This window comes from Gymnodraco acuticeps, unplaced genomic scaffold (assembly GCF_902827175.1).
Source record: "Gymnodraco acuticeps unplaced genomic scaffold, fGymAcu1.1, whole genome shotgun sequence".
NCBI classification, from domain to species: Eukaryota; Metazoa; Chordata; class Actinopteri; order Perciformes; family Bathydraconidae; genus Gymnodraco; species Gymnodraco acuticeps.
Window position 1 is genome coordinate 661,215 of NW_022991973.1, and position 72,089 is coordinate 733,303.

Consider the following 72,089-nt stretch of genomic DNA (forward strand, 5'->3'; position numbering starts at 1 on the left):
GACTGTCCAACCTCGTTAAGCGTTAATAAAGTAAATAATAGTTGTTTGTGGTAAAAAAAATTGTGGTATTAAATGCTAACTTAGCATGATGCTATAAACACGTTGGCCTATAGTCCCGTTTGCAACCAGGCCTACTCTACTGTTGTAATAACGTTAAGCTTAGATAGGTCAATAGATTATCAGGCTCGCTAACAATACTGATTTGTGTTACCAAAGCTGATCATCTAATTGACCTAAGGTTAGCGTATATGCTGTGATGCTAACCAGCACTTAGCATGATGCTAGTGTACTGTTGTATTATCTTGGAAATATAAGTAGGCCTGCCCTACATACTGTAACTTAATCAAATAATATGGTATGGATTCGGATAGACAACATGGCTAGCTTGGTTGGTTGAATTGAGTAATAAGATGTGCGGTACTGATTAAGGTTGTAACAGTTTGTAACTACTAGTTGTAATGAACCAGACGAGAGATGGACGCATCCTTTCAGTTAATGTCGGCTGCTAATCAATATGTAAAAATAACACTTCGGATGTGTCTTCTATAATTATGTAACATTAGTTATGGCATCATCAGAAAAGACGAGCTGGCAGGATTCTGCAGCATTGACTGTTTCTATGATGCTGGAGGCACCTTCCAAGAATAAAATGTTTGTTTAATAAAGACTTTCCTCTTTGTATGTACTGTATAGATATTTTTTATTTTATTAATCTTACCACCAGACACAACATGAACAAATGCATGATACACATCAGGACAGTAACTTAAACTTCGGTATTTTAGGTGTACAGAAACCTCTACTCATGTTGTTAAATGATATACAGCAATATCTTCCATAAAACGTAGTTGATTGATTTGAATAATAATTACTACCACTGCACAAACAGTGAAAAATGATATGCCTACAATTTATGAATTTGTCTTCTCTGTGGGTTGTATACTCTTCATTCTTTATGCAAATTAATTATAATTATAATTTTTCAAAGTTCGTTTATGATTCATTCAAAGCATTAAAATAAATGAGAAACAGAGAGCGTCATATACCTTTAAGAAATACGTGGGGGCGGGGTTCATAACCCTTTAGGAAACGCCCCTATACGATCCGCCTCCTTGCTGCGGTCTGCCGCCAGACTCTATTGGTGTGGACGGGCCGTTAGCCTGACCCGAGCCTTGTCGTTCTGATAGCTCCGCCCCTTCGCTCCAACCCCCCTCCCTCCCCCCACATATACAGGTGAAAATTACTTTTGCGACACATTTATCGCAAGAAGTGTAGCAAAAGTCAAGACCGCAGATTCGTCGATTTATACTGACACAGAGCAGATTCGTCAAGTTGTAATGACTGATTTGAGAGGTTGTAATAACCAAGTTGCAGTTGTAATGGAAAATATATTTAAAAAATATGTATTTTTCTGTAAATGAACATTTCATCACTAAGTTCATTTTTTTCTACAAGCTACAAAACTTTTTTTTTTCTTCTGTGACTTCAAATTTGGTTCACAGTTACGTGGATATTTTATACAAGTGTACATTTGGTTCACGGTTACGTGGATATTTTTATACAAGTGTAAATGTATGCACACAAACTCAGATTTCTTTTCTGCAAGTGCTCACATCAGGTTTTACACGCTCTCGCATTTTGCAACCTGATCTCACCAGAATGCGTGACTCCACCACGACTCCTTAACACCACATTGCGTGGTGGAGTCACGCATTCTGTTACATTTACGTGTCGGCACCACGCAAAAAAAAAACAATGTAAAGTGAATGAGGCTCTTTTGTCGTGGTGCACACACGCATTTCTACAACGTCCCGCAGTGAGCTTTTATTCTATAAAACGTTTTTAAAATCTACTATATAGCTTGTAGTAACTCACGGGAGGCTTCTTTTATTTTATTGGTATTCATAATAATTTTTATTTTTCGTCAGAATGTAAAAATTACATTAGTTACGAATTTTTGTTCTCAAAAAACAGTGCATTGTGTGTAATACAACTGTGATTTTTATTAAATTAGTTCGTTTTTAAGGAAGGCCAGAGCTTCAGGTGTCAATAGATTGTTCCCTTTAGTTAACGTTATTTAAAAGATAATGATCATGTCCCCTTTATTGTATTACGAGCGTCCATTCCCATTGGATAATGGAGAATTTTACACCCGGAAGTAAGTATTCTCCTTACTGTCGATTGATTTTACAGTGATATCTGCACTACTCATCAACACCAAATTATCCTTGTTAATTACACAACATTGATTGGTTTAAATTGTGTACAATGCTTTTGTATTTTCCCCCTTCGATTCGGAGAAACGAATATTTGTTCGGAGTTTTTGGATGGCAGAAGACACTACACTACCCAGAATCCTCAGCTATCGTTTGGGACTACACCATGTGCTTAGCTTGACAAACCCCGTGATCAGTCCCCAAGCTCTGTGATTGGATGTTGGAGTGGCAGTGCGCGAAGTTTACACGGAGCGTCAAAAAGCACCTTGAAATGGAATGAAACCCATCGACGGCACACTATTCAAAACAGGAATCGAACGTGTCCTATCCCCCCCGCCTTAGGTCGCAGGCTCCTCCAACAGTGCAACACAATAAAACAGATACACAGAAAAAATAGTGAAATAGTGCAATAAGAGTCTATATACAAGTGATTGGAATCTTTTTTTAATTTTATTTAACCTTTATTTAACCAGATAAAAGCATTGAGATACAATCTCATTTTCAATGCTGACCTGGCCAAGAAGGCAGCAACGTTACACATAACACATAACACACACATATAAAAGAGAACATAACTAAGAAAACAAAAGACAAAAAAGCAGTCACTACATTGTGAATATGATATATTAGATAAATAATTTCTAAGTAGCAGCCAGATGAATGTTATGGATGTTGTTTCTAAGTTCAGGTGTTTAATAGTCTTCTGGCCTGTGGGATGAAGCTGTCCCTGAGTCTGGTGGTTTTAGTCCGGATGCTGCAGTACCGCCTGCCAGACGGCAGCAGACAGAACAGTTTGTGGCAGGGGTGATGGGGGTCTTTTATAATCCTGAGGGCTTTCTTTAAGGTTAACGTGGTGTTTTTACTCCACTACATTTATTTTAGTTACTTTACAGATTTGGATTAATGATGTGAAATATAAACAACCCTTAAATCAGACTTTAGTTACACCTGAGTAAAATTCAGTGAAGGTGATTGTCAAGTGCCAACAATCAGGAGAGATATTTGATAGTTGGTGCTTGAGAAGACTAAACATTTATCTGCAGATCCGTATAAAGCATATTCATTACTCGTTATTCTCTAATCGTTCATTAAAGACTGTATATAATTGATATTTTGCACATCCCTTTCAAGATTTTCAAAGGTTTATTGACATATCATATACACAACTACGGTGTAGTTATGCAATGAATGCAAAATTTGGGTCACAGGTTCCTCAACAGTGCATTACAAGACATCTATCAATATGTGTATACCTCCACCATTAAACTGTCATATTCTGCACATTTATTATTCTATCTAACATCTTATAAGAGTATAATAAATATGTATAATATCGGTTAAAATAAGTGCTTCAACATAGTTAACATTGCAGGAAAGTTGATTGTCAAGTTCCAAAACAAACCATGCAATATATTAGACGTTAAGTACTTTGTCAGGCTTAATAAGTATCTGTAGATAGAGATACCCCCAAAGCTTTTTTCTTATTTAAAAGAAGACCTTAGCCTAAAGTATTCTTTAATGTTTAAATAAAGCCTTATTAGTTTGTCTGTTTTGCACATCCTCCTATCAGGCACTAAACTGTTTTATTGTAGATATTATTTACAGTATCTTCTTGATATTTTCTATTCTATATTTATATCATTGACCTTCTACTTTCCCACTATTTTGTATGTACTCTTAATATTTAAATGTTTTCATCAAATATAACACATTGAAAAGTGCTTCTGAAATCCTCCTCTTGCTGCCTTGATATTATTCCAACAGGATTTTTCAAAGATGTTTTGCCTTGCATTGTGGCCTCAGATCTACTTCATATAGTAAACAAATCTCTTCACTCAGGTATTTTTCCACAGGCCCTGAAAACTGCAGTCATTAAACCGCTCTTAAAAAAGAATAATCTAGATGCTTCAGTAATGAACAATTACAGGCCCATATCAAACCTCCCATTTCTAGGTAAAATCATTGAAAAAGTTGTTTTTCAACAGTTGAGTAATTTCTTGCATTTAAATAACTGTTTTGATGTGTTCCAGTCAGGCTTTCGTCCAAACCACAGCACTGAGACTGCTCTTGTAAAGGTCTTTAATGACATCCACTTAAACACAGACAGTGGCAGAACTTCAGTGTTAGTATTATTAGATCTCAGTGCTGCGTTTGACACTGTTGACCACAGCATATTACTAGACCGACTGGAGAACTGGGTGGGACTTTCGGAAACAGTTCTGAATTGGTTTGAATCCTACTTAAAGGACAGAAACAACTTTGTTTCTATAGGTAAATACACATCTGAGTTGACAAATATGACATGTGGGGTTCCTCAAGGCTCCATCTTGGGGCCTCTTCTCTTTAACATCTACATGCTACCACTGGCTCAGATAATGAAGAACAACAAAATAAGTTACCATAGCTATGCAGATGACACACAAATTTACGTAACAATTTCACCAGGAGACTATGCTCCAATTCAAACACTGAGTAAGTGCATTGAACAAATCAATGACTGGATGTGTCAGAACTTTCTCCAATTAAACAAAGATAAAACTGAGGTAATGGTTTTTGGAGCCAAGGCAGAACGTATAAAAGTTAGCGCTGAGCTTCAGTGTGCAATGTTCAAAACAACAGATAAAGCCAGAAATCTAGGTGTAGTCATGGACTCTGACCTGAGTTTCAACAGTCACATTAAAACTGTTACTAAATCAGCCTACTATCACCTAAAGAATATATCTAGGATTAAAAGACTAATGTCACAGCAGGATTTGGAAAAACTTGTCCATGCTTTTATCTTCAGTAGACTCGACTACTGCAATGGTGTCTTCACAGGTCTCACTAAAAAATCTATTAGGAAGCTGCAGCTAATTCAGAACGCTGCTGCTCGAATCCTCACTAACACTAAGAAAGTGGATCACATCACTCCAGTTCTGAAGTCTTTACACTGGCTTCCTGTGTGTCAAAGAATAGATTTCAAAATACTGCTGCTGGTTTATAAAGCACTGAATGGTTTAGGCCCAAAATACATTTCTGACCTCCTGCTAAATTATGAACCATCCAGATCTCTCAGGTCTTCAGGGACTGGTCAGCTTTCTGTCCCCAGAGTCAGAACTAAACATGGTAAAGCAGCGTTCAGTTATTATGCTCCAAATATCTGGAACAAACTCCCAGAAACCTGCAGGTCCGCTGCAACTCTTACTACTTTTAAATCCAGGCTGAAGAATTTTCTTTTTGTCGCTGCTTTTAATTGAACTATTCATATCTTAGACTGCACTGTAACTTTTATCCATGTACTTTTTTCTTTTAATGTTTAATTGACAGCACTGTAACTTTTATCCATGTATTTTTTCTTTTAATGTTTATTTGATTAGCTTTTCTTTTTAATGACTGATTTTAAATGCCATTTTCTTAATCTCTTTCATTTTTTGTAAAGAACTTTGAATTGCCTTGTGTTGAAAAGTGCTATATAAATAAACTTGCCTTGCCTTGCCTTGCCTTGCCTTGCCTTGCCAAAAATGAAAGACATTAAGAAAAAGGCATTTTAAACAGTCATTAAAAAGCAACATAATCTACCTGCATTGCAATTACTCCAAACGTGTAATAACGTGCTTTAACCAGTAGGAGGTGCGGGTTAAAAAACTGTCAAGTTTAAAGTGTTAACAAAATAAAATATACTGCTGTTTCTGGTTTAGTTTACGACGGATATATTTTGTTATTGTTTTGATATTTGTAACACAAAAGTGATGGAAAAACCCCACAGCAACACAGAAAATATGGTCTTAACATGACCCAGCGGTCTAGTAGTTAATAAAAAACAATAATATCAAAACAGATTATTACTACTAACTTTATTGTGAAATTAAAACAGAACGGTAAAAGAATAGTTTCCGGTCTATTCTGATGCCCGGGTTGCATTCCAATAGTCCATTTAGCTTAGGAACCTTCCTAACGGAGTGAAATGACCCGGAAGTACGTCACTGGCAGCCATGATAAGTGCCGTTCCAATTCTCCAAATGAAAGGAAAGGAGGTTTCAAACTTCCTTTATAACCTCCTTTAGCTTAGGAACCACTGGACCTCCCTAACCGAAAGGAGAGGAGAAAATGCTGCCCCACAATGCATTGCAGCCGCAGCATATGCCATCACAACAGTCGGCCGTTCACGGAAACAACCGATTATGACCGAGAAATGATATCATGAAAGTTACGGTGCTTATTAAGCATTTTAAAACGTATGTGGTAAGTTGCCAAAGTGCTTTTTTTCTGAACGTTCATCAGTATTATAATCAAAAAGAGAAATATGAACGTTAGTTTTTACTGAAATGATCAAATAAAGTCAACATCTCACAGTCTTTACTGAGCTGTGTGGGGTTTGTTCAACTTTTAAAAGATGTTTGAATGGTGATATACACAGTGATAGATGTTAAGGACTAACGTTTATAATAAATACATTTGTATTGATTTTGTTAGCGATGCCATGATCTTAGGGCAGGAATACCGTGAACATAGTTAACGTGACAGAGGAATAAATACACACATACACCATCAGCTGTGCTTCAAACGGAAGTGACACGTTTTATTGCGCATGTCCCTTTTATCACGGGAATACAGGAAGTGATTAGTATAAGAGTATTAAATAAACAGAATTCATATATTACATTTCATAATTCAACACCCCCACTTACTCTTATACTGCACAATTTCTCAACATGAATTCAAATGTAAACACCTTATACACCTGCACAATAACACAGTGTTTGAAACTTCTGGGGTTATTTACATTCCAAACAAATACTTTACAAATGTCTCACTTTTTACCTTTGTTGCAGGCTTAGTGAAAATATCAGCAACCATATCAGCTGTAGGGCAATAGTCAATGGTTATCATGTTATCACTCAGTACAGTTCGAACAAAATGATACTTGACATCCACATGTTTACATCGTTGACGACATACTGGGTTCTTGGATAGAGCAATTGCACCCTGGTTATCGTCAAAGATTTTTACAGGAGTATATTGACCCTCACTATCCATGCTCTCTAGTAGCTGCACAAGATACACACTCTCTTGTGCTGTGGCAGCCAGTGCCATGTACTCTGCCTCACATGTCGACAAAGCTACTGTTTGCTGTTTCTTTGATCTCCAAGAAATAACAGGCCCATTGCTAGTTAGACTAAAACAGTACCCTGTTATACTCCGTCTGTCATTTTGGTCTGTTGCCCAATCCGCATCACAGTATGCAACAAGTTTCAGTTTTTCATCTTGTTGTTTAAAACATAGCTCCTGATTAATTGTGCCCTTTAAGTACCTCAATACATGTTTAGCAGTTAACCAGTGTTGTTCTTTGATTGTATAGACCCATCTATCCCCCACTGCATTTTTGCCCTCTGGTAGTGTGGTCAATGTGAATGTGTCATTTTCCTTAAGAGAATTCATTTCCTCCTGCATAGCATCAGTCCAGAGTTTTGACTCTGCTGAATTCATGGCCTCTTTAAAGGTGTTTGGTACATTACACATTACTCTGTAGCAGTAGTCAATATTTACATACTTCTGGTCGTCACACTGTACTTTACATTCATAGTCCTGTAAATACTGAGGTCTCCTCCTTTCTCTTTGGGGATAGCTTCTATTTTGACCTTCTGCTCCCTTTCCTGTCTGAGTGTTTGTGTCATCTGTCTCAGTTCGAGCCTCCTGTGTCTCTTTTGGACACGAGTCAGTCCCCTGGGTTTCTGGCTTGGTGGATACAAACCTTTTCTCATAAAAATCATCATCACTTGCCTCAAAATCAGTCTGTGTATGTCGCTCGACTATACTTTTTGTGACAAACTTCACTTGCCTGTGTTTTCGAACACTACCAGTGTCTGGGTTGTAGACTAGGTATGCTGGGCTGTTTTTATCATACCCTACAAAAATACCCTTCTCACACCTCGAGTCTAACTTTTTCTTTTCCTGCTTGTATGCATAGCATACAGATCCAAATATATTCATTTTCGAGAGGTTCGGCTTACGTCCTGTCAGCATATAATAAGGTGTCTGTCCTACACGTCTGTTGTAACATCTGTTACGTATTACAGCTGCAGTCATGACGGCATATGTCCATAGCTTCTTTGGTAAATTGCTCTCAAGAAGCATGCATCTTGCCATTTCAAAAAGTGTTCTCCAGTTTCTCTCAGCTGTCCCATTTTGATGGGGTGAGTAAGGTGCTGAAGTTTCATGTCGTATTGCATGTTGTCTAAGGAGCGATTGAAAGTTTGTCCCGGTGAATTCTTTACCGTTATCAGACCTTATACATTTGATTTTACCATAAGGTGCGACATCAGCAATGAATTTTTCTGTGGCTTTGAAAGTATCACTTTTAGCTTTTAGGAAATACACAAATACTGCCCCTGAAAAGTCATCTGTAAAAGCCAATGTGTATCTGAATCCCTCCTTAGCCTCTGGCTCAATGGGACCTGCTAAATCAGTGTGCACAAGATTGAGCGCTGCTTTAGCTCTTGCATCTGGTTGTCTGTTCCTACTCTGAGCAAATTTACCTTGAGTACACACTTCACAGTTAAGGTTAGATTTATCAATCCCACCCTTAATTTTCATCCCCTCAGTGACTTTTTCCAGTTGTGACACATCATCATAGTTACAGTGACCAAGTATTTCATGCCATGTTTGAATGTCATAACATCCATAACATGCATCGTCCTCAGCTTCACAGTCCACAGTGTTTAAAAAATAAAGTCTATCATATTCCTTGATGTCAAATATTTTACCTCTCTGGTGAATCAGCTGGTTACAACCCTGACGAAAGTTCACTGATGCTCCGTTGGCTGTCGCTGCTTTAACAGAGAAAATGTCTTGTGGATAGGACGGTATATAGAGCGCGTCCTTCAGCATCGCTGTCACTCGTCGTCCCTCCGTGTCTTGCAGGCAGACCTCCGCCTCTCCTTTCTTCAAAGCGACACCACTTGTTCTTGTCCCGTCAGCCAATTCAACAAAGTGGTCTTTCGGTTGAAAAGTCTCATCGAACCTTTTAAACTTGTCGATGTTCGTTATTATGTGTGACGTTGCTCCGGTGTCGACCATCAGCCCTTTATGTGTAACTCCGGTTACTGGACTGTCACGTACTTTAAAAACAAATGAGTGGTCCTCAACGTCAGTTGCTTGTTTAGCATTTTCTCTCTCTTTGCGTCTGCAGTTTGCATCTATATGTGTGGAATTTTTGCAAAAACTGCACCACTGTCTCTGGTCTTTGCTGCTCGCACTTCGACACTCACGAGCCCGGTGTCCTTTCTGACCGCAGTTGTAGCAGGTGATATTGGGGCCATCTCTCCACTTCACCCAGCCACTCGCTTTCATAATATTATCAGATTCCTCACTCAAGTTGGCATTGTATTTTTCTGTGCTTTCATAGCTCCTCAACTTTGTTTTGAACTCACCAAAAGTTAGCTTCTCATCCCCTTGTGTAATGTGGATGGCAAACGGCCTAAAACAGATTGGCAGTCCCTTTAAAATCATGGCTATCAGCAGCCCGTCGCTAAGAGTCTCTTCAGCATTTCTCAGTGCTGTAATTGCCGTTTCGGCACGAATAATATAGTCAGTGACGCTCTCATTAGCGGCTTTCTGCAGCGACGTTAGTTCAGTGTAGAGGCTGATCACCCGTGGTTTCCCTTTCCCAGCGTAGTGGTCCCTCAATATTTGTAACGCTTTTCTTCCGTTGTCCGCTGCTTCTCTCATGATCAGTGAAAGGCTTTTTATCGTCCAGTACCTGGATCAATTCCGCATAGGCTTCTTCGTTTTTCTGATCATCAGCCTCATCCTCTTCACCTGGCTCCTCTAGGATGGCAGCCTTCAATCCTAGCAGTCGCAGATGACCCAAAAACTTTGTCTCCCATAACTCGTAGTTCTTCTCATCTCCGTCGAAACACAAACGGTTCCACCGGCTTCCATAGTCCCTCCTGGGCCCATAACCTGTTAGCGATGCCATGATCTTAGGGCAGGAATACCGTGAACATAGTTAACGTGACAGAGGAATACATACACCATCAGCTGTGCTTCAAACGGAAGTGACACGTTTTATTGCGCATGTCCCTTTTATCACGGGAATACAGGAAGTGATTAGTATAAGAGTATTAAATAAACAGAATTCATATATTACATTTCATAATTCAACAGATTTTAAGATATTTTCATAGTTCATACAATCATACGTATTGGGATCATTTGTATTAATGTGGACCGGAGGGAGAGGGTGATGAGCATAAATTTCACTTTCCTTTTTTATTTCAATTCCAACTTTGGTCATGAAGAATATGTTTCTCTGTTGTCCACGTTCATAAAGCATAAAACAACAGCATCAGAGCACGGTGCAGAGTCTCTAGATGAGTTTACAGTAGTCCCTCGTTCTTATTAAACATCCATGTTGTAGTCCGCTGTATAGAAAACTGTAGTTTCCATAGTTTCTCCACAGCAGCAGACGGAGATTAGGAGATAGGGTTAGAATTTAGGAGCTGATTTTTGGATTATCGGAACGCAACCCTGATCTCTGTAGATAAATAAAGAACTACGATAGATGTGTAATATGTAATGCAGCCAAACCATTTATTACAATGCATTCATGTGATGACTTTCAAAGAGTAAAGCAAGCACTGCTGAATAAAGTATGATTTTATCTTTTACGAAACGTTTTTGTATATGGAATGCAGTTGGAGGTCAACCAATCACAGAGCTTGAGGACTGATTACGGGGTTTGTCAAGCTAAGCACATGGTGTAGTCCCAAACGATAGCTGATGATTCTGGGTAGTGTAGTGTCTTCTGTCATCCAAAAACTCCGAACAAATATTCGTTTCTCCGAATCGAAGGGGAAAAATACAAAAGCATTGTACACAATTTAAACCAATCAATGTTGTGTAATTAACAAGGATAATTTGGTGTTTTTGAGTTGATGAGTAGTGCAGATATCACTGTAAAATCAATCGACAGTAAGGAGAATACTTACTTCCGGGTGTAAAATTCTCCGTTATCCAATGGGAATGGACGCTCGTAATACAATAAAGGGGACATGATCATTATCTTTTAAATAACGTTAACTAAAGGGAACAATCTATTTGACACAGCTGAAGCTCTGGCCTTCCTTAAAAACTAACTAATTTAATAAAAATCACAGTTGTATTACACACAATGCACTGTTTTTTGAGAACAACAATTCGTAACTAATGTAATTTTTACATTCTGACGAAAAATAAAAATCATTATGAATACAAATAAAATAAAAGAAGCCTCCTGTGAGCTAGCTATAAAGTAGATTTTAAAAACGTTTTATAGAATAAAAGCTCACTACGGGACGTTGTAGAAATGCGTGTGTGCACCACGACAAAAGAGCCTAATTCACTTTACATTGGGGTTTTTTGCGTGGTGCGGACACGTAAATGTAGCAGACTGCGTGACTCCACCACGCAATGCGGTGTTAATGAGTCGTGGTGGAGTCACGCATTCTGGTGAGATCAGGTTGACCATATCTACCTTCATACATTCTACGTACATGCCTTGCAGCAGACATCTTCACTATCATGGTTGTTTTTTTTCTTCTTTTAACTGGAAGAAAAATGTGTTCCTTGTTGTAACGCACAGGGGAACCGTACACCCAGACTCAGAAGCTGCTGTAGTCAGTTGTGATATCACTTAGATTATGTTTTCATATTATTACTAATGAGAATACTTGGGGAAATGATCAGTGCATGTAGACTTCCAATCTGTTGTGTACCGTCAAAAGTGCTAAGTCAGTCATGTTTCATGTTGTTGTTGGTCATTCTTGTATTGTCTTTCACTTCCTGTTTTGTTTAGACACTAACTTGTTACGTCTCATCCCAGGTTCCTTGACTCCCTTCTCTAGTGTGTTTCTCCCGCGTTCATCAGCACCAGCCCCGCCCCTGATTGTTTTCACCTGTGCCCACCCAGTTATCTCCCCAGTTTCCCTTTGTTTGTGTCAGTTCGTCTTGTCCTGTCCTCATGCCAGAACTCTGCTCATCAGACAGCTGTTTGCAGAGAAATCCTTAGATCAAACGTTCCAACCGAAACGCTGTAGGCTACAAGAATGTAGCCACGGTACTCTAGCGCAGCGAGAAGATGAAAGGAACAGATCCTCTGATGACACCGGCTTTTGTTGTGTAAATGTTAGTGTTTTATTGTTTTCACCAAATCCGTCATGAGATGCAGCAAAAAAGAAAAGAGATGGGCAGGCAACATGTGACATCAGTCGGTATCCCCCTGATATATTGAACATTAACAATGGAAGATGCATCTAATGCAAACATGTTGAATGCCTATAAATCTCAATTGGTTCATCAATGACCAGTTCTCAGAAGTTGATGACTTTTAGTAGCAGTAGGAATTTATTTGACCTAACTTGTGTGCAACTATTTCATAACAAGCAGAGGAAGTACCTGTGACAATATTACTGATATATCCTCACATTCATTTTGATAAAACAAATAAACATTAAGATAATCCTGCTGTAATTAACTAACAATCACAGAAACTGTCTCTCTGTCGTTAAAAAAACCCGCTATGGAAATAAACTGTCGATCACTGAATAATCTGAGAATAATTTACTATCCTTTGCCATTTTCCAGAGACAGAAAGGTAATACATACAAATGCACTGGGTAACTCCATTTTGGCTCAAAGGAGCTGTTTTAGTTTGTCACCAAAGGCATACAAGAGTTGAAGTTGAAAATGGTCTTTACATTAGACAGGGGTCGTCCGTTTACTCAATAATAGAAAGGAACAGGTTGGTAACCATTTGATTAAAGAAGTCTGTTCCTCCCATTGGACGTGGATAACTCTGGTTGGAAACATAAGTATCATTAATGATATAGCTGACTCTCCTTAAGTTTCCCATCAGAGAACTTGGACATTTAGACAAGATATTATTGAAAACATCAGGCAAAACTCAAATAATAATGGTCAGTCCTAATACACAAGTGTGTCCTTTATATTAAAGCCAGGTTTTTTTTTTTTAAAGGTCCCATGTCATGCTTTTCCGGTTAGTACCCGTCCCCTTGTGTGTTATGAAGGTTTTTATGCATGTAAACGGTGTGCAGAGTCAAAACCCTCAAAGTACACCCTGTAGCGAGTAAAACTCTAAAACAGAAAATACCTCCCTAAAACGCCTCGTTGGAGATACGTCATTGTCCATTTGATTCTTCCGGGTACGCATGATGTCAACCGTACCCGGAACGAAATGGACCAATCCGTGGAGCCGTTACGTTACGTCCGCGGAGCCGTTACGTTAAACCCCCGCTGATTTGTCCAAATTGACCAATCCACGGACTTCCTCACACACACACGCACACACTCAGTGCAGGCAGCTCTGCTGATTTCTCCTCCCTGCTGCAGGCTGATAACAGACAGTTGGGATCGCGGCGAAATTCTCTCTGCAGACCCATTCTCACAGCGTTTATCAACCTTTTTCTTACTCAATATCAAGCCACACTTATTATTTTTACTTCGGCTGTGACTTTGTGTGTGCCCAGGATGAGTTTGGCTGTGTTTCGCTGTGTATCGCTAAACAAGGAAACAACACCTCCACGGAGCTTAGCGCGATTCACAACGTCCCGACCAATCAGAGCACACTGTGCTCACAGGGAGGGTGGGGGCTGGAGCTATTGGAGCTACAACGAGCCGTTAAAGGCAGAGAGTGAAATTCAGTGAATACACGTAGTTTACAGAGATGCTGTATGAGAAACCAATGTGAGTTTGGAAAATTGCACAATATAAATCTATTCTAGTAGACCTCAACAATGGAATTATGATCAGTGGAAATGCTCATGACATGGGACCTTTAAATAAACGATGTATATCGCCTTGATAGAAGACATTTACGTTTTTGGCACCATCAGTTAGGATGGTTTGTCTGTGAAACTGTCTCCCATGTCACCCCCATACAATTCATACTTACCTGGCAGGGGGGTCTCCATGATCACTAAGGTGGATCCCCTACGGCGAGGCGCGGCCATTGCACTGACGGTTGCGCTGACCTGTACGAATCCCTCAAATGTAGGAATCTCGACTGCATAATTTGTGGTAGTGGGGGACTGCGTTCGCGCTCTCCCCTGATAATATGTACAAGTCAATATTAACGATGGAATAATTTGCAACCAACACAAGCAGATGGTTTGCACTGACTACAGCAACGCAAGTGGTTAATGATCAATGACTCATTTTAAGATCTTGATGACTTTTAATGGCAGCAGGAATGTATTCGACCTAACTGTGTGCAACTATTACTATTAATTATTAATATTACTTATATATCCTCTCATTCATTTTTGATAAAACACATTTACATCAAGAGAATCCTGCTGTAATCATCTAACTCTGTGTCTCTGTTGTTAATAGAACAGCTATGGATATAAACTGTCCGTCACTGAATAATCTGTGAATGATACACGAGCAAACGAGCGACGAAGTGATGGGGTAAAAACTCAGTTGACAGCGAAAAACACACGATTTGGGGGATTAATTACTCTGTATGTTTTATAAAAAGTCAAACCGGGAGGACAAAAGTCGATAGGAAGCATCATCGGAAGACAACGCAAGGGTTAAGAACAAGATCTGAGTATTTCCTCCCCTCTGGTGTTTGTCATCTCTTCGCACACTGAATATCTTTGTTTGTTTGACAGCTACAGGAGGACCTCTGCTGACGCATGCGCACATGCAACTTCAGATGTCAACCGAGACAACGGACAAACAGTTAGCGTTTGAGCTCGTATCGGAGGGAAGTAAAACATTATTTCACCTAAAGCTCCTCTAGCTCAAACAGCGTAATGAGGTAGAGAAGTCGGACAGATAATTAGACTTACCGTTATTACAATAGACTGGCATCGCCACGGTGAAAATGGACCAGGAGTGTGAAGACATAGATTCAGAGGGCCGGTGGCAGAAACTGTACCTGGTGAGTCTGTTAGCATTTAGCATGAAGCTAACGCCGATCAGACGCGCATTAACGGTAGCAAGATAACGGTTTGGCTAGCTAATCCAGTATCTGTTAACTAACAGTATTTTATTGCCAAATTCGGGGGAAAAAAGTATTATGTTATTGTTTGTTTAGTTTGTGTACAGACAAGGCAACGCTCTAATAAGATAAATGTTACCGTAAGCATAGGTTTAGTGTTATAAGCTGCTGCATGTGGTAATAATAGCCATAGGGGTGGAAGAAGTATTCAGATATAAGTAAAGGTAGCACTAATTACTTGTAGAAATACTCTACTACAAGTAAAAGTCCTGCATCCAAAACCTTACCTAAGTAAAAGTACAACATAATTGGCATCAAAGTACACTTTAAGAACCAAAAGTAAAAGTACTCGTTATGCCTAAAGCCCCTTTTTAGAATCCTATATATTAAATTACTGGACCAAAATGTGCAATACATTAATGACAAAATACTCTATTTCAAGTAAAAGTCCTACATTATTAAGTAAAAGTATATAAGTATTATCAGCAAAGTGTACTTATATATACTATGTATTGTATAGTATAAAAAGTACACTAATGCAGAAAATGTGATATATTATATTATATATATATATATATATATATATATGACATATATGTCTAATAATAACAAATACATAACAATTATTCCACTACTTACATTTTTAAAGATGCATTATTTAAAAAGGTTTAGCAAATGTTTCTTAATGCAACATCTGGAAAGAAACTAGAGCTGTTGTGGAGTAAAAGTATAAAGTTTCATTAAACAAATATACTTAAGCCCTTTTCAGGATAACATAAAATATAAATTCTTGTTTCTATTCTAAACAATCTTTCTTTTGTCTTCAGGAAATAAGGAATCAGTCCCACGAGTGCTCGTACAAAGTGGCAAAGTATCCAGAGAATCGCAACCGAAACAGATACAGAGATGTCAGTCCATGTATGTAAACATCGTGGAAACGTTTCTTTTACCCTTTAACAATGTCTGTCAATTTATAACCGATCACCAAACAGTCTTCTCTCTCACGCTGCCTGCAGTTGATCACAGTCGGGTGAAGCTGGAGAGCACAGACAACGACTACATCAATGCAAGTCTGGTGGTCATGGAGGAAGCCCAGAGAAGTTACATATTGACTCAGGCAAGTCCAAGGCTCTTTATTCAAGTACAAACAACCATGCAAGCAGGTCTATTATAAAAAAAACTCCAAGCAACAACACTAAAATGATGTCTTCAGAAGGTTGGATTGTCCATGCAATTGAGTCAGTTGTTTTGTGTTATCAGATCATTTGTGGCTTTGTTTTGAAATGATTCTGATCCTGATAGGAGCGCTTGTTTGGTTTAGCTAAATCCTTTATTAAGTGTCTGGATCACTGTATGATGTTAAATGCATGAGCAAGTGAGGTGTTATGCGAATAGAAAGTAAAGAAGATTTTAAGAAGGTGTGCTCTTATGGATTTTATGTCTTAATATGTATTTAAATGATCTATGAATCAGTGAGAAATAGCCTATTTCAATTTCAAAACATTAAACCAAGATCTATTATTATATAAAGAATTGAATATATTGAATATTTTTATAAACATGCAAGCCCAGAAAATAATTAAATGAAGGTTATTTCTTTATTTAATAATTGTTTTTATGTTGAGGTCATACTGTACAGTGTTTGGTACATAAGGTTTCTCTTTTTTAGAGTTATTTAAAACAGCTATCATTGCAGTTATACATTCATGTTTGAAAGGATATCCAGAGTACACATAACAGCAAAGAGTTAGATTGTTTCTATGTGAAATTGGTGTAATATACCAGACAACAACTAAGAAAATTGATTAATGATAATTCCTGATTTGAAAGCGGAGATAAATCAACATTAATGTCTAGTTTATTCTCTGTCCTTTGAACATTCCCGCCTACAGACAGGAACAAACAGTGGCCTTATTCACCGGGCCGTAGAGATGAGATTTATTATATGGTGTGTGGTGGCGTCTTGATCCTTGTCTACAATTTAATAGCCACCTCTATCGGGGTTGTGGGTTTTGACGCGCCTCTCTTTGTTTCCAAACAATTCAGCGGAGATCGTAGTTGAATCAGATGAGCTTTATTCACTGATCCACACGGTACATACAGGAGGACACATTTCTTCGCTTCATAGTAACTCAAAAGTGTATCATTTTCCAAAGTAACAAAAAGAACACAGTCAAAAGACTTTTCCGTTTCCCCGTCTATCACCCTCAGCTGTGTCCTATCAACCTACCATATATAGGCATAGCCATGCACGTGATACTGACGCACATATAACAAATAATAAGTGAGCCTTAAATGAATGCATTTTAAACCATAATGTGACTCACAAAAATAGTCGATAATTTACAGTATAATCTAATTTATATTATTATTAAGCCCAACATTCAGACAATAATAACAAAATGGCTCTAACAAGCAGAGAATAAAGCTATTGTATTACGTCAAACTTCATTAATCAGACGTCTGATGGCAAAACAGAAACCTCCAGGGCAGAATCTGTGTAAGGACGACCCTTGTTGGATGCTTTTTCCCTGAAGCAGAATGATCCGAGTCAGCTGCTTAACTGACATTTGGTTGTGCAATCGTAAATGAAAGCCTGTTATTGTAAAGAGAAATGCTTTCTTTAAGGGAGTTGTGTGCATAACACCACCATGCACTATGCAGTTGGGTTCAAATAATTGTATTTAACTCAAATCAGATTTTGACATAGAAACTGGTCACAATTAAATAACGTCACAGAGGGTTCGAAAACATACATTTGACCTTTTGGTCTAAAGCAGTGTAATTCTGATTTTGTGCTTTCTGAAGTGTTTTATTTATAGAAAGTGTTTCATTAGTGTTTCTGTGTGAAATATACTCTCCAATTAATTACAATTTGAGGGTACATGTGTATCTTTGCAATACTATGATAATTAACGACCAGTGCATGATGTCAAGTAATTCTTAAAGCCAAAGGGATCAGGGTATGAACGGACAAATAACCGCTTAACCTTTATCAAGTGTTGATTTTGGACCACAGAAAACTGCAGCTGATAAAACATATCCTTCCTCACCAAGTAATATGGCTCACTATGATTCAGTCATTTATAAATAACAAGACCTTGTGCAATTCAACAGTTTGCAAAATCCATCTTGACCATTACCTATCAGGTTTCTTTTGCATCATTGAAAATGTGAGATGAAAAACATTTGAGGTCATGTCCAATACATTCAAGATTCACTATCATGCAATAGGGAACCTTAAACACATTCGCAGCAGTATATTATGTATGACATCCAACAATGTGTAACTCTACATGATGGATTTGATTTGAATCCTATTATTGTCTTTGACAGTAACTTTACACTGTCCATGTTAGTTGCACAGATATCACATTATAAAGACATTCCTCAAATTGATGTTTGAATTTTTCTGAAGAAAATCAATTGAAATGATTTCCTAGAATCCAAGTGAACTAATTTCCTCCTGCCATGTGACTGATGAAAGTGTGTTTGTGTGTTATTTCTATCCACAGGGCCCCCTGAGGAACACCTGTGGCCACTTTTGGCTCATGATCTGGGAGCAGAAGACCAAAGCCATCGTCATGCTAAACCGCGTCATTGAGAAAGGCTCAGTAAGTATATCATATAATAATAAAAGAACATCCTATTGTCAGGTCAGTTGACATCTGTTCTTGGTCTGGTGCAACACACCCACACTGAAACACTGCAGGAACCACAAAAGACTAATCACACACACACACACACACACACACACACACACACACACACACACACACCACACACACACACACACACACACACACACACACACACACACACACACACACACACACACATCCACAGCATCACACACTTTGTTAAGAGCAGCCTTCTCACATAAAATCATTTTCACAACTTCTTTGATTAATCAGGGGGCATATTCCACATGTACACATATTTTGGGAAAACAGGGTTGAAGTAGAAGATTAACTGCATTTATGTGAAAAAATGTAAACGTCTCATGTTAGCGAGGTTAGCAGGAGTTATGTTTCGGTCTGACATTGCACAAAACGTTGCTTCATTTACGAAGCTAGATAACAGGGCACTCGTCACCCCCAAAGGGAGTTTTACTAAAGGTTTCAGAGACTTAAAAGGATGTTTTTGCACGGGCAAAGGCTTAAGAAAACCTGTATGTGTGGACTTTGCCTTGATTTCAGTTAAAGGTCCACTGTGAAGCTTCTCTCTCATAAGATAAGAGGAATTCAGTGTTTTGACAGTGTGTTCACAGATGTATGCGAGGAACTGGGATGCAGCCCAACCTCTCAACTAAATCCTGTGATCCTGTGATGTGCCGATTAAACACACACACACACACACTCACCGCTAGCAGCTTTGATCTGTTCCTTTCTCAGTAGAGCAGCTGGAGCGGATCTCGCTGGGTCATGAGATTCACTCCCCGACTGTTTTCTTGGAAATAGCAGAGAGAGTACCTAGTCCAAAGATATTATTAACCTCACTCACAAAGATGTTCGTGTAGGCCCGCAGAGGGGGGGGGGGGGGGGGGGGGGGGGGGGGGTTGTCCTCAACACTTCTGCACATTGTCTGCATACTAAGAACATGCTGTATAATGAAATCTTTGCTGTCGATAATATAGCATGAGAATGCATGATCAGTATTTTACAACTTAACTGACGGCTTTGCTGTTCCCTGGAAAACATTGAATGCACCACAAGATCACCAACTGTACTGGAATGTATCCCTGGTTCCTTGTAACTTCGTGTGAGCTTTGTTTCCATGACTGGTTTATTATAATAATACAACACATAAATAATAATGATGGTAATAAACTTGTTTTTTATAGCACATTTTATACTTATTTTGCTTTACAAAGCAAACAACTCTAAAAACAACTGTTAAACATTCTCCAAAAAGAGAAGAGATGTCAAATAATAACTTTTTAATAGTTGTGTATATATTCATATTAAAGGATAGAACCTGTCCCTTTTAAAATACATTCCTGATCCTTTCTTTAGTTATTAAAATACTTAAGAAATAAATATCTTAAAATCAAACATGAGAAAAAGTCACAGTTCAAATACATGCAGAATGCAAGGAGATATAATCTTGACTGAAGCGTATTTTAACTGGCTTTATTATTTTTGAATTAGTGCAGTGTGGTAAAACACAAAATGGGACACAAATTAGACAGGTGTTGCAAAACTCAAGATGACAAGGCTGTGAAACAACACTGTATGCAACATATTATGGCTGTGTAGTTGTGATTCTGTGCATGTGTGAAATGTTTTATGTAGGTGTCACATGTATGAGTGTGTCCAGGTATCTGTGGAGAGGGAGAAGAGGAAGCGGATGTTTTTCTAAGTGATATTTCTCCTTCCAAAGCTAGGATTAAACTGTCCTCCTGTTAGTCATCAGCTGCTTTGCCTCAAGGCCCCTCAACATCTGCTTCATGGCATACTTCATTGTCAGATGTGACTTTATTTAGTCTCTCTGACCACATGTCTCCTTTCTCCCCCGACAGGAGAAGTGCGCTCAGTACTGGCCCACAGCGGAGGAGAGGGAGATGGCCTTCAGAGACACACGCTTCCTGGTCACGCTGCTGTCGGAGGACATCAAGTCCTACTACACCACCCGAGTGTTGGAGCTGCAGAATATCAGTGTAGGTCAAAGTTTTGACTTTATTATCAGGGGGCATTTCACTTTATAGCTGTGAAGGAGAAGTGAAATGGTTTGAGGGTGTCACACCAAGACGCTTTACAAGGAAGTTTCACCCACTGTCTCTGCCACCTCCCTCCATGCCTGGCTCCTCCGGTTTGTATCCCGGTAAATAGTCTGGTCGTAAAGAACCGGGTGATTTGCTACCGTAATTTCTCGTTTGGAATATGAGGAAATGAACTGCGGTCTGGCTCTCCCTGCTTACACGCGGTTTGATTGGCTAGAGCTTCTACTGTCAGATTTGCATAAACAGGTTTGATTGGCTAACACTTCCAGCTCAGCTTCAAAAGTTGAACATTGCTCAACTTTTGAATCCTGAACATCCTGGAAATCCTGGAAATCTTCGCTTCGCTCCCCCACAATGCAGTTCGGCGACAAGCGAGGCAAAGTGACGTCATCCCCATTCAAAGTCAATGGGCAGAGAAGCGTTGGAAGCGGTGGAAGAATCGTCTAAAGCTGCTGTGTGGACGGGCCGTAAGAGTAAGAGAGGCTAAGATGTAGTGAGCAAAGATGGATGATTTAATTTTCAAAAGCTCTGATTTACCAAGGCTGACAACACTGTAGTTAAAATTCACAAACAAGATCAGTTCAAATGTTCACTTATTTTTTAGAGAGTACAAAAAAACAAGTTGTAATCCTGTTGTCTTCCTCTATGTATCGTAGTGTGTAGATGCTGTACTTGTTAAGTCAATGACAGCAATGTGGCTTTGTATTAACGGCTGATCATTTTTTGGGGATCATTTTTTTTATCAAAATCATTTATTTTGTTTCAAATATTTGTATTGAGAAGAAGCATAAAAGTGTAAGCAATAGTACAGACTCCTTTGGGGTGGAAATCACGCTTCCCTTTTTCAACATAGAAGACAAACATAACAGCCAACAAGAAATAATAAAGAAAAAACATAGCATGACAGGAATACCATACTTAATGACTTACATAGTGGGGAAGAACATACAACATAGTATATATAATACAAATAAATAAATAAACTTAAAGGGGACCTATCATGCAAAATGAACTTTTTGTGTCCCCGGTGTGTCGGGGAACTCACGCAGCGTCAGAAAATAAAACCCTTTCTCTTTTCCTCCGTACCCACATCTTTTAAAAACAGGGGTACAACGAGCGGATACAGATTTGCTGCTGATATTACGTAATTTCAGATGGTGGATCCACAGAGAGTTGCTATCAGAAACAATGCCTGACGTTTTGGACGTAATATGGTCTTTGTTTACATTAGCAAGCATCGCTAACACCCTAGCCTGTACTGGAGAGAGTATGTGTAAAAAAGCAGGAAATAAAAAAAGGAACTCACCCTATGGTAAACCTGCAAAAGAAGAAGCATTTGAGATCCATACTGTTTCAGAAATAATCCTTGATGTGGTTTAGAGCAGGATGGCGTTTTATCACAGCAAAATGTAACTTTATCTCCGGTAGAATTCTGATCAGGCATTAGCTCCGCCTCCTCCTTTTTTTTTTCAAGCTAAGGACCCAAAATCCGCGTTTCTAAACAGGGCTGGAATAGAGGGATATGAGGGATGTCTAAAATGCATGATCTGTTTGTATTTTTAACAAAACACATCAAAGACATGTTTTTATATATTTGTATATATCTGAGACCCATAATATATGCCTAACAATAGCATGATAGGTGCACTTTAAAGGGTGCAGATGAGCCAAGACTACCCCTCCCCCCACCCTTCCCTCCCCGAGCGGTGCCACCCAAGCCATTAAAAAATGATTGTTTGTGCATCTCAGCTAACCGTCCCCCTTATAAATGAAACCATTGGACCCCACATCCTTTCAAATTCCCCCAGTCTATCTTTTAGGATATATCCAATTCTTTCCAAATGGTTCAATCCCCAATGCAGTCAGCATGCCGCTGTGTCCCTGGGCAAGACACATCACCCCAACCTGCTCCTGTGGGCGTTGATGCTTTGGATAAAAGCGTCTAACAAGTGACATTAATTGTAATCTTTGACACTCATTGTTATCTGATTTTACAGAAAGATTCAACTGAGTTGTATGTTCCCACGCACCAAACTATTTGCAGTTTGTAGGTTGTAGAGAAAGTGCAAACAAGCTGTAGATAATGCAGCAGAGCAATTCCAGTATGTAAAGTAATCAGCCTTTGCTTAAGCAACAATAGTTAACCTGCAAAATTGCATTTGAAAAATACGATTTTCAATTAAACCCAATGTTATGATTTTTTTCCAATACATTTTTTACCTGTTTTATATTAAAAACTGAACACCGTTTTTTAAAATATCAGCAACTAAGAGTTAACTGCCAATGTGATCGTAAGGAAAAAAAGCATGAACAAGAAGTAGATTCAAATGTTGTGGGGAGTTTTCAGAACACGGTTCCTCGCATGAATTGAAACTGAAACTGTTGGACTTGTTTGCTTAGTTTATCTCTCAAACCCTGGGATGGCTTCAAGTCACCTCAAACACACCGCCTACACATCAGCACTCACAGACTGCACATACAAATATGCTTTTCTACCTGCTAATGAAGCCTCTGTTTGTGTCCTCTCTCAGACGGGGGAGAAGAGAGAGATCTACCACTTTCACTACACCACGTGGCCAGATTTTGGTGTTCCAGACTCCCCGGCGTCTTTCTTAAACTTCCTCTTCAAAGTGCGGGAGTCGGGAGCGTTGGGGCGGGACCACGGACCGGCGGTGGTGCACTGCAGCGCTGGAATCGGACGCTCCGGGACATTTTCATTGGTTGACACGTGTGTGGTCCTCGTAAGTTCTCCATTTTTGTTGTATCATTATGTCTGTATTCTGATTAAAGAAAACAAAACGTTTGCTTTTTGCTACAATGATTTGAGTTTACATTTAGACATTGAGAGCCAACATTGACCCAATTAAATCCATTATGCTAAGTCTGATTAGCACTTATACTGTGGATAAATATATCAGTGTCCAGACAGTCAATGTAGATAATGTAAAGCCTTTGACTGAAATAAAAACATGAATTGAGGGCTGGTTAAAATTGTTGAAGTAACATTTTAAATAATCTGTACAGAGAGAGCTTCTGATAGATGGAAACGTTAATATAAATGTACTTTTTAGTGACTTTAACACCAAATGAAATTCTATGTTGTTCTCTTGCAATTACGTTTACATAGCAATACCATAGAAAAACCTATATGTATTGAACAGCCGTAATGTAGAAGTAGATAAACCAGATCAAAGAAAAACAGGGAACTAAAACATGTAATTTATAGCATTTTATTCCGAAACGGTTACACGTCACTCACTAACACAGACTGGCCATGTTTAACAGTGTGTCAGGTTTACATTTTCCTCTAAACACACACATGAAAGAGAACAGGGGGTTCAACCTGTCATTCTGTCCTGACCAGATGGACAAGAAGAAAGACCCCTCGTCAGTGGACATCAAAAGCACCTTGTTGGACATGAGGAAGCACCGCATGGGCCTGATCCAGACCCCGGACCAGCTGCGCTTCTCCTTCATGGCGGTGCTCGAAGGATCCAAGTGCATCAAGGGAGATTCCTCTGTACAGGTACCTCACTCAGTTCACTCGGTACTTAATGAGTAATATTGTTCAGTTTCCAGGACACTGCTGTATTTGGCTGTAGAGAAAAACAGAAATAATGACAGTTGGCCTGGCGATGGATATTTGTTTATTAAATACCCCACAGTTATTCCGTGTGTGGGTATGTTAGAGGAGTAGGGTTTTCCTAACAAATATTGACTCATACAGAAATAGTCTCTCTAAGTCATCACTTGTAAACCATTAGAAGTGTGTGGGACTGTTTGTTGTTTTTATTTCATATTAAACTGAATATCTTTGTTTTTTTACTGACAAAACAAGGAATTTAAAGACATCATCTTGGACAAGAAACACCTTTTAGTTATTTAGTTCAGGCCAATGACCTGAATGTCTGACAGTCGTGATTTGTTTGCAGTCGCAGTTTGTATGAAGCCATCTTGATCTTTGGCTTAATGTTCTCTTTTGCAGCAAAACATATTTTGTCTCGCTTTATACATTTTTGACAAGATTCTTTTACAAACAAAATGTCCAAATATAGGCTGTTTTTGATCCATGGCAAAAAGTTATGGTGGCGTGCTTTGCCAAAACATTAACGCTTTTCCACTTGTGTCTGCTCGTTTTGTAGAACCGCTGGCGGGAGTTGTCCAGGGAAGATCAGGAGCCGATATTAGAGTCTCCGCCCTCGACTCAGCCGCAGGCCCGGTGTCCGACGGAGCGATGCAACGGCAGCCAGCGGGGGGGGTCAGCAGGAGGAGGGAGGGGACTACAGACAGGACGACAGAGCACCAGCACCATCTCCATGCAAGGAGCAGGAGCAGGACGGCGGCACCACACAGTCAGTACTCTATGAATTAAAAAATGCTCTCAAGAGAAGAGTGATTATTTTAGCTTTTGCTGGACAGACAGCTGTTTACCCATCATCCTTTTCTCGCAGCAAGCGACGCAGAGAAGACAGCATCTCCAAATCAGGCACAGCCAAGACAACCCAAAGCAAGCCCAGGACAAACGACTCAGAGAAGAAGAGGAAAAGGTGATTATTATATATTTTGGCTGAGACCATATGTTATTATTCATACACCAAGCGTCAAGTTGTTGTTACCCTCCACGATGATTTGTCGAGCACCGTCACAATGTCACTTCTGTATTCATCAACACTTTTATTTAAACTTATATTAAGTGTGATATTCAAAAATGTATGTCTTTTTCAACACAGATTATAAGAACCAGATCTAACCCATCATGCTTCATCCATTTGTTAATAAAAAGTCAATCCCTAATAATATTATTTCATAATGGGACATTTTGCATGTTTCCTAATGATACCAAATACTTTACGCTTTAAAGCTTTATCCATAACGTTTGTATTCAAAGTCTAAGAGTGTCTTAGAGTTAAAATCAGAGTGCCGTGTCACTTTTACTTTCTGTTTGCATGTCTAATCATTCTGTTTAAACATTCCTGCACTATTGCACTTTAAGAGAAGGCTACTCTAATAATATCATTGTTTTATTTCTAGAATTATATCCCTGTTGTTTCCAACTCATTTTATTTAAACATAACTCCAGACTGCTGTAATTTCCAAAAGTCAACATTTGTTGGTAAAAGTTTGGTGTTATAATATTTAAATATTCGTGTTTACCTAATGAAATCCACTGTTTTTAGACCACAGTAAAAATCCAACATTTTTACTGTGGTCTAAAAACAGTTTTCTCTTCCTTGCGGCAACAAAGAGAGGCACCAACTTATATTACCAGCTGCAATTTAACATCACCATCAATTACATTTATATAACCACAGTAAAGAAATCTATTTTTAGCTCTAACACTATTAGTAAAGAAGATCGGAAATAAGCAGCATTTTATTCTTTTACTTGAATTTGCCCTTTACATGTATTTATTCTGACATGAAAGGAACTTACAAATTATATTCAGAAATTGATTTAATAAAAAAGGAATCAGACTTATTACGTCAGACATTTGCTTTTTCGAATGTATACCATGAGCCGCTTTCACACCAAGTACTTTGCCGTGCTTAGTGCCGGCACCTAGTGCCCCCATGGAACTAAGTACAGATCGCGTTCACACCGGAATAAGTTCCCTGAGGGAAGATTACGCAAATGAGCCGCTGACGTCACTTCGTCTTCTTCTGCTTTGGGTTTACTGGCAGGCCGCAAAAAACTTCACGGCGTATACTGCCGCCCGAAGTCCCCGGAGTTGGGGACTGGCTAGTAGAAGTAGTAGAAGCTAGTAGAAGCTGCTGGGAGTCCCAGCAGCTTCTACTGAAGCCTTCCGAGTAAATCGCCAGAACGCCGGCCTCCTCATCACTCCACCGCTCCCATGTTTTTTTGTTGTTACCATAAGTTATTCTCTCTCCGTTGGTGGCTAATGCTAATAATGCTAATGCCAGCAAATACAATGGCGGCTTCACAAAACGTTTCAGAGTTTTATGGGCCGTGGTTTGCAATTCGCCCAGCCAATCAGAAATTGGTACTTTTTTCTCCCCAGGATAGTACCTGCTCTCCAGTAGGCAATACAAATGGGGGTAAAAGTTCCCGGCACTAAGTACTCTTTTTGGTGTGAACGCAAAATAAGGGGTACTAACGGAACTAAACGGGAAAAGTACGGGGAAAAGTACTCCGGTGTGAACGCGCCTATGGACATCCGGTACAGCTCTTTTTTAGTTTCCTTTACACAAAAAGGAAAGAAAGTGCTTTAGTTTAACCTCTTGCACTTTTACTTTTACTTTAGCACTTTTACTTTAGCACTTTTACTTTACTTTAGCACTTTTACTTTAGCACTTTTACTTTAGCACTTTTACTTTTACTTTAGCACTTTTACTTTAGCACTTTTACTTTAGCACTTTTACTTTAGCACTTTTACTTTACTTTAGCACTTTTACTTTAGCACTTTTACTTTAGCACTTACAACTCTTGTGATGCCAAAGAAGAAAAGACATGAGTCAGTTTTCAGCTTAATTTCTTCAAACCCTACAGAGGAAATTCAGGCAGGCTTTCCCAATGCATGACTCAACAAAATCACACTTCAGACATAGCTGAGGCTTTCTCCTTTTCTCTCTCTCTCAACATTCTCAGTCTGACGTCTACGTCATGTTCTCTTGAAGGCAGGGCAGTTAGCCCTGATGAAGCACTTATTTCTGATGACTGTGCACCTCCAGGAATGGCTCACTTAGCCGTTTCTCAGAAGCCTTCCTTTGTTGTGTGACATGTCAGTGTTGTTCCAGTAATTCGGCCCAAACTGACGCGCTCTCACTCTGCTGTTGTGGTTCTTCTCGGACAGTTTGGGCTGCATTTGCTGCACATGACAAGGGCTGGCCTGTCCAGTGGGGGGCAGTGTATCTTTACCCCCCGCTGAGACAGCAACAACAACCACGAGGAGCACATTTAGAGGACGAGGTTTACCTGCTGCTTTTAAAACGAACGCCCTCTCTTGTACATGGAGGTGTGTGTGTGTGTGTGTGTGTGTGTGTGTGTGTGTGTGTGTGTGTGTGTGTTGTGTGTGTGTGTGTGTGTGTGTGTGTGTGTGTGTGTGTGTTGTGTGTGTGTGTGTGTGTGTGTGTGTGTGTGTGTGTGTGTGTGTGTGTGTGTGTGTGTGTGTGTGCTTGGTGTCTGCTGTGTTTTTGATTCTGTTGAGGTTTTTCTCTCCTTTCAATGACCTGCTTTGCTGCTGTAGTTTGGAGTTGTGTTCTGCACTTTAGTGTGTGTGTGTGTGTGTGGCATGTGTGTGTGTATAATTGTGGTTTAGGTGTTGAAGCTCTGAAATGTCAGGATGAGTTTGAAAAAGCTGCTAATTTTTGCTTTGCATCAAATTGGCTGGGACCCTTTTTTTGTCAAATGCGTCAAACACGGTTTAAGTCAGCAACTGGTAAAGTTCCCCCTCACTAAACCACTGCTTTGCTGCTGTTTTGTTAGCATGTGATTTGGTTAGGACAGAGAAGACTGATGTATGGTACAAAGGAAGTGAAGTCTCTTCCTGGTTGGGGCAGCCCATCACACCAAGTGTGTCGGGCTGGAGCTTGAGAGTTTATTGCATGATTCTGTAGTTTTACAGCTGTTTTCAGAGATGTTTCATAAGGTCTTCTTTATGTTTCCTCACTTTAGCATGGCAGTTTGTAATGGTTTGTTGGTTTTATACTGTATTAGTTTTGGTTTGGCCTAAAGATTGAATGGTTTGGATGTCTGAAATTCGTCAGGAGATTTACGATGGGTCTTAAAGAGCCATTGTTGAGGTAAAACTTAAGGACTAGTGAACTATCTAAACATTTAGTTATCTTTGATGTAGATTTTAAAACCTTAGAGCAACTAATGATTATTTATCATGAATTATTATCTGTTGATGAATAAGGTTTAAGGTATAGAAATATAGGATATACAAAAAATACCTTTAACAATTAATATTTTCTTTCAATCTTTTCAAGATCTGAAAGCCCAAAGTTTCCTCTTTGGAAATATTTTCTTGTCTGATTAACAGAAAAACAAAACCAAAGATATTCATTTAATGATATCAAATTGACAAAAACTAAAAGGTCAATATTTGACATATTTGCTGGATAATTGACCTTTAAGTTTTTCCGATTGAATTGTCTGTTTATCAACTAATCAATAGATTGACTAATACTCTCATCTTCAAAACCCTCCCTCATCATACTGGGATGATACACAGATAATTAAATCTGTGTTCTAACGCTCTGCAAAAACTCAATGAACATTGTCTTTAAAATGTTGGAGATCATCTGGACATGGTGTGACATGTTGCTTATTAAACAAGATGGCTGCTTTCGCTGCATTTACACTCAACCTAATGTTGGTATGATCAAAGTGATCCAAGACGCCGCATTGTGCCACGGCTGCAACAAGTAGCTGGAACCATCTTTGAAATGTTCGATCCCTAATCCAATATTAGAAGTCAGCATAGAATAACACTTTTTGTTACGGATTAACATGTAATGTTCATAATCATTTCCCACCCCAAAAATGCACCAAGTAACAGGACCTTCTCCATGTCTCTCTCATAGATTTTCTAGATAAAAAGTTATCCAAGTTACAGGAAGATTAGAATTCCAACTGAAAATGAATTGCAGTACATCCCACCTTATATTAAATGTTTTACTTTCCATGAAGGAAACAGTTGCAAGGCATCTATATAACAACACACTAAACACATCTCTGTTTGAATCGTAACTTCATTTTGTGGCACAGGTTCCTTTGATCACTCTTGAGCTTCACTGACACTGGTAGAATAAACTGTTCTGAGTTCAACCTCTTTAAATACTTTGTGTCTTGTGACAGGGCGAAAACCAGCGACTGCTAACCACCTCCACCTGCGGCCGTGCACCTGCAGCTCCGGCAGCACAGCCACCTCCGGCAGGGATCTCCAGCTCTCTCAAACCTCTGCGCCCCCCCCCCCCCTCCACTGCCACAGCTCTCTGTCCAGCCCTGAAACATAAATCAGCCTCTGCACACCTCCCCCTTCCCCCTCCTGTTAGCAGCATGTCACCCCTCAGCGCCCCACCTCACTCTTCCTCTCTAAACTGTTTACAGCAGACACTTCGACATTCTTTGAAGACGGCACATTTAAAACAAAAAAAGACGACGAACACACCAGCGCTTTGCCCCCCAGTCACACCTCAACCACCGCCTGCTTTTGGAGTCAGAAACCCTTGTTTTTTTTGCTTTAATATTATTATTATTTGCAGCTTCTCCTTCTACTATGCCTCTTTGCATTCATGAAATTAAGACTGATACTAGGGGCTATGCATTGCCAATTTGGAATGCTGTTCATATGTGTATTTTTAGAAGAAAAACTTTTTTCAGAGGCAAAAATGTTCTATTTTTTATAAGAGATTACTTGAAGTTTTTCACGGTGATGGAGGTTGGCTAAATTTAAAAAGCACTGCCTCCTCCCACATGAGAAATTCAGTGGCATGTGAGATTTCCATGATGTACATAGTGTTCTTTAAGACATATTTTTGCTTGTAAAAAGATGAACGACAATGTTACAGATTTGAATCCAGTATAGAAACATGATTTGATGACTTGTTCTCCTTTTGAAATGAAAATGTCTTAAGTTTCTCTTTCTCTTAGAGTGTAATCCACAAATAAAACTGGTATTATCTAGTTTACATAACAACCGGCCTTTTGCTCTTTTCTTGTTACCTTTAAATGATCCCCTTTTATTACATAACAGCAATATTTTGAGAATAATCTAATAGAAAATGTATGAAATGCTAAAATGTGTCAGTTCAATGAGGCTAAAGCCAGGTAAAATTATTCAGATAAGTAAATGAACACATTTTATTTTGGATTTGATTAGAAAGTGCATTTCTTGCCATGGTAACTAATTAAGAAAGTGGTATAAATATTCCCATTTACTGTAATTGTCTCCCAGAGAGGGAATAACTCATTATTCCTGTCAAACTATTGCTTTAGAAATAATTGTAGGACAGAAAATATAAACCTTATCACCCTTAAGAACATTTTGATGCTAAAAAGTTGTTATTTAGTTATATTTTAAATGTAATTTCACAGGAAGCTGCATTTTCGAGTCTCTTTCTCAGATGCAAACATTCAGTTTATGGTTTCCTCTCATAAAATGCTACCGGAACATTCCATTCCCACGGGCAGTCCTACACATAACCCACCAAAAACAATGATGCCGACTGAGAGCAAAACCACAAATTGGACTAAACAGCTCGACAAGATCAAAGTATGATTAAGTGCGTTTCTTTTCACCACAAGTAGTCGTAATTGTTTGTAGGAAGGGCTCAGGTTACAGAGAGGCGGGACTACCAGGAATACAGCGTGGCACGTGGCCAACCACTTTCAGAAACACAGGCGGAGGCGGGGTCCGGTGAGAGAAACACAATCAGTCTTCATCGTTTCACAGAAATCACACAGTGTTCGTGTCACAATATTTTATTTGAAAATCACATTCAAATGCTGCAAAACAATGAATTAATATACCAGAAGTGCTCATTTAGGTCAGTTCTTGTAAATGACGTATTGTTTATGCACCTAAAAGATTATCATCAAAATAAAAAAGGAAGCTGTTGGCAAGTGCGAGGGCTTTCGTGATGTTTGAAGTACAGACCAGGTAAACTCATTATAAAACACGGATATGAGATTTTGCTGCTTTTCCCAGAAGCTAAATATAAGTTTAAAAGAGTGCTGGAGGGATGCCGCTGCCAAAAAGAAGATTCCAGGATGTTGGGATCTTCCATTTGTTGGGCTTCTGACTCTGAAATGTGAAACCATAATTAGAAAGTTGTTATCTTAAATCATACAATACAGAATATAGTTTAAATTACACTAAGCGTGTTAGTACTTCTTAGGCTAGTTTCATTTCACTGCAAGTCTATTTTTTTTTTTACAAAGTAAATAGTATTGGTGGCAGGTTTGTGACTCACAGGGTCGTCCAGCAGGTGAAGCCAGTCGTTGAGGTGGTTGACAAGCGTGAAGGCGTCTGGGATGTTGTCTCCCTCCGAGCAGAAGAGAATCAGCACAGCCAGCGGGACGTCCTCTGCACAGCTGAACCCCCAGAGGAAGAAACATTTAAAACACCTCCCTCGATCAAAACCTGTTACTGGGCTGTTTCAGTGTGCTGAATTTCAACAATATATAGAGGTAGAGAGAGAGTGTTTTGATATTATCATGATCAAGATAAGAGCTTGAGTTCTTATATGTTGCAATTTTGCAGAAGGTAAACTTCTTTATAGTCATAATTGAGCAAAAGACTAGAGACTTGTTTTAAAAGGTCATCACATGTTACATCACATGCTAAACATGCGCAGATGTACAATAAGGACTGCATTTAATGAGTACATTATAAATGCTTCATAACCATCTCAAAAGGTCAGGAGGTCTTAAGTTAAAGTTAACAATAACAACAGGGGTCAGGAGGAGACGGAAACAAGGAGATATTTTGGCTAGATTGGATCGACTGAAATGCTCAAAATAATCTGATGAAAGGCAGTTTTCATCGACTAAAACTAGTGTACTACAATAGTTACTGTAATATTGTTATTGACTTAGATGAGTCTAAAAATGCCATGCAGAAGGACACCAGACTAAGATGAAATAAAGAAATCAGAAAGGAATTTAATACTACTCAAGGTTTAGTTTGTTGCTGTAACAAAAGGAATTCACAACACTGTTTTTAAATGTACTTCCTAAACTTGGATAAATAAAATTACATTTCACTTAAGAAATTCACAAAAATAATCCAGTTAAATGTTTTCCTTGTGTCACTCAAGATGAATCATGTTTTTAGGTGTGCATGACGTAGCCAGCAGGTACACAGCGCTCTCTCTCTCTCTCTCTCTCTCTCTCTCTGTGTGTACCTGTCTGTGTAGAGTCCTTTAGTTATGCCTCCTCCGGGGACGTAGAGGCGAGGCTCCGTGTTGGCGTCCGTCAGACCCGGGTAGGCCGACACTCGCTCCATCTCCCTCCAGCTGAGCTCCTTCAAGGCGTCCTCGCTGTCCTTCAGCAGGGACGGAGTGACCAGGTACCTCAGAGGAATGCTGCATGGACACAGATCTGTTAGTCCAGATGTTAACAGCACAGTGATGCAGCAATGATGTGCAGTGTGTGTTTAGGTACCCTTTCATCTGCTGGTCGTCCCTCTGGTAGGCCTGACTGCTGGACAGGACGACGGCCCTGGAGAACCCGCTGGATTTGATCCAAGAGACGAGCAGCTGACGGAACTTTTTGGATTTTGACTGCAATTAAAAACAGGAGTTAAAGTAACAAAAACAATAGAGCAAATTAAACGATCGGTCTGTGGGAACACAAACTACATCATAAGGAAAGATAAAGATGTCATTTATGCTCTCTTAAAACGTATGTTAGTTAAACAACTAGTTCTCCACCTTAAAAAAAACCTAAGAAAATGAGAATAAACTCATGCTGATGCAACAGACTGGTTTTACCTGGATGATTGGTGCCCGGATTTGAAGAACGGCCAGCTTCAGTTCTGCTGCCGTGTAAACTGTTGATGAGAAGCAGGTTGACAGATTATTTGTGTGGTCAAAAATTATTAAGGTGACATTTGCACATTTACTTAGATGGTACCTTCTGCAGGAGTGTGCAGCTCCTCAGCGTTCTCGTTGGAGGTGGCGTACGGGTTGTTTCCCGTCATGGGGATGAGGCAGTCCGTGTGCATGTAGCCCACTCTGCTCATGTTGAGCGTCGACAGGATGAGGTCCACAGACAGCTGGCCCACATTACCAACAGCCACTGCTGGCTGGGGGGAGGGGGGGGGATAAGCAACAAATAACAATTACAAACAATTTTAATATATTAATTGTTTCAGTCTCTGCTACAATGATGCTGCCTTCATGGTTCCAGACTCTCACCTGTGAGGATTTGCAGCTTATCCTGTTCTTAAATAAAAGTGAATTGACTTGTTTTAATGCCTGAAATAAAAACCCTGGACTCTGGATGATGGGCATTTGGTGCTATTTTCTCACATTATTCAAACCAAGGAATGAATCAAATAATTAACAACAATAATCAGGTCAATCAACTGTTAATTTATAATCAATTGCAGCCCTAAATGTACCATGTAAAGGGTAATAATAAGTCAATGAAAGTTTAAGAGTCATAGCAATCATAAAACGTGTCTTTACACTCTAATACAGTATAACAGTCACAAACGCATTGAATACTTTTACTTTTGATAATATCACTTTTACTATGCAGGACTTTTATTTGTAAGTGAATAACAATGTGGCGTGTATGAAGCTTCTTTAGCTCCAGTAAAATAGTTACATTAGGATAAAAACTTAGCCTAGTGATTACAAATATGCTGCAATTGAAAACGTTTCACGAAATAATGACTAAGTATTGCAACATAATGAACATAAACAATCGCAAACTTATTTTGAGGAAGGTTTTCCTAATATTGATTATCGTTACATTATATTTGTAATCACCTTTGCGGAAAGGCTCTTTTACTTTTATAAAGGATGGGACTACTTCCTGCAATGATGCTCATCTGTGATTTCAGACTATTTATTTAAACAATAATGACATGTACTTATACTCTGTTCCCATTAGCTCCCATACAGCAAACTAAATGAGACCGTGCTGGTATATTAGTAATAAAACACACTTTATCCAACATTAGCACATTGTTGTGTCGCTCACCATGACGAGGGTGAAATCTTTGAAGCAGGGCGGAGAGTTTTCTGAAGAGATAAACATGATGCCGTTTATCAGAGCTCAACCGATACTGAGGAACTAGATTTAAATGTTATTATATTATCTAAAAACTACTTTTTCGCAGCAGCTTTCACTTCTATTTTCATTCCTGCCTGTGAGGACCTTCTCGCTCGCCGTCGCTTGCTGATGATTGAACGTTTTTTAGTACCCACCGTAAGTGCCTGATTAAAATGTGTTTTTGAAGTTTATTTTGAGACAAATATTTATTAAAGGTCCCTTCCGACTGTCTCTATCTTTTTTGTTCACGTAGCACGCCCCTTTAGGACTTATATTTGACATATTGTTTATAATGTAAAAAGGCATATTTACGGTTAACTGCTGCAAAGATTTCGTCCGTAGTAGAGATCTGCAACTCCCGTTGTTAACACCTTAAACATTAACATTTATATACAACTTCTTTGCTTATTAGAATAAATTATATTTTAAGCAATTTCTATTTTAAATGTGAAAAAGTCCAAATATATACACACAAATAATTTAGTGAAAACATTCAATTTTTAGATTAAAGTAACCATAAAATAATGTAATGAATTAAATGAAATAAACTATTACGTAACCACCCATGGTTTTCAAATAGTGAGACAATAATTATCGCTGCAAATAATAAACAAAAGATCAGTTATCATGATATGTTATTTATTCTATGGTAATTGTAACGGTAGGAGTAATGTTAGGAGATGTTATCCTTTTCTTCAAGTCATAATAACAGTAAAACTATGGCAGATAATTACATAGAAAGATCAACAAGAAACAATGAACTAACTACATAAAACACATCTAACCACATGAAGATGAGGCACTTCATTTTGGTTTGACTTCATTGGGAATAGATTGGCCTTTCAGTACAGCCACAGCATTTTCTACCATCCTCTGCACTATCTTTCTGCTGGTGGAGAGAGTGTCGGTGCCAACGTGGGGGGTGATCAGAACGTTAGGGAGACCCAGCAGAGGATGATCCCTGAAAACAAGATGAAGACGAGGAGTTGTTAGGAGCCAGCAAGGAGTTTGAGGAGTGTTGGTAAATGTGAAATTCTGCATCTTTTTACTGTTACTAAATAGGGCAAAAAAACAATGACCTTAATCACGCTTAGAAACACTGAGCTGCAGGGTGATACTTCTCGGTATATGATCCATACAAATACTATCTATCGTTAAGGCTACACAGTATAAAGAAAGCTGGAGAAATCATCTGTGGGTGTTTGCACTTGCTATATCTGACTGTATATGGATTTTAATGACTACTTTTTTACGATGTTGTATTTTAGTGTTGCCTCTGTGTTTAGTGTCTTGTCTGTAACTTTGTGTGGTAGTGTTACCACTGACAGGTCTCTCTTGAAAATGAGACCTTGTGTCTCAATGAGATCTACACCTGTATAAATAAAGGCTAAATAAAAATAAAATAAATAAAATATGCAATATGGGATAACACTGTTAAATATCAAGATTTTGATAAATAAAATACTCTGAATTAAACATGTTTTTAAAAAAAGAAAATCATTTTAAACATTCTGTTATTGAACATATTGAACATTGAGCACAAAAGGCACCAATAAAAAAACATGGTAGTTACTTTTTAAAGTGCAATTTTCTACTGGTAACATCTTTCAATCAGCTCAAAACTCTATTGTGGTCTTTCTTGATGTGTTTATTCCATATTTAGTTAGTTAAAATTGTGATGACCCACATTTTTTTATTTTGCAAACCTAAATGAACTTTTTACTGTTTGTATGATGCTGAGGGCCCTGAGTGCATTTTGTGTCAGTACATACTGTGATCTTTTGACAAGGTTCATTTATATTTGTTTTGAACGACGCTTTGTAACTTTAACTGGGAATTGACTCAGTAAAGTCAAATCCACAGTCATATTGATACAAAGAAGGACTGTAGTTTCGAAACTCCTTTGTGTATTGTGAACCAAGCAGGAGTATTTTGTACAAATACAACTCAAAGATAATGAAAGTAAATTGTGACTCTGGTAGAGGAGTGTGATGAGACCTTGGCAGCGGTTCAGGGTAAGTCACGTCTAACGCCGCCGCAAGAATTGTCTCCGACTGCAGAGCTTTGACCAGAGCGTCCTGATCCACAACCCGACCTGAGGCACAGAGAGTCCACCATTAGTGTTTCAGAGTTCACAGTAACATTTGTAACTCTTTAACAAAGACTAGTGACGTCTGGACATCCTCCTGACCTCTGCTGATGTTGACCAGTGTTGCTGTGGGTTTCATGAGGTTCAGCTCTCTGGTGCTGATCAGGCCGGTGGTCTCAGGGCTCAGGTTGACCGCCAGCACCACGAAGTCCGACTCTTTCAGCAGGTCGTCCATTTTCTCACAATAAGTAGCACCCACCGCCTGCTCTTCCTCAACACTCCTGAACAGAGAAAACATGAAGCAGACCATCACTGTCTCCCTTCATTCATGGCTTTTAAATATCTGGTTATAGTGGTGAATACAGAAGTGCTGTACAGAAAAAAGCAAATTGCAGCATTTTTATTAAGGGAATTGGACAATTATGACCTCCTGTTCCTGTTGTGGTACAGGATCTTCATGTCAAATCCTTTGCCTCTTTGAGCGATTCTGCAGCCAATGTGTCCCATTCCTATAATCCCCATAGTCGACCCTGTGACTTCAACTCCCATCAGGCTTTGTGGTTTATGATTGGTGGTGTTGGGGTCAACAGATATTTGGTGACCTACAGGAAAACAGAACATTACATTAGAAAATCCTCAGTTTGTTTTGTAATAATATCACCCTTTCCACATTTCTGAGACGTTTCCCAAACTTGAATTCTTCTTGTCTGTCCACAGCTCATTAGGGCCATTGTAGGTATAATAAACTTTACAGACACAGGGTAATGCTTGGAGGAAAACATTCAAATTTCAAAGATAAAAGTTGTAGATTTACGAGAAAAAAGGTGGCTATTCTCTGGGATGAAAGTGACAATATACTAGAAGAAATCACTTAATAGTGTTTGTTATTTTTTGTCAAGGAACCACATTGCTTCATTTCATAAGATTGGATAAACCCATCACACCACAGTTGCTGACAGTAAACATGGAACAATGGGGATTCTGTCCGTTACGTTGTAGTCCCTGATGCACAAAATATATCACCTCATCCATATGTTGTTTTGTGGCAGGCCTAATTAAAGACCTTCTGCTTCTCCTAGCATTTTAAAGTTTTAGTCAAACATGGTCTGAGAACTATGTAAGTCTTAGTTATTTCAGTATATGGACTCAGTTAACCTTTGAACTAGTGATTATTGTACAGCACTTTTTTTTAAAGTAACCATTTATCACTTTGGTCTATATAAATTAAAACTTGACTCACCTTGAACGATCTTGCGTGCCGATGCCAGGAGCAGACCCATGGCCATGTCTGCCGTGGCGTCGCTCACCACCCCGGGCGTGTTGGTCACCTTCACCCCCAGACTGTTGATGTACGGCACGTCCAGGTGGTCGATGCCCACTCCTCCGTTAGCGACCACCTTCAGCGAGGGAAGAGACCGGAGAGTCGAAGGATCGGTTGGGGGGCTTTTGTCCCACACAAACACGGCCTGGATTTTAGGGCCGTGCAGCTGAGGGTTTTGAAGGAAGTCTTTGTAGCAGAGGATCTGGAAGTGTTGTTTTATTATGGGCGTTAAGTCTTCATATACACCATGTTCTACCGCCCCTGAGACCAGAGCCCATGGCTTGTCGTCCTCCATTACCTGGAAGGATGAAACCATGGATAAATAAAGATACACATGTTGACAACTCACAAAGAAAAAAGAACCTACTATCTACAGATTGTTAACAGCTTAGTAAAATATACCCTCCATGTGAAAGACAAATGGGAGTTGGAGATGATTATAAATATTGAGGACAGGGAGGATATCTGTACGAGTAGCCGCAAAGGCACAAGTCATCTATGGAAATAATTTGATTGTAATGTTTGTTCAGGAAACCATTGATTAAAAAATACAAATAAAAGCAGCCATCAAATACTGTTGCTTTTCTATTGCTGGCATTTAATAAACAGATAAGAAGTATTAAAAAAACACAAAAAAGGTGGACAAAGGTGGGATACACGGCCCGTGGTCCCCTGACCCCTGTGTATAACTGTAAGCACTGTTTACACTAAAACACATTAAACACATTTGGGGAAATATATATAGTTTACTTTTTATTGGAAAGTAACAAAATAAATGTACTCAAGTACTAAAAAGTTACATTTTGACATACACATTATACTACTTTATGAAATTATAGTACTTTGTATTTCACTATAATATTGTTTGACAGTTATATTTTACATAGATAACATATGATATGATGCAGTGCACTACTATTAAGCTTAACTGAATAACTAATGACACAATTACATTAACAAATTAAAACGTTTAAATGCTTTTACATACATATACATTAGTATTTATTTCAGAACTGTTCACATGTTTGTAAGGTAAATAAAAGTGAAGCAACTAGCCTGGCTCTGTCTACATGAAATCACAGCATTTATAATATTTACTGATTACTCCACATCCGTTTCTTAAGAGGAAGGCCTCTAGTTATTATACAGATTACTAAACTGTTATCAGATATAAAGTGACACATCCAAACGTCACATATAATTCATGAGAAAGAAAGTTAGCACTATAAAAACATACGTGATTCTATTGCCTGGTTTTCTGATCTTGAACCAGGAAGTACTTCTTAGGACATGCGAAGGATTTCAAAATAAGAGCTTCTTTTATTTTACAACACAACCACTAATCCTTGGTTACTCCCTTTATATATACAGTCTATGGTTACTCCTTGTCCTACTGTCTTATATTTTCTACTTCATTAGATTAAAATACTACTTACTATCACTACTTGTTGTGGTTATTTTATCTATTAAAGATTATAATAAATTATGATCAATTAAATTAAATGTTGGTTTAATTGTATTACAAGCACAAGTAAGAACTGGTCTAATGCCAGCAATATGCATACACTTATCTTTCTTTTATGACAGTAAGTTTATTTCACTATACATTAGTTTTAGAGTGAAGAATCACCTTTTCAACCTGTTTCTTAGTTCTTTGGGTTCCTCAAGGCAGAAGAAGATGGAAGTTGAGGGTTCAAGTGAACAAGGTGCAACATTAGAGGTAGCTTTTTAATCTTTTTTTAAAGTATTGCAGCATGTACAAATGTAACTGTAATTCATTTAAAACAAACTGGTAAGGATCCATTTAAATGTTAAAATCATCATGTTATTTCATTTCCAACATTGGTTCACAGAAAAGTGATATTAAGCATGTAGTTATGTTAATGTCCATTAAAAAGTCTCAATGACATTTACTATGGCAGGTCATTAGAAAGAACAATCGACGGGTTAAAACTAACATATTTACTTCCTCTTGCAATAGTGAAACCCTCCTAACCTCGGACACATGAGTCAACCATAGTGACTTCATTTAGGTTTGACTTCATTGGGAATAGATTGGCCTTTCAGTACAGCCACAGCATTTTCTACCATCCTCTGCACTATCTTTCTGCTGGTGGAGAGAGTGTCGGTGCCAACGTGGGGGGTGATCAGAACGTTAGGGAGACCCAGCAGAGGATGATCCCTGAAAACAAGATGAAGAGGAGGAGTTGTTAGGAGCCAGCAAGGAGTTTACTGTGAACTAAACAAGAGAGTGTTTTGTACAAATATCAAGTCAAAGATAATGAATGTAATTTGTGATTCTGGTAGAGGAGTGGGATGAGACCTTGGCAGCGGTTCAGGGTAAGTCACGTCTAACGCCGCCGCGAGAATTGTCTCCGATTTTAGAGCTTTGACCAGAGCGTCCTGATCCACAACCCGACCTGAGGCACAGAGAGTCCACCATTAGTGTTTCAGAGTTCACAGTAACATTTGTAACTCTTTAACAAAGACTAGTGACGTCTGGACATCCTCCTGACCTCTGCTGATGTTGACCAGTGTTGCTGTGGGTTTCATGAGGTTCAGCTCTCTGGTGCTGATCAGGCCGGTGGTCTCAGGGCTCAGGTTGACCGCCAGCACCACGAAGTCCGACTCTTTCAGCAGGTCGTCCATTTTCTCACAATAAGTAGCACCCACCGCCTGCTCTTCCTCAACGCTCCTGAACAGAGAAAACATGAAGCAGACCATCACTGTCTCCCTTCATTCATGGCTTTTAAATATCTGGTTATAGTGGTAAATAAGTAACAAATAACATTAGACAATTATGACCTCCTGGTCCTGTTGTGGTACAGGACCTTCATGTCAAATCCTTTGCCTCTTTGAGCGATTCTGCAGCCAATGTGTCCCATTCCTATAATCCCCATAGTCGACCCTGTGACTTCAACTCCCATCAGGCTTTGTGGTTTATGATTGGTGGTGTTGGGGTCAACAGATATTTGGTGACCTACAGGAAGACAGGACATTACATTAGATGAGATGAAGGTTTTGCATTTTGTTTTTTTTAACCAATGCCACATTGAGAATTCTTCTTCAGAATCTGAATCATTTTTGTTTGTATAACAGCGCATTATAGGTATACAAAACATGTATCCTTAAATAGAACCCCCATTGCTTCATTGTATACAATTAAATCAACCTCATCACACTACAGTTGACGGCAGTAAACTTAGGACAATGACGTCCGTCCAGTATATTGGTCTATTTAAATGAAAACTTGACTCACCTTGAACAATCTTGCGTGCCGATGCCAGGAGCAGACCCATGGCCATGTCTGCCGTGGCGTCGCTCACCACCCCGGGCGTGTTGGTCACCTTCACCCCCAGACTGTTGATGTACGGCACGTCCAGGTGGTCGATGCCCACTCCTCCGTTAGCGACCACCTTCAGCGAGGGAAGAGACCGGAGAGTCGAAGGATCGGTTGGGGGGCTTTTGCCCCAGACTAACATGGCCTGGATTTTAGGGCCGTGCAGCTGAGGGTTTTGAAGGAAGTCTTTGTAGCAGAGGATCTGGAAGTGTTTCTTTATGTTGGTTAAGTCTTCAACGAAACCTTCGCCAGGCTCTGAGGTCAGAGCCCATGGCTTGTTGTCCTCCATTACCTGGAAGGATGAAACCATGGATACATAAAGAGAACAGAAGAAATTAAATTTACACAGTATGACAACTCGCAAAGTGAAATAAATCAATTACAAGCTGACAAAGTAAAAATGAGGCAGGCTGAGAATAATTCATCAAACTCATGCATTTAGTTAATCAGTGTCCTGGGTTCAGAGCTTCAGTCTAACATTAAACGTAATAAGTCCTCACATCAGAGAACGAGTCACCAAATCTTCACACAACACCCAGTTTAGTTTGATAAACTTTCACTCATTTATGAAGCAAAGACGAGTTCATGGACAAGACAATGATTCCTGCTGCTCAGGGGGAAAGGAACAGAAACTAAATGTATTTTGAGAGAAAACAAATACATTTATTTTGAAGTAAATTCTTTTGTTGAATGTACTAATCAATGATTGAATAATGTAACTAAAAGATCATACAAGGGGTACAGGGCAAATTCTTTGGCAGTCTTAAGTCAGTTTTGTATATCAACGCACCGATTGTTTTCCGATAGTGTAGATATATAGAGAAGCATTACATCAATGTGTTGTTTGTACATCAATGTAAAACACAGGGTTATAGATAGACTGAAGTAAGGCAGTATTAATTAACGATCAAGCTCGAGAAACACTCATACATTTATTTACAATGCAATTCAATTTAGGTTTAGGCCTTTTCTGCCAAACGCCCAAATCTTTCAAACTCCCAGAAGTCTGCATCAAAGATAACATTCTACTATTATGAGCACTTTAACAATGACATCTGCTAATACCAAAAATGTAAATTGGAAATGACAATACCTTTTTGTGTTGCAGTTGCCGCACAGATCTGTTTATGTTTGTCACTTTAAGAAGCCGGGACACTTGTGCTGATCCCCACAGTCTCCTCACACAGACACTTTGCATTCTGGAGGGCGAGTAAATCACAGAGCTGGATAATATAACACAGGATTGATGATTACCTTTGAATATTATGAAACACAGGATTGATGATTATCTTTAAAGATGGAGGACCTGGTTATAAAATACAATCCATAAAATAATCCTCAATATAACATAAAACCCAGGAATGGAAACTCTACAAGTGTCATGTATGTAAAGATGTGCTTGCAGTTAAAGTGCAGGTCAAAGTGCTTTCAATAAATTATTAACCTGTGGGTCAACTACACAATCTCAAATAAACATATGGGCTCTCAGAAAGGAAATGCTTGGAATTATACAAACATATTTGATGTTTGAATGTTTTAAATGGCATCAACATGTACTTAATGTTAGTTGAGTTCTCACCTCCAGTTTTTCTGAACTGTTTTGCGACTCAGTTAAACTGAGGTTAAACCATAGGCGGATTTTGCGGGGGGGCAGGGGGGGAAGTGGCTGAAATATATTACAGCATTACTACGTCGAAAACTGTTCCAATACAAATATTTCGTATATCAATATTTTAATAAGGTAGGACACTGGTTAATAATATTGTAGAGTGTTCAAGTAACCAAGGGATATAGTAGTTATCAAATAAGTATAAGATGTGCACAGTTATGATAAGTTTTACAGTTATGTAATGCATGTTGTTGGGGGGAGAGACCGCCCCTTCCATATGAGTGAATAGGCTTGTTTGAGACAAGCGAGACCTGCGCAGACCTGCGCAATTTCGATCAACGTCTTGCTCGTGCGTTGCATGATGGTTAGTCATTTTGTCCGACTTGCTCTGGAGGCCCGCCTACATGAGACGTTGAAATCTCGCGGGACAAGACGCCCGCAGCCTTGAGAGCGAGGCGCGGCGAGGCGGCGCAGTTCCTCTCCACGGGCTGCGGAAGCGAAATGCTTGATGGGAAACGACTCGCTGGTATCTTGAGCTGAGCGCTCATTGGTGGTTTTTACCACGTGCTGGTGATGAAACTCTCCAATTGGCTCGGCAAAAGTTTGTTGTTGTTTTGTGTCAGTTTTACGTCGCCCCATCCATTCCCATTTTTCATCATTGTTCCACAATATTTATCATCATTAAATTAATATCCATATATTTTATACTATACTTGCACTGCTTACCGTTTTCATACTTTATATATCTTAGCATATTCATACACACTGTTCATACTGCTCTCAGGCTGCTGTGTATATCTAGTGTATTCATACCCCTCACTGTTTATTCATCATTCAATTCATTCTATATTTTATTCTGTAGATTGTGTACATTACTTTTCACTTTACTGCTTGTTGCACCTGGTTAGAAGCTAAACTGCATTTCGTTGTCTCAGTACCTGTAATATGTGCAATAACAATAAAGTTGAATCTAATCTTGAGCAGGAACAAATGTATTTACTTAGTACATATCTGACATTAACGATTAAACACATGTGTGCATTCTTTATAAATGCAAACCGAGTCAAGCCGACTCCGGAGGTGGCGGTATGCAGCTTAAAGTTGTTTGCAATCCGCCAAAAAACCGAGAGAAGAAGAAGACGAAGCCGACTCCGAGCTGTCCGACTTCAGGCGAGCTTTTTGAGACGTCCCCCGGCTGCGATCGGCTACTCTCGTCTACTTTCGAGGCGAGCCGCAACGCGTCTCAAACAAGCCTAGTGTGTACGGCGGGCATGGAAAAGTCATACTCAGTGCGGTGTGCGCTGGCTTTATTGCTACTGTATCCATAGCACCCCACGCGATAGTTGGGACTGTGTACTGACGTCAGTAAAAAAGGTTTGCCCCCTCAAGCGCAAATGTCAAACTCCGCCTATGGGTTAAACTGCAGGAAGACATTTATCTACTTTGATTGATTGACTTGGATAGTGTCCAATTTCCCATTTGATTTAACTGAAGATTCCAAACTTATGAAGCTGATATGAAAGCAGCACAGAAAACCGTCTAAAGCCAGTAGCATAGTAAGTATTTTAAGCACAAAGAGTGGCAGGCAGGAGCTTCAGGCTGGTGAATACACAACACTGAGCACAGAGACCAACACCCCCACCACCCTTAAAGAGACAGGACACACTAAAGTAAACTTTTCTAGTTGGATCTACACACACACACACACACACACACACACACACACACACACACACACACACACACACACACACACACACACACACACACACATCACACACACACACACACACAACACACACCACACACACCATTCTGTGAAAAAACTCTTATTTGACTTGAGGAAATTAATTATCTGCAAAGGGCAAATTAAGCAACTGTAGCAGCAAATAATAATTTTAGAAAAAACAGAAGTACATTTGGTTTAGTTAGTACGTGCAAACGGTTAGTTAACCAACTAAATGTATGAACAAGAATCTGCTAAAAGTATGGATTCCAGCATTAACAGAATATGGAAATATAATGTAAGAAAATGTGAGATTTTATAAAAGAAAGGATGTAAAATAAAATGTACGAGTAAATAAAAGTGATATAAATGCATATAACAAAAACAGAACTTTGAGAGTACGACGCAGGGTCATAACAAGCAGATGTGCTTGAAATAACATAAAAATGTCCATAAAAGCAATACAAGTAAATGTAAACGTTTTGCTGACATTTTTTGTGAATCAACGACACAACTGCTGCTTGGGTTTTCCTTAAGCGAGATCATTACATTACATTACATTGCATTTAGCTGACGCTTTTGTCCAAAGCGACTTACAATAAGTACATTCGACCAGGAAGACACAAGCTTGAAGAAAACAGAATCATATAAGTACATCAGGTTTCATAGAGCCAAACATTTCAAGTGCTACTCAACTGGCTTTAGGTAAGCCAGTCCTTTATTAGTATAAAAGTGCTTCGTTAATAGTTCTAACGCTCGAAGTGGAGTCGAAAGAGATGAGTTTTCAGTTTGCGCCGGAAGATGTGCAAGCTATCTGCCGTCCTGATGTCAATGGGGAGCTCATTCCACCATCTTGGAGCCAGGACAGCAAACCCACGTGTTTTTGCTGATGGGAACTTGGGTCCCCCTCGCAGCGAGGGCGCAGCGAGTCGTTTGGCTGATGCAGAGCGTAGTGCACGCGCTGGGGTGTACGGTTTAACCATGTCCTGGATGTAGGAAGGGCCAGATCCATTCGCAGCATGGTAAGCAAGTACCAGTGTCTTGAAGTGGATTCTAGCAGTTACCGGAAGCCAGTGAAGGGAGCGGAGGAGCGGAGTGGTGTGGGAAAATTTAGGAAGGTTGAAGACCAGACGAGCCGCTGCATTCTGGATGAGCTGCAGAGGTCGGATGGCACATGCAGGTAGACCAGCCAGGAGGGAGTTGCAGTAGTCTAGGCGTGAGATGACGAGAGCCTGGACCAGAACCTGAGTCGCTTTCTGTGTCAGCTGGGGACGTATCTTCCTGATGTTGTAAAGCGTGTATCTGCAGCAACGGGTTTGTAGCAGCGATGTTTGCAGTGAAGGACAGGTTGTTATCTAGGGTCACACCCAGATTCCTTGCAGTCTGAGTCGGGGAAACAACTGAGGTGCCGATGTTGATTGTTAGGTCAAGAGTGGGACAATCTTTTCCCGGGAGGGTAGAGCAGCTCAGTCTTGTCAAGGTTGAGCTTGAGGTGGTGAGCAGACATCCACTGAGAGATGTCAGCTAGACAAGCAGAGATGCGTGCAACAACCTGGGTCTCTGAGCGGGGAAAGGACAGAATTAATTGGGTGTCGTCAGCGTAGCAGTGGTAAGAAAAACCATGCGGGGCTAATGACTGATCCGAGCGAGTTTGTGTACAGGGAGAAGAGGAGGGGACCAAGAACAGAGCCCTGAGGGACCCCTGTAGTTAATTGACAAGGGTCGGACTCAGACCCTCTCCAAGTCACCCTGTAGGTACGGTCTTTCAGGTATGAGGTGAGGAGGGAAAGAGCAGAGCCTGAAACTCCATGTTTTTGGGAGAGTGCGAAGGAGGATCTGATGATTCACCGTGTCGAATGCAGCAGACAGGTCCAACAGGATGATGACAGAGGAGGAGGGATGCAGTGTGCAGTTCCTCCGTGACAGCAATGAGAGCAGTTTCTGTGGAGTGACCTGCCTTGAAACCAGGACTGGTGCGGATCAGAAGGTTGTTCTGATTGAGATAACAGGAGAGTTGTTTAAAGACAGCGCGTTCAAGTGATTTAGACAGGAACGGGAGGAGAGAGACAGGCCTGTAGTTTATAACATCAGACGGGTTGAGAGTGGGTTTCTTTAGGAGAGGGTTTACTCTTGCCTCCTTGAGACTGTTTGGAAAGTGACCAGAAGTTAGAGAAGTGTTGATGAATGGGTGGAGAACGGTAGAAATATCAGGAGCGATAGTCTGAAGGAGGTTTGAAGGGATAGGGTCCAGAGGACAGGTGGTAGGGCGGGCAGAAGTAATGAGGGTAATAACCTCACTTGGAGAGAGAGGGGAAAAGGAGGTTAGTGTGTTGGTGGAAGGAAGGTCTGGTGACCCAGCGGTGAGTATAGGTGAGTCAGAAAAAGAAGAGCGAATATCATCAGCCTTTTTTTCAAAGTGGGTAACAAAGTCGCTTGACAGAAGTGAGGAGGGGGGGAGGGGCTTTTGGAGGGTCCAAGAGGGTGGAGAAGATGGAAAATAGTTTTTTAGGATTGGAATAGGAAGATTGGATCTTATCTTGAAAGAAAGTGCTTTTTGCCTGAGAGATCGAAGCAGAGAAAGAGGAGAGGAGAGCCTGATAGGTTAGGAGGTCGTCACGGTGTTTGGATTTCCACCGTTTCTGCTCTGCTGCCCTAAGGACGGTTCTATTAGCACGCAGTGCATCATTCAGCCAGGGAGCAGGAGGGGACTGACGAGCCTGCCGAGATGTGAGAGGACAGAGAGAGTCCAGAGAGGATGAGAGAGTAGAGAGGAGAGTTTCTGCAGCAGAGTTTGGTGGCAGGAGTTGGAACGAGTCAGAGGAATGGAGGGCTGAGAGCACCGACGAGGCAAAGGTAGAGGGGGAGAGGGAGCGAAGGTTACGGCGGACAAGTGCAGGATGAGAAGAGATTAGTTTGTTATGTTTGGAAAGGGGTAGAGAGAATGAAATGAAGAAGTGATCGGATGTGTGGAGCGGGTTTACAGAGAGGTTAGAAGTAGCGCAGTTCCTTGAGAATATGAGATCAAGGACATTGCCAGCTTTATGAGTCAGTGGGGACGGAGACAGTGAGAAAGCAAAGGCAGTTAACAGAGATGTTAGTTCGTCTATCTTCCCCGTCTGGAGGTTGAAGTCTCCGAGAAGTACAGCGGGAGGGCCAGTTTCAGGGATGAGTGAGAGGAAATTATCTAATTCCTCCAAGAAGTCCCCCAAGGCGCCTGATGGACGGTAGAGAACAACAATGGTTAACTGTATAGGATGGGTTACTGTGACGGCATGGAATTCAAACGTGGAAGGAGTGAAATTAGGTAGTTTGAAGAGGGAAAAGCTCCATTTGGGAGAGAGCAGGAGACCAGTGCCACCTCCTCTGCCAGTGGGTCTGGGTGTATGGGAGAAGGAATATGCAGTGGAGAGAGCTGCTGGGGTGGATGTGTTGGATGGAGTAATCCAGGTCTCAGTGAGAGCAAGGAAATCCAGAGACTGCAGGGAGGCGTAGCCAGAGATGAAGTCAGCCTTAGGAACAGCTGACTGGCAATTCCACAGGCCACCAGAAACTAGATGTTGGATCTCAGTGGAGCACGTGGGATAGACGAGAGCAGGCCGGTTATATCGATTAGGAGATACACGGGGCCAATGATAATTGCGAGAAGACACATGAACAGGAATGGAGAAAATACACATGATTATAGCATGAGGGGCTAGAAAACTAAAGAAAAGAGAAATAAGACACCAGCTCAATCAGAGTAGGATTTGCCTCCTCTTTGCCTCCCTCGTGACTCCCGTAGGACTCCAATGTCTTTGTCAGTCTTACTCCCGTAGGACTCCAATGTCTTTGTCAGTCTTCGGCTGTCTGACGCTGAAGCTGACGCTCCAGGAAAGAGCTACCTAAAATGGACGCCTGATTGCTCAGTTCTCACAGCTGTAGGGGCACGCCCCTCTAATTAGTTAACTATCTACAGCTGATGGGCGACAATAGACTGGCCTTGCCTATATTAATGCAGGCTTGAGTGCTGAGACCTGTGAAGCAGGTTTCGCCTGAGCAGATCTGAGATTTAAAATCTCTCAAAAGCGATTTAGCCGTTTAAGCTACAATAACAATTATACAGAGTCGAATAAATGAAACAGAGAAGTCTAATTAAACAAGAATATAACTTACAGTGGTTGCTGCATCAATAGGTAATGTCGTCACCGGGTCCAGATGCACACTGAGTTCATCAGATTTTAAATGTGGTATTTAAATGCTTTTTAAGGTAAAAAATGACTGAGTCACGCGATTGTACTTCACGCAATCAATAGACTGGCCCTGCCTATATTAATGCAGGCTTGAGTGCAGAGACCTGTGAAGCAGGTTTCGCCTGAGCAGATCTGAGATTTAAAATCTCTCAAAAAGCGATTTAGCCGTTTAAGCTACAATAATAATTATACAGAGTCGAATAAATGAAACAGAGAAGTCTAATTAAACAAGAATATAACTTACAGTGGTTGCTGCGTCAATAGCTAATGTCGTCACCGGGTCCAGATGCACACTGAGTTCATCAGATTTTAAATGCGGTATTTAAATGCTTTTTAAGGTAAAAAATGACTGAGTCACGCGGTTGTACTACACGCAATCAATAGACTGGCCCTGCCTATATTAATGCAGGCTTGAGTGCTGAGACCTGTGAAGCAGGTTTCGCCTGAGCAGATCTGAGATTTAAAATCTCTCAAAAGCTATTTAGCCGTTTAAGCTACAATAACAATTATACAGAGTAGAATAAATGAAACAGAGAAGTCTAATTAAACAAGAATATAACTTACAGTGGTTGCTGCGTCAATAGGTAATGTCGTCACCGGGTCCAGATGCACACTGAGTTCATCAGATTTTAAATGCGGTATTTAAATGCTTTTTAAGGTAAAAAATGACTGAGTCACGCGGTTGTACTTCACGCAATCAATAGACTGGCCCTGCTTATATTAATGCAGGCTTGAGTGCTGAGACCTGTGAAGCAGGTTTCGCCTGAGCAGATCTGAGATTTAAAATCTCTCAAAAGCGATTTAGCCGTTTAAGCTACAATAACAATTATACAGAGTCGAATAAATGAAACAGAGAAGTCTATTAAACAAGAATATAACTTACAGTGGTTGCTGCGTCAATAGGTAATGTCGTCGCCGGGTCCAGATGCACACTGAGTTCATCAGATTTTAAATGCGGCATTTAAATGCTTTTTAAGGTAAAAAATTACTGAGTCACGCGGTTGTACTTCACGCAATCAATAGACTGGCCCTGCCTATATTAATGCAGGCTTGAGTGCTGAGACCTGTGAAGCAGGTTTCGCCTGAGCAGATCTGAGATTTAAAATCTCTCAAAAGCGATTTAGCCGTTTAAGCTACAATAACAATTATACAGAGTCGAATAAATGAAACAGAGAAGTCTAATTAAACAAGAATATAACTTACAGTGGTTGCTGCGTCAATAGGTAATGTCGTCACCGGGTCCAGATGCACACTGAGTTCATCAGATTTTAAATGCGGTATTAAATGCTTTTTAAGGTAAAAAATGACTGAGTCACGCGGTTGTACTTCACGCAATCAATAGACTGGCCCTGCCTATATTAATGCAGGCTTGAGTGCTGAGACCTGTGAAGCAGGTTTCGCCTGAGCAGATCTGAGATTTGAAATCTCTCAAAAGCGATTTAGCCGTTTAAGCTACAATAACAATTATACAGAGTCGAATAAATGAAACAGAGAAGTCTAATTAAACAAGAATATAACTTACAGTGGTTGCTGCGTCAATAGGGAATGTCGTCACCGGGTCCAGATGCACACTGAGTTCATCAGATTTTAAATGCGGTATTTAAATGCTTTTTAAGGTAAAAAATGACTGAGTCACGCGGTTGTACTTCACGCAATCAATAGACTGGCCCTGCCTATATTAATGCAGGCTTGAGTGCTGAGACCTGTGAAGCAGGTTTCGCCTGAGCAGATCTGAGATTTAAAATCTCTCAAAAGCGATTTAGCCGTTTAAGCTACAATAACAATTATACAGAGTCGAATAAATGAAACAGAGAAGTCTAATTAAACAAGAATATAACTTACAGTGGTTGCTGCGTCAATAGGTAATGTCGTCGCCGGGTCCAAATAAACACTGAGTTCATCAGATTTTAAATGCGGTATTTAAATGCTTTTTAAGGTAAAAAATGACTGAGTCACGCGGTTGTACTTCACGCAATCAATAGACTGGCCCTGCCTATATTAATGCAGGCTTGAGTGCTGAGACCTGTGAAGCAGGTTTCGCCTGAGCAGATCTGAGATTTAAAATCTCTCAAAAGCGATTTAGCCGTTTAAGCTACAATAACAATTATACAGAGTCGAATAAATGAAACAGAGAAGTCTAATTAAACAAGAATATAACTTACAGTGGTTGCTGCGTCAATAGGTAATGTCCTCACCGGGTCCAGATGCACACTGAGTTCATCAGATTTTAAATGCGGTATTTAAATGCTTTTTAAGGTAAAAAATGACTGAGTCACGCGGTTGTACTTCATGCAATCAATAGACTGGCCCTGCCTATATTAATGCAGGCTTGAGTGCTGAGACCTGTGAAGCAGGTTTCGCCTGAGCAGATCTGAGATTTAAAATCTCTCAAAAGCGATTTAGCCGTTTAAGCTACAATAACAATTATACAGAGTCGAATAAATGAAACAGATAAGTCTAATTAAACAAGAATATAACTTACAGTGGTTGCTGCGTCAATAGGTAATGTCGTCACCGGGTCCAGATGCACACTGAGTTCATCAGATTTTAAATGCGGTATTTAAATGCTTTTTAAGGGAAAAAATGACTGAGTCACGCGGTTGTACTTCACGCAATCAATAGACTGGCCCTGCCTATATTAATGCAGGCTTGAGTGCTGAGACCTGTGAAGCAGGTTTCGCCTGAGCAGATCTGAGATTTAAAATCTCTCAAAAGCGATTTAGCCGTTTAAGCTACAATAACAATTATACAGAGTCGAATAAATGAAACAGAGAAGTCTAATTAAACAAGAATATAACTTACAGTGGTTGCTGCGTCAATAGGTAATGTCGTCACCGGGTCCAGATGCACACTGAGTTCATCAGATTTTAAATGCGGTATTTAAATGCTTTTTAAGGTAAAAAATGACTGAGTCACGCGGTTGTACTTCACGCAATCAATAGACTGGCCCTGCTTATATTAATGCAGGCTTGAGTGCTGAGACCTGTGAAGCAGGTTTCGCCTGAGCAGATCTGAGATTTAAAATCTCTCAAAAGCGATTTAGCCGTTTAAGCTACAATAACAATTATACAGAGTCGAATAAATGAAACAGAGAAGTCTAATTAAACAAGAATATAACTTACAGTGGTTGCTGCGTCAATAGGTAATGTCGTCACCGGGTCCAGATGCACACTGAGTTCATCAGATTTTAAATGCGGTATTTAAATGCTTTTTAAGGTAAAAAATGACTGAGTCACGCGGTTGTACTTCACGCAATCAATAGACTGGCCCTGCCTATATTAATGCAGGCTTGAGTGCTGAGACCTGTGAAGCAGGTTTCGCCTGAGCAGATCTGAGATTTAAAATCTCTCAAAAGCGATTTAGCCGTTTAAGCTACAATAACAATTATACAGAGTCGAATAAATGAAACAGAGAAGTCTAATTAAACAAGAATATAACTTACAGTGGTTGCTGCGTCAATAGGTAATGTCCTCACCGGGTCCAGATGCACACTGAGTTCATCAGATTTTAAATGCGGTATTTAAATGCTTTTTAAGGTAAAAAATGACTGAGTCACGCGGTTGTACTTCACGCAATCAATAGACTGGCCCTGCCTATATTAATGCAGGCTTGAGTGCTGAGACCTGTGAAGCAGGTTTCGCCTGAGCAGATCTGAGATTTAAAATCTCTCAAAAGCGATTTAGCCATTTAAGCTACAATAACAATTATACAGAGTCGAATAAATGAAACAGAGAAGTCTAATTAAACAAGAATATAACTTACAGTGGTTGCTGCGTCAATGGGTAATGTCGTCACCGGGTCCAGATGCACACTGAGTTCATCAGATTTTAAATGCGGTATTTAAATGCTTTTTAAGGTAAAAAATGACTGAGTCACGCGGTTGTACTTCACGCAATCAATAGACTGGCCCTGCCTATATTAATGCAGGCTTGAGTGCTGAGACCTGTGAAGCAGGTTTCGCCTGAGCAGATCTGAGATTTGAAATCTCTCAAAAGCGATTTAGCCGTTTAAGCTACAATAACAATTATACAGAGTCGAATAAATGAAACAGAGAAGTCTAATTAAACAAGAATATAACTTACAGTGGTTGCTGCGTCAATAGGGAATGTCGTCACCGGGTCCAGATGCACACTGAGTTCATCATATTTTAAATGCGGTATTTAAATGCTTTTTAAGGTAAAAAATGACTGAGTCACGCGGTTGTACTTCACGCAATCAATAGACTGGCCCTGCCTATATTAATGCAGGCTTTAGTGCTGAGACCTGTGAAGCAGGTTTCGCCTGAGCAGATCTGAGATTTAAAATCTCTCAAAAGCGATTTAGCCGTTTAAGCTACAATAACAATTATACAGAGTCGAATAAATGAAACAGAGAAGTCTAATTAAACAAGAATATAACTTACAGTGGTTGCTGCGTCAATAGGTAATGTCCTCACCGGGTCCAGATGCACACTGAGTTCATCAGATTTTAAATGCGGTATTTAAATGCTTTTTAAGGTAAAAAATGACTGAGTCACGCGGTTGTACTTCACGCAATCAATAGACTGGCCCTGCCTATATTAATGCAGGCTTGAGTGCTGAGACCTGTGAAGCAGGTTTCGCCTGAGCAGATCTGAGATTTAAAATCTCTCAAAAGCGATTTAGCCGTTTAAGCTACAATAACAATTATACAGAGTCGAATAAATGAAACAGAGAAGTCTAATTAAACAAGAATATAACTTACAGTGGTTGCTGCGTCAATAGGTAATGTCGTCACCCGGTCCAGATGCACACTGAGTTCATCAGATTTTAAATGCGGTATTTAAATGCTTTTTAAGGTAAAAAATGACTGAGTCACGCGGTTTGTACTTCACGCAATCAATAGACTGGCCCTGCCTATATTAATGCAGGCTTGAGTGCTGAGACCTGTGAAGCAGGTTTCGCCTGAGCAGATCTGAGATTTGAAATCTCTCAAAAGCGATTTAGCCGTTTAAGCTACAATAACAATTATACAGAGTCGAATAAATGAAACAGAGAAGTCTAATTAAACAAGAATATAACTTACAGTGGTTGCTGCGTCAATAGGGAATGTCGTCACCGGGTCCAGATGCACACTGAGTTCATCATATTTTAAATGCGGTATTTAAATGCTTTTTAAGGTAAAAAATGACTGAGTCACGCGGTTGTACTTCACGCAATCAATAGACTGGCCCTGCCTATATTAATGCAGGCTTTAGTGCTGAGACCTGTGAAGCAGGTTTCGCCTGAGCAGATCTGAGATTTAAAATCTCTCAAAAGCGATTTAGCCGTTTAAGCTACAATAACAATTATACAGAGTCGAATAAATGAAACAGAGAAGTCTAATTAAACAAGAATATAACTTACAGTGGTTGCTGCGTCAATAGGTAATGTCCTCACCGGGTCCAGATGCACACTGAGTTCATCAGATTTTAAATGCGGTATTTAAATGCTTTTTAAGGTAAAAAATGACTGAGTCACGCGGTTGTACTTCACGCAATCAATAGACTGGCCCTGCCTATATTAATGCAGGCTTGAGTGCTGAGACCTGTGAAGCAGGTTTCGCCTGAGCAGATCTGAGATTTAAAATCTCTCAAAAGCGATTTAGCCGTTTAAGCTACAATAACAATTATACAGAGTCGAATAAATGAAACAGAGAAGTCTAATTAAACAAGAATATAACTTACAGTGGTTGCTGCGTCAATAGGTAATGTCGTCACCCGGTCCAGATGCACACTGAGTTCATCAGATTTTAAATGCGGTATTTAAATGCTTTTTAAGGTAAAAAATGACTGAGTCACGCGGTTGTACTTCACGCAATCAATAGACTGGCCCTGCCTATATTAATGCAGGCTTGAGTGCTGAGACCTGTGAAGCAGGTTTCGCCTGAGCAGATCTGAGATTTAAAATCTCTCAAAAGCTATTTAGCCGTTTAAGCTACAATAACAATTATACAGAGTCGAATAAATGAAACAGAGAAGTCTAATTAAACAAGAATATAACTTACAGTGGTTGCTGCGTCAATAGATAATGTCGTCACCGGGTCCAGATGCACACTGAGTTCATCAGATTTTAAATGCGGTATTTAAATGCTTTTTAAGGTAAAAAATGACTGAGTCACGAGGTTGTACTTCACGCAATCAATAGACTGGCCCTGCCTATATTAATATAGGCTTGAGTGCTGAGACCTGTGAAGCAGGTTTCGCCTGAGCAGATCTGAGATTTAAAATCTCTCAAAAGCGATTTAGCCGTTTAAGCTACAATAACAATTATACAGAGTCGAATAAATGAAACAGAGAAGTCTAATTAAACAAGAATATAACTTACAGTGGTTGCTGCGTCAATAGGTAATGTCGTCACCGGGTCCAGATGCAGATCCAGATCCTCAATGAGACGCAGTGCAGCAAACAGTTGCTCAACCACAAATAAGAAATCATATAATTATGTGCCTGCAGCTCTTTTAAAACCAGTAGGCCTATAGTGCCAACGTTCTTAACAGTATGGAAATACAGACATACTTTATAGAGAAACCACAGCATCCCTTATATGTGGAGGTTGTGCAGGCTGCTGCTGATAAGGTATCTAGATAATTTCAATGATTACAATTATCTCACCTAATGTCAACACTTTTAAATATATTTGACCTATTTAAGGTTATACATGTTATTTTAACATCTAACCACTAGGTGGCAGTAACACATTAACGTGTGTCTGTGTGGCAGCATGGTGGCTTCACATGTGTTTGAATCGGTTTGAATGGATGCCGGAGGTATTCATTAGTTGCCTGCACTTTTGAGTGGGGTTGATGCATGGATGTATAATAAGAACGGGTTGATGACCCCAGCTCCCACAAATTATTCCCAATTATAGGACCATAGACAAAGAATCAGCAGGCAAACCTTTTTGAGTTGTGATGTGACCCATTATAGTATTTAAATGTGTGCTCATAAGGGCCGTATGTAGATATGAGTCTGAGTTCATTCTGTTTCATCAGAAGGGGTTTACAGGCCTGATTAGGCAAACAAAAAAACGTGTAATAACTACGTTGGTCCACAACGTAGGACGTAGTATTTCTACAAAAACCCCTCTGAAATTGTAAGATCCCTACGTGATCTTCAAATTTCTCCCTGCAGAAAAAAAAAACATGGCCGAAATTCGTTTTATTCTCGGTGTAAAATGCCTATTTTAAAGTTAGTTTTGGCCATTAAAATGCCTTTTGATGTCATTTGATGCGAGAAATATGAGTTGTTATTTCATATTATGTGTGCAGTGGATGCACATGATCTTTAGTTTGCGAGTTATTACGAAGATTACTTCAGGAAATTGTGTCTATACAACGTTTTCATTGTCACCAAGGTGGTTGCTAGGGATGCTGCTATCGATATTATTTCTGTTATGTTGTGTAACTGTTTAATGGTGTTATCTTTATTGCTACCCCCTTCCCCGTCAATGTATAGTGTTGGTCCACAGCGCAAACGTAATCCGCATCTAAAATTGTGGCATACGTTATTTTCCCCTGTGCAATTCTCCATTTACTCAACAATAACACATAATTATCCTTGTGTTTATTTATTTGTTTGATTAATAAACACACGTTGGAGTCTGTCAGGACCAAGGGTCGGAGCAGCTCATTTGCTTTACAGAACATTACACCCGGAAGTAAGTATTCTCTCCCCTTCGCTTGACAAACCCTTATTATACATCCATGGACAAACCCCGTGATAGTCCTCAAGCTCTGTGATTGGAGAGTGTGCCGAGCGTCGAACAGCACTTTAAATGGGATGGAACCACGGCAGACTGTCCAAAACTGGATTTGAACGGGTCCACCCCGTCCCCAGAACTACACATGCTGGCTATTGTGTTTCGCAACATGCTCTATGGCACTCCTCTACTGGGAGTTGTAGTTTTAAAATACGTTTTCGTATTTCCCATAATAAGAAGTGGCCCGTATTAAACTGTGTAGTACATCCCTGGAGGTTTAGGGGATAGGAAACATTCAAATGTAAAACATGTAATTAATAAATGGGTGAAAATTGCTTGTGCCCATAATGGGCAGCATTACCCACATGCCAGCTAAGGTCAGAAGAGCTACATTTAACAGCTGGTCTTATGTTTGTGACCCCTCCTGTTGTTAATTGATGAGCCTGAAACATGCCCTTGCCAAGGTTCAGAGGCACATTTTGTAAATATGGCAGTAGCCATCGATCATCTTAAGATAAGATATACTTTATTGATCCCAAGTTGGTAACATTTGCGTTACATCAGCATGTGTAACAGTTGTAAATATGCAGTGGTGTTTATTTGTAAATAATTTAGTATAATCACACAAATTCTGTGTTTTATATTTAATAATTCTGTGTTCTTTATTTATTGATTGTTCAATACCTGAAAAGGCCGGAGATGAAAAACTTTGGTCGCAGGTTCCTCAACAGTGCATTACAAGACATCTATCAATATATGTGTACCCCCACCATTAAACTGTCGTATTCTGCACATTTCTTATACTATCTACATACATCTTATATAAGAGTATAATACATATGTATAATATCAGTTAAAATAAGTGCTTCAACATAGTTAACATTGCTGGAGGTATACACAAAGTTTTTCATTCATTGCATAACTACACCGTTTGTGTATATGATATGTCAATAAACCTTAGAAAATCTTGAAAGGGATGTGCAAAATAGTGATTATATACAGTCTTTAATTAACGAGAATAACGAGTAATGAATATACTTTATGAAATTCAATAACATGCTTTAACCACTAGGTGTCCCTTTATATCAGCTGTGCACCTTTATGGTGTATATACAGCCTATCTACCAATTGGATCAAATATAAAAGTCAGCCGAATTAGTGTTGATACTGCAAGGAGACGTATTGTGTGAAAAGAAATGTAAGATGTTGTTTAATGGCTGATATATTTATGATCCATGTCACGTTTTCAGTGTTGGCCGCAGTTCCTCATGTTTGTCTAGAAGTCTTCTCATCAGGGCTCTATAAATAGAGAACTACGGCAGATATGTAATATTTAATGCAGCCGAAGCGTGTATTACAATGCCGTTATGTGATGACCTCCAAAGAGAAAAGCAAGCACACTCGGAATAAAGTGTTTTCGGTCTGTTTCCGGTATTTGTTTATGACGATGTGATGTGAGATGTGAGACTGGAATTGCACAGGGGAAAATAACGTATCTATGCCACAATTTTAGATGCGGATTTTGTTAAACTAATACGTTTCCGCTGTGGACCAACACTATACATTGACGGGGAAGGGTGTAGCAATAAAGATTACACCATGAAACTGTTACACAACATAACAACAGAAATAATATCGATAGCAGCGTCCCTAGCAACCACCTTGGTAACAATGAAAACGTTGTATCGACACAATTTCCTGAAGTAATCTTCGTAATAACTAGCAAACTAAAGATCATGTACATCCACTGCACACATAATCTGAAATAACAACTCATATTTCTCGCATCAAATGACATCAAAACGCATTTTAATGGCCAAACTAACTTTAAAATAGGCATTTTACACCGAGAATAAAACGAAGTTCGGCCATGTTTTTTTTTTCTGCAGGGAGAAATGTGAAGATCACGTGACATAGACGCCAGCCATTGGAATGAATGGTGAAAAAAAACGTTGGGATCTTACCATTTCAGAGGCGTTTTTGTAGAAATACTACGTCCTACGTTGTGGACCAACGTAGTTATTACACGTTTTTTATGGGACTGGGTTGGGCAAACATATGAAGTAAATATGCCACAAGCAGAGGCGGCGGGTGCTGTAGGCTAGGGAAGGCTAAGCCTTCCCAAATATTTGTGTAACTGCATCCTGGTAAAATATAATGTCTTTGACATTATATTTTATGCTTGAGTTGCTTGAGTTATCTTAACTAACCCTAACAAACGCGATCTCGCTAAACGGTCCTACGGCGCTGGTTATCAACTCGGTAAATCAAGCCAGGGTTTCTCTCTCCAGCTGAGAACGCGTTCACGTGAAAGGGGCGGGGTTAGCTATCTGTTATCTCTCTAGGGCTCTGACTTGTCCCTGTTTGTGATTGGTCAAATGCAGAGCCCTAGAGAGATAAGAGTTACGACACTCTTTGATGTCGCCGCCAGCCGGTCACGTGGTTTATGTATGCCGGGATAGTTCAAAACGCACTTCCGTTGCAATGCTTCTCTATGGCAAAAACAGCACAAACATGGTCAAAATAGTCATAGATTAAACCAACGCTGTTATTTTTTAAAGATTGCTTTCATATTTACATGATGTGGTTACACTTTGTATGGATTGGCACTATTTATAAGTTTCGTTATTTAACGATATTTTGAGGGGAAAGTGTGGTAGCACAAGCAGGCTATGTTGCTGTCACTGCCAGGGCAGTCACGTCCGTAGTATAGTTGCGCTGCGCTGTCATGTTCTTCTATGGGACAGACAGACAGCAGCGATTGCGTTATTGAATGGTAAATATATATAAAAAAAACACACACACCCAAGTACTTTTTCAGCTGTAATTGCATTATTGCATACTTTTTATTGACAGTTTTGCATTTGGAGAGGCAGGGTGACAACGGAAAGCTTGGTAGCCTATTACTTAGATACGTTTTACATTTTTGGAGGGAAACGTTTGTGTTCATGTTAGCATGGGTAGCATGATCATGTTAAGACTATGAATATCATTTTACCACAACAGTGGATGAACAATTGATATATGTGTTTGAACAAGAACAACAGGAAGAACAAAGTAAAAGGGACGAACAAATGTGTGAACAAGTATTAAGAACAATGTATGGAAAAAGTGATGTGATGTGGGATGTGTGTTAGAACAAAACAAAGTCAAATGAATGAGAAGGAGAACAAAGAGGGTTAGGGTTCAACAGAAAAAGATTAATTCAGCCAAAAAACACAATTTTGATTAATCTAAAGTGTAAAACAATCTTCAACACAGACCAAATGAGTGCCCTTGGACAACAAAACATGGTGGGGCAAAAAAAACGATAAATTAAATTGAGAGAGTGGGAGACTGAAAATGATTACTATGATAAATATTCAAACTATTTACAAAACTATTTACAGAAGCTCCTATTGAACCAGCAACAAAAACAGGTTTGTCAACAATAACGAGGCCACTTTGCCAGGAGGAGGTGATCCAGCGACGAGACAATAAAGCAATTCATATTAGGTTCTGTTGAGACACTACAGAATATAAAACCTTCCAAGCCATGACCTCTGCCTGAAATCAGGACCACTCAGAGGAGAATGCAGCACATCAAACTGGAGTCAGGAGTGTGAATAACACATTTTGGCCAAAACAAATTGTTGCTTACCAATACAGTGACTGAACATTGGACACCAAAAAGTTTGACCTCATGTCGTCACGCAACACTGTTACTGCCCTAAGTCATTTCAAGATGGAGGAGTATGATAAGGCCATCAGCTTCCTCCGGGACTCCATCCATCTGTTTCGGGGCCTGAAGATCGGTCCCAAGGGCAGCTGGAAACCAGTCCAGACAGGACTGGTGATGGCCACAACAACAATCCTGGAGGTCCAGCATGACCTGTGGCAAGGGCACAAATTTGTTCTCACAAGCCGCTTCACTCAAGACTGCCTGGAAAACACATTTTCGTCCATTCGTCTGAGGAACTCTGTCCCAACACCTGTAGAGTTCCAATATGCTCTGCGCGCTGTCACTGTGGGTGAAAAAAAAAAAGTGCTAATTATTTTTTAAGTGTTTATTTTGTTAAAAATAAACATTTTGGATGCATGAAGGAATGAAGGATGACAGAAGGATGAGCCTTTTAGGCTCATCCTTCCGTCATCCTTCATTCCTTTTTATTTTTTTCATTCACTGCTGTAGAGTAGCCTATTCAGTAGGCTATTATTGGTTTAAGACTGAATAATACCTTTGAAGAACAATCATTAAACTAGTGTGTATATTACAATACAAAGGAATCTATCCTAGCATGCCATCAAGCATTAAAAAGTAGCGCTAGGCTAGTTGTACAGTACAGATGAGTTAACAAAAAAAAAACAAAGTACAGTCAACATGTCACATAATGAAATGTTAGTATATCCCAAAATTCAATGAAATATTAAATGAAATATTTATCACAAACGCCACCTCATTTCTACTAGTGCTAGCAGTTAAGTCATATCATACAGAAAAAGCCGACTAAGGATGGCTGACACGGTCAGGTTCAGCAGATAAAAACCAAAATAACAATAAAAACACATAATCAATCTAAATCCTGCTTGTTAGTTACCCAGCATCATTGATATATAAGCTGCTAGCGATTCATTACTGAAATCTTACCTTCAAAGCTGACGAAGTCGCGCTAGCTAGCTAAATTGGTTGTAACAACCAAGATAAAATATAGATAATTACGCTGTGCATATACAAATGAAGACCAGTATAAGCATCATAAAGGGCCTCTGATACAATACAATTCAAAAGAGTTCGATATTTCAGCAACTTACCTCTGGAACTAATCGACGCGCCGTAATGTAAGTGAATGAGGTCGAACGCCCAAATGACAATATTTTTGAACTATTTCGATGTCCATACCCCGGAAGTAGGCGCCGCCATTTTTTTACAACGGAGGTCTATGGGAGTGTCGTAACTCTTATCTCTCTAGGGCTCTGAGACAAGTGTACTGACAGCGCAACATCATACTTCATTAATGAAAAGTAAACTAATATTAGACAAATATGAACTTTAAACATCCATGATGACTTAAACATATAATCCAGGATACAAGCCACATAGTTGCACCTGCAAGGAGAATACAGAACTCGTTAAAAAATAAACTACCGAGTGTTTGAAAGCGTACAACAGTTTTATGATACTGCCCCATCTAAAACACGAGGGGATCTGACTTTATTACATTTGAGTTGAGTGTTTCGTCAACTTAATGTGTTGCTTAAAATAATACGTCTGCATACAGTATATGTGACAATGTAACTAAGTGTTGCACGGCCAGATACGGCTCGTGAAGCTGACTCAGATAAGGAAATATTGTGATATCGATGTGAGATCGATGATCTGATTGATGATGTGATGTCAGTGTGATATGAATGATAAGTGCGACACGTCGGCGTCTTTTCTGCATACGGCAGTTTAAACTGCATTTCCTTTTTCCTGTAATATGACTTGATAGATTTAAACTCCGCACACTGAGCTCTGATCGGTCAGCAGGCGGTGCTTTCACTGAGTCATAGTCGCGGGAAGTCATTTAGCTCAGGGGGTGCTGCCAAAAGTGGGGAGGGAGCCGCTTAAGCGATACAAGCCGCATCAATTGTTTGTTAAAGGCGAGACACGGCAGGCAAAAACATCGTTTTTCATGCACTGGTCAATTTTGAGATGTTGTGCTATTTTGATTCCATAACATGTTTTCTTTCAGGCTTTTGGAAGGAAAACGTACAAAATACACATTTAAGTGTTCATTTTACTATAGTTTGTCTATTTGCATCTGTATATTTCTCGTAAATTCACCAAAAGTTAGCATTCTAACGTAACATAAAGTACCGCGACCGCTGTTTGCACAATGTCATCGTTGGAAAAGCTCCGTCTCTCCTGCACAATCTCATCGGATCCAAATATGGTCATTTCCTTTGTATCAGCAGCCAATCGTGAAAGTACAAAAGGGTCTTAAACCAAGAAACGAAATCTCATTGGCTGGTGTCAACTTCTGACAACGTGATTCGTTCAGATGCGTCACGTGATGTGCTAAAACACTTCCTGGTTAGCTTTCCGCTAGAAATTTAAATGGCAAAAGAACGGCGAAAAAACGTTCACAGAGAAGACAACAACAATTGTCACTTGCACGAAGCAAGATTATACAAAAACCAAATCACCCCGAACATGAAATACCTTCACGGAGTGCGTCGAGGCGCAAGCTGTCATCCAAAGAACAGGAGGGTTTAGCTAGCGCCTCACTGCAATCTTTAAAGGTCATTTTCTCAAAATGAGTTTTTTCTCCTACTCTGAGTCAGAAATGTCCACTTCAGTTGCACTTACATACACCAAACCTTCCAGTTATATTCCTATCAATATTATGAAGGCTTTTACAGAAGGGTTTGTTCATATATCATTCATAGCCTGAATTATATAAGATGTTATACCTAGAAACATGGCAAAAATTGATATTTTAGGGCTGTTGACAGTATTTTCTGATTTATGGAGTGATAAAAAGAGATATCCAAAATCCCTTCTGTAAAAGCCTTAGATGCTAATATGACTACAAAATGAAACGAGAATTTTGAACCTGGCTTTATCCAAAGTTCAGATTTCGGTTCCTGAAATGTAAAATTTAATTTAATGAGAGAATGGCTCATTTGCATATTCAGAAAACTTGTAATATAAGAAACAATTGCCTTATTGTAGGTAATTAACTGGATAAATTACCCTATTCACCTGGGGTGTCTCGCCTTAACTAGGCTTAATACACCATTATAGACCTACATCACTTAGCAACAGCTGCACATGCCCACATGCTAACTATGGGTCTTACAAACCTACATAACATTACAAATAGTCAGACAATATTATTTACAATATTAATAAAACTATGAATTCAATTTTAACTGATTGACAAGGCAAAACACTGCACAGCGGCAGCAGCATTAAAGGAAAAATATCGTCTTACCTTGTGTTGGGGCTTCACAAAACTCCAAATGTAGCCTGGGGTGGCACTAATGAAGACCCTCATTAGAGCAGATACATCCACATTGTCCAAAATGTTACTATGGACATGCATTAAAGTCAGATGTGTCAGTCTCTTCTGTGTCATATTACTTGTAGAGGTAGTGGGCTGAGGAGTAGCTGGTGGTCCACTATTTTTATTGGGTTGTTTGTTGGAGAAAAAAATCCAAAATCCTTTTTTGCGCCATTCTATAAAGTTGTCACTCTGCAGTGTATGTGTCGCGTCAATTACGTCACTCTCCCAGGACCTACGACCTAGATGACTCGGATTTTATTTATTTGGAAAATAAATTCAAGCCACCTGATATATACAAATATATACTATGACTATTATATGCTACTGTATACAGCTAATTTTATTTTAAGTAAAATCATAACTATTTTATGTAGTTTCATAATTTTTATTTAGGTGGTCACTCAGTTTTTCAAATATATACCACTCGCCAACAGGGGGTGCTGCAGCACCCCCAGCACCCCTACTTCCCGCGGCTATGCACTGAGTTGATCTCTTTCTATAGACGCCGGAGGCGGGCAGCGTAAGATGGAAAAAAAAGTTATTTAGCCTTCCCAAACCTGAGCCTCACGCGCCGCCTATGGCCACAAGTATATGCAATTTAATGCAACAATTTGAGCATGAATGCTTAATATATTTTAGTTGCATGCATTTACTCCTGCAATCTATTGTTACATCTTTTTGATCAATGAGCTCAATGGTGTAGATCTTAGACTCTGCGCAGTCACAAAGTCAACTCTCATTAGCTTTTAAAATGCCCAATACAACGGTTAACAGTTGGTGAAGAGGAGTTAGATGTGAAGTGATTGACACCAAGCAAGAGCACCAGGGAAGGTGCACATCCAGCTTACCTGCTCTCACTCTTATGTAATGTCCTCACCTGAATGTATCTTCTCCTCTTCTCCTTCCTGCAGCTCCTCACCCCCCTCCCCCTGTCTTCTTACTCCTCCATTTGTCTGTCACTCTACATCTCCGCTCTCCTACACCTCCCTCAACCTTCTTCCTCCTGGCTCTCTCCCAAACCTTCCCCTCTTTTATCTATCCTGACCAGAGTCATTACAACTTTCATAAGGCCAGTTCAGATTGCCAGACAAGTTCCGGTTTGATCTGCCGCCATTTTTGAAAGCAGGTGCACCTTTTAGCAAAGTGCTGACTCACGTAGTACAAAATGCAATTAATGATTCAGCTTTTTGGATATTGTTGACAACGCTCTTCTCTGATCAATAAGCAAACATGGCAGAATAATCCATTTCCCATCTAGAGGTCAAAGAGCAGGTTTTGTTGTATCTTAAGCTGATGCATTACACATTTCATCTTTCAATTATTACTGATAATGAACACTCGACTCAGAATGAATTGTGTTGCATGTCATGGTCTCAGGTGAGGAGGTATACCTGTGGTGTCACAGCTATCACAACACATCACAGAGGGACCTGCTCACGTGAGTCAGCAGCCTCATCATTACTCAGCTTATTGTCGCTGCAGAGCTCTTTGAAGGCAGGTAGTCGTTGATTTTCACTCTGCATCTTCTGAGCAGATCAAAATAAAACTCTAAAACAATGCACGTGACTTTGCAGGATATATAAATGGTGATAGTGCTTTGGTGTCATATCTGCTTCCTTGTACTTTCTTGCAGCAGTAAAATGCACTGAAACAAGACAGGAAGAATTATTTATATATAACTCGTTTCTACTGTCAAGCCATGAAACAAACAAATAAGTGATTTTATAAAGGGATGATGATGCAGGTGGATGCTTCTTGTATTCACGAACAATTAGATAGTTAATTCTGTCCAGAAACAGAGTCATGTTAGAGCCTTGTGTGGGGTGCTAAAGGAATCATTTTGGAAATATAATTTAAGTTGCATTGTATTTAATTGGGAAATTCAACTTGTTTTAGAGATGTTGTTACAATCATGCACTGTCACAAATCTTTTCAATCAATCGCTGGCACTTCCCCAAGTAATAAAGCTTTTTACAGACCCTGCTTCCACTATAAATAATTTAGATATTTTTATTTACTCCTTTCATGTTGGTGTTAACACTTCCTCTCCAAATACTGCTGAACCGGGTCGCACACATCTGCAGGACAGCAATATAAGTTGCTGTGTTAAATTAAAATGTGCATTTCTGTGCAGGTTTCCCCTAAAAATAAATTTGCCTCCTCTGATGTATTTTTTGACATGTTCTGAGGAGTTCCCCTCTTGCAGGTGATGTTGCCTTGCAGCAATTCAACAGAGAGTTCACACCTGTCTGCCTAACGGTTGTGAAGAAGCTCAACAGGCATCCTTCAGCATGTCCTAGTTGAGAATAAATGCACCTGCTGGGTAATCCAGTCAGCCGGAGCATTAGTCTGCTGCTCGTGACGCACAGGTCGACTCAGTGGAGCCGTCATGGTTCTCTTTTTTACTGCTAGAAGATGACCTGGTCTGTCAATAACACAACTTCATATTACTAATGATTAACTAATGAGTAACTAAGCACATTTACTTGAGTACTTTACTACCTGCCTGCCCGTTCAATTATTGCACGTCACAGGAGTCTTTGAAGTTGGTATCTTGACAGCTATGAGTACTAACAATGACCATGTTTGGTGTTTACATTATCAATAATTATTTTGGAAGTTTTAAGTTGTTGTTAAGAGACAGGCTGTGCTTCAGGCTGCTTTGCTGGAAAATAGTAGGCTGGGCTTTTTGGTAGGATGATTTTCTAAATATTAGTTGCACTTCAGGGCTTTTCCAATTTACCCAAGCCTCAAGGTCTTTTTTTTAAACTTTCTTTTCCCATTTATTTAATAACTTAAGTTGTTTTAGGTACATAACTATAATAACAAATATTCTCAACAAAGAATTGCCCATGTATATTTATTAGGTTAAGATAAAACTTGATTGATCCCTTGGTGAAATGTACAAGCTACCCATCAGGATGAAAAATAGGCTTAAAAATGACCAGCTGCAACATTTAATATAACTAGAGAATGCAATTCCTGAAGAAATTGCAAGTGGGAATGCTTTATGCTGAAAAGCTGACGCTAAACTGCTATGCTGAAATGTAATGTGTAAGAAGAAAGTGAAGAATTTAGATTGAAATGATACATGAACACTGGGGGCTTAAATGTGTGAAGGCTTGGAAAAGCAGCAGAATATTTGAACTGCAAACTTTTGAACTAACTTGATGGCGAATGATCTGTCGCCATGCCAACGGCATTTGATGACATCCCATGATACGCTTAGATGCGTTGATGGCTGCATCGTTACCAAACCTGTGAAGTTTTGGGCAGTTTGGAGCATTTTCACTGAAGTTATGAGAAAACCGTGTTTCATGCCAAGCATTGTGTTGCCATGGCAACGGCATTTGAAGAAATCTCAAAACTGTCCCGTAGATGTCTTCACGGCTGGACTGTTAGCAGACATGTGAAATTTGAGCACTTTTTGAACCTTTTCATAGGAGTTAATTATAGCGACATCGTCTTTTATGGCGAGGGAAGCGTTTCCATTGAAAACGCATATGATGACACCCCATCATCGACGTAGAGCTGTTGAGGGCAGGACCATTAACCATTATCTGAAGTCTGCTGCTCTGAGCATGTCAGTTGGAGTTATGACATCATCGTGTTCCATGACACAGGTGTTTATATTTGAGCTAACTACGTGTCCAGAGATCAAAGGTTTCCATGGTGATCAGTGAGAGGAGAGCATTGTTCTGAATGAGAGATAAACCTCTTACATGTGAACGTTTTGTTGAAGAACCGTAACAGATATCGGTGACATTTCAAAGCGTGAAGCATGTCAAGGAACTTGAGCATCTGAAGTGTACTTTTTGTGTACTTTCGGGTTAATAATGTGGCCTTTTTGGCAGATTAACTAAAGGTGTGCGGCTGCTGTGGTGGAGAAAGGTGAGGCTGAACTTACAATGGGGTTTAATGGAGACATGTTGAAAGTTTTTGTCACTTCATGCCCTCAAGAGGCATTTTGACGAGATGTTTTCCTACGTTTGTCATGAAAAATTATGTTTCAGGAATGTAGGGTTTGGGAATTATGGCAGGTTTAAAAGAAAATATGAAAGCAAAATTAAATCTGTCCTTCACTCTAGCTGTGACATCACGCACTCTAAAATCTGAAGAAGGCATCTTTACCAAGGTCTGAACAATGTTTAATATCTCTAAAAGTAAGAATCCGATTTAAAAGTTGTGTTACACGAATAATGTCAGAAAGATGTGTAACATTTAAAGTTGGAATGAGGTTTCTGAGTGAAAGTATGAAGGAGCAGTTAACAGTTGAAGAAGGAGCAGTTAGCAGTTGAAGTTGCATGAAGATTGTTGAAGTCTGAAGAGTTTCTCCATTGACTTCCATGTTAAAAATGTATGAATTATGGGATGTATCTCTGGAATTATGAAAGTTATGAATGATAAAAGTAATAGGCATCGATTCCCGACCGAGCTGAACGTGTTGACGTTTGAACTGAGTTTCTGCGATGTTCAATGTGGGAGAAGAAGAGGCGCAAAATAACCCGGCGGAATAATAAAGAATTTCGTGTGTAGCATAATGAACATCAAAATGCATCAACCATTATAATGCAATAATATTTATTATTGGGAAATGGCTTGTAGAGCAGAATACTAACACATGTTGCACTTTAATGCAGTTTATTTAATGCATTTTCTTTAAACTTAAGTAACATTTTAAATGCAGTATAATATAGAATGTCTTCACTGTATTGTTACTTCTTGTATAAGTGAAATGTACATCTCACCACTCAAGATCAGATATAGTTTAGTCATTTTGCCAGTCAGTAGAAATTTGACACTATGAAGTGTAACAGTAACCCTGACAAAGTCAATGCAGTCTTAATTAATAATGAATAATTCCTTACATTTATTATAGCGCTTTTTCAATGACTCAAAGCGCTTTACATATACACACATTACACATATATCATACATGCAATGGTCAGATACTGTGGACAATACCCACAGGAGCAAGTTCAGGTGAAGTGTCTTGCCCAAGGACACACCGGCTTTACAGACGCAGCAGCGGCGGGTTTCACCCCTTGATCTGATGATCATTGCACAGCGCACTGCGCCACACCGTCCATCTTCACACCTCGAGGTCATCGTGGCGCTTTTACAAGTAGCCTACACATTGGTATTATACATGTACTGTGGACAATACCCACAGGAGCAAATCCGGGTGAAGTGTCTTGCCCAAGGACACAACGGCAGTGGCGGCAGGAGCGGGTTTCGAACTGGAGTTCCCCAGCACTCCCCCTTGATCTGATGATCGGACAGTCCACTGCGCCACCCAACTTCTTTGGTTGTTAAGAGCTTCTGAATGTCTAACTTTCAGACACCTCTAAGATCTTATTAATCAGCCATGGGTTGCCTGCCAGAGAGCTTAGCTCACTACAAAACACTCCTCAGGGCAGCATAAGGTTAGCTCTGTGTGGTTAGATAACAGATAATCAGTGAGAAGAGGTGTTCGCTCCTCTGCCGTGCAGCTCAGTAGCTTCTCCAACCAGCACCATGACTTAGCCTGGTCCCTAAAGCCGCTGTTACCTAATGACAGAGTCCTGACGGAGCCACAGGCCGGCTAATTTAGACCATCCAGTTCAAAGCTTCTTGGTTTATGAGCCGGGCAGACCAGGCCTTACTGATTTATGTGTGTGTTTGTTTGTGTATTTGTGTGTGAAGAGTTGGGGATGGCTTTACAGTCACATCAATATTATGCAAACCTATTAGAGGTTGTAGTGCTATAGCTCCAGAGTGCTCAGGGCTCTCCCGCAGGGTCACACTCAAGATGACCTCTCACTTCTGTTGAGTGTGAATAATGTGGCCTGCTGGTAAAAAGGAAACAAGTGATAATCACAGTATCACAATGTCAAACAGTGCTACCATGACTCAAATGACTCACTCTAAAACTGCAGTAATAAAGCGGTCAGAGTCTCAGGTTCAATCATTGAATATGGATTTTCTGACACTTCTTTAGCTATGTGTTTGTTTGTTTGTTTGTTTGTTTGTTTGTTTGTTTGTTTGTATATTTGCTAAGGCTGCAACTCATCATTAACAGTATTGATTAATCTGCAAATCATTGTATGGACTAAACTATTAACCGTCTGGTCGGTACATTTTAAATTAAAGCCTAAAGTGTTATTATGATATAAAACAGAAAAAATTGAACCCTAGCCAAATTGAAAGAGCATCAGCATTTTCTGCCAATTTTGACGATTAATCCATCAACAAAATAAAGTTATTTATTTGTATTCCATTTTTTTGTTACTGATTATGATCACAGATTCTATAGCACTCTATGTACAGAACAGTCTTTGAAAACTTGATGCTGATTCATGTTTAAAAGGATGACCATGTAACTTTGAGACAAATATAGAACAATGATCTGCAACATTGGCAGGTTGAGTCTTCCTGAGGTACTTTGTGTATCTGTTCCCCCTCATTTCTTCTTATCTCCCTGTTGTTTATAAGAAAGGCAAAATGAACCCCAGAAAATCACTTTTATACCCAACAGGGGTTGAATGTGTACACAACCCACCTTTTCCACTGATGATACTTGTTCATATTATTGGACCATGACATGCTCGGTTTGATTTGATAGTTATTTCAGAATCTGAATCAAAATACCTTTATTTCATCCCACAGAGGGGAAATGTGCATTTGTGACTGCAAGAAAATAGCCAAAGACAGCTTAATGTTACCTAAGAAGCATGCATTACACAAATAATAAAGATACAACATTTCAAAGAAAAATTACACAATTTACAAAATACACATCCTGTAACAGTTCTGAGATATAGCAGCCAGGTATATATTACACAGTTATTAACGGCATTACAAAACGTTCAAAGCTATTTTTTTGGATTGTTCATCATTGCTGAGAAGGGCAACTTGACATTTCTATTTGAAGCTAAATGGATGTCTGCCTGCATGTGTCTAAAGGCTTTTCAAACATTCATAACTTGTCTGTTGTGTTAAGTTTTTGAATGCATCCAGTGAATCATTCATATATGAGTGAGGTCAGTAGTTTGATGACTCAGCAGGGCCGTGTACTTTATAAGGTCATTAAAGAAAATGCTTGCTTGAACACCGACTGAATAAGCCCCGTGGCTTTGACTTCCACTAATCATCTTAGGCAATGCATGGCTCCCAAGATGCCTGCATGGGAACACCTTTACTGGGCCGCAGCAGCATACGACTGGTGGTACTGTCACCATAATCATGCAATACTTAAAAATGCAATACTTTTATCATATTGTTGCTCAAACAAACAGATATGTAAATGAATGCAAACATTTTTAATTAAGTCTTAAACCTTTTTCTTTATGATTTGAATTCCTGCAATGTACAAGAATGTTGCAAGAACCTCTCATTAGCAAAGAAACGCGGTAATTTGCATAATGCATGCAAACTAAATGTTAGACTTCATTAGAAGAAGAGAATCTTGGTAGGTGAAACCTCAAGTTATACGGTATGCACTGCGCCGCTGCAAACACAGCTAATAATTCAGCTTTACATTTAAAACGTTTGAAATGCTGCTTTAAGAGGTTTTATGTATTTGTTGTATTCATATCTAACAACAACAATGTTAACATTGCTCATGCCTTGTGAGGGAAATGAATGTATAGGCATTATAAAAATGAGAAATCATAAAAACCAGGACAAATCTAGTGCACTTTTTTGTTAGAAAAAAATAAGATACAATAAATAAAGACAGCAATTGAGTTACAGAGCAAAGGTAATAAAGACATTTGGGGATGTTCAAGTAAATACAGAGTATACCATATAACAAAAACCATATACAATAAATAGAAATATGAAAGCTCTAGGCTTTGTTTGTGGGGTAACATATGTGCTAAAACAAACTAGTTTGCAATAAAATATAAAACGGTCCTTATTCCTGTTATATTTGGAAAATGCTAGAAAGCACGTCAACTTTACTAACTCTTTGCTACCACAATGTAATTAATATTTACAGTGGTGTTCAGTAAGTACATGTTCTAGGCCTACTGTACTTAAGTACCATTTTGACATTTTTACTTTACTTGAGTATTAATTCCATTTTATGTTGTACTTTGTACTTCTACTCCACTAAAATGTAGGGTTAATATTGTACTTTTACTCGACTACATTTTTGTAGTAGGCCTACCTTTGGTTACTGGGAGATATAGATTAATGATAAACAATATGATCAACACTCAACTAAGACTTTAGTTACCCAGTATAATTAAAACTAGCTGCACCTTCACCAGGTTGATAAACACATCAATAATTGTATTTAAAAACATGTAATATATATGATTGTGAAATGAGACAATGTGCATAATGAGTACATTTTACTTTTGTTACTTTAAGTATATTTTGATGCTAAT

The 72,089-nt window shown here is 39.5% G+C and overlaps 4 protein-coding genes and 1 non-coding gene across 5 annotated transcripts; 2 read left to right on the forward strand and 3 right to left on the reverse strand.

The window, feature by feature from the left end:
- Window positions 1-14,137: 14,137 nt before the first annotated feature.
- Window positions 14,138-14,302, forward strand: LOC117536194. Its single transcript, XR_004567514.1, has one exon. It is a non-coding gene; the product is annotated as a U1 spliceosomal RNA (small nuclear RNA).
- Window positions 14,303-14,874: 572 nt separating this feature from the next.
- ptpn2b (protein tyrosine phosphatase non-receptor type 2b) lies at window positions 14,875-30,026 on the forward strand. The gene is given in 11 exon segments (XM_034200897.1): window positions 14,875-15,141; window positions 16,029-16,119; window positions 16,218-16,318; window positions 18,717-18,815; window positions 20,723-20,860; window positions 23,455-23,664; window positions 24,288-24,449; window positions 25,066-25,176; window positions 25,178-25,275; window positions 25,375-25,470; window positions 29,744-30,026. Coding segments are annotated over 11 exon segments (1,185 nt in total). The 5' UTR covers window positions 14,875-15,084; the 3' UTR covers window positions 29,766-30,026.
- Window positions 30,027-31,353: 1,327 nt separating this feature from the next.
- On the reverse strand, window positions 31,354-34,825 carry psmg2 (proteasome (prosome, macropain) assembly chaperone 2). Its single transcript, XM_034200900.1, has 7 exons — window positions 34,601-34,825; window positions 33,524-33,695; window positions 33,382-33,440; window positions 33,053-33,171; window positions 32,794-32,973; window positions 31,861-31,981; window positions 31,354-31,691 (listed from the first exon to the last, which is right to left on the reverse strand). Exons 1-7 carry the CDS (start codon window positions 34,655-34,657, stop codon window positions 31,611-31,613), a joined length of 789 nt encoding a protein of 262 aa, XP_034056791.1. The 5' UTR covers window positions 34,658-34,825; the 3' UTR covers window positions 31,354-31,610.
- Window positions 34,826-35,290: 465 nt separating this feature from the next.
- On the reverse strand, window positions 35,291-39,407 carry LOC117536152 (probable 2-ketogluconate reductase). Its single transcript, XM_034200899.1, has 6 exons — window positions 39,320-39,407; window positions 38,002-38,380; window positions 37,189-37,363; window positions 36,864-37,042; window positions 36,671-36,767; window positions 35,291-35,633 (listed from the first exon to the last, which is right to left on the reverse strand). Exons 2-6 carry the CDS (start codon window positions 38,375-38,377, stop codon window positions 35,477-35,479), a joined length of 984 nt encoding a protein of 327 aa, XP_034056790.1. The 5' UTR covers window positions 38,378-38,380; window positions 39,320-39,407; the 3' UTR covers window positions 35,291-35,476.
- Window positions 39,408-39,796: 389 nt separating this feature from the next.
- Window positions 39,797-42,620, reverse strand: LOC117536151 (probable 2-ketogluconate reductase). Its single transcript, XM_034200898.1, has 6 exons — window positions 42,516-42,620; window positions 41,342-41,714; window positions 40,888-41,062; window positions 40,599-40,777; window positions 40,406-40,502; window positions 39,797-40,264 (listed from the first exon to the last, which is right to left on the reverse strand). Exons 1-6 carry the CDS (start codon window positions 42,618-42,620, stop codon window positions 40,108-40,110), a joined length of 1,086 nt encoding a protein of 361 aa, XP_034056789.1. The 3' UTR covers window positions 39,797-40,107.
- Between the last annotated feature and the right edge of the window lie 29,469 nt (window positions 42,621-72,089).

What these genes read in the sequence shown, in the direction of transcription:
- psmg2 (XM_034200900.1), bottom strand. Translation starts at nt 34,657, where the DNA reads ATGTTTATCTCTTCAGAAAACTCTCCGCCCTGCTTCAAAGATTTCACC. An exon ending in TCCGGGCACCAATCATCCAG is followed by an intron (nt 33,172 to 33,381) that starts GTAAAACCAGTC and finishes TTTTAATTGCAG; the next exon opens with TCAAAATCCAAAAAGTTCCG. An exon ending in TTCACCTGCTGGACGACCCT is followed by an intron (nt 31,692 to 31,860) that starts GTGAGTCACAAA and finishes TTCACATTTCAG; the next exon opens with AGTCAGAAGCCCAACAAATG.
- LOC117536152 (XM_034200899.1), bottom strand. Translation starts at nt 38,377, where the DNA reads ATGGAGGACGACAAGCCATGGGCTCTGGTCTCAGGGGCGGTAGAACAT. An exon ending in GGCACGCAAGATCGTTCAAG is followed by an intron (nt 37,364 to 38,001) that starts GTGAGTCAAGTT and finishes GTTTTCCTGTAG; the next exon opens with GTCACCAAATATCTGTTGAC. An exon ending in TACCACAACAGGAACAGGAG is followed by an intron (nt 37,043 to 37,188) that starts GTCATAATTGTC and finishes TTCTCTGTTCAG; the next exon opens with GAGTGTTGAGGAAGAGCAGG.
- LOC117536151 (XM_034200898.1), bottom strand. Translation starts at nt 42,620, where the DNA reads ATGCAAAGTGTCTGTGTGAGGAGACTGTGGGGATCAGCACAAGTGTCC. An exon ending in GGCACGCAAGATTGTTCAAG is followed by an intron (nt 41,063 to 41,341) that starts GTGAGTCAAGTT and finishes GTCTTCCTGTAG; the next exon opens with GTCACCAAATATCTGTTGAC. An exon ending in TACCACAACAGGACCAGGAG is followed by an intron (nt 40,778 to 40,887) that starts GTCATAATTGTC and finishes TTCTCTGTTCAG; the next exon opens with GAGCGTTGAGGAAGAGCAGG.